This window comes from Trichosurus vulpecula, chromosome 6, assembly GCF_011100635.1.
Source record: "Trichosurus vulpecula isolate mTriVul1 chromosome 6, mTriVul1.pri, whole genome shotgun sequence".
NCBI classification, from domain to species: domain Eukaryota; kingdom Metazoa; phylum Chordata; class Mammalia; order Diprotodontia; family Phalangeridae; genus Trichosurus; species Trichosurus vulpecula.
The window spans coordinates 153,938,229-153,999,176 of NC_050578.1; the positions used below are offsets into that span (position 1 = coordinate 153,938,229).

The 60,948-nt window shown below is 41.8% G+C and overlaps 1 protein-coding gene across 2 annotated transcripts; it reads left to right on the forward strand.

The window, feature by feature from the left end:
• The first annotated feature begins 20,915 nt into the window (after positions 1 to 20,915).
• Positions 20,916 to 58,359, forward strand: HOPX (HOP homeobox). 2 transcript variants are annotated; one of them, XM_036764169.1, is made up of 3 exons: positions 20,916 to 21,031; positions 47,741 to 47,898; positions 57,706 to 58,359. In XM_036764169.1, exons 2-3 carry the CDS (start codon positions 47,755 to 47,757, stop codon positions 57,781 to 57,783), a joined length of 222 nt encoding a protein of 73 aa, XP_036620064.1. In that variant the 5' UTR covers positions 20,916 to 21,031; positions 47,741 to 47,754; the 3' UTR covers positions 57,784 to 58,359. The 2 variants fall into 2 exon arrangements, with proteins under 2 accessions (XP_036620064.1, XP_036620066.1); XM_036764171.1 differs by lacking the exon at positions 20,916 to 21,031 and having other exon boundaries at positions 47,568 to 47,898.
• Positions 58,360 to 60,948: the final 2,589 nt, after the last annotated feature.

Consider the following 60,948-nt stretch of genomic DNA (forward strand, 5'->3'; position numbering starts at 1 on the left):
TCTGAGCACACATCTGTGGCCTTTCTCCATCTGGAGTTTAAATAAACTGCTTTTGGACTCAGCTGGAAAGCTCTGCTTATTTAGAGTGGCAAAACTGCAGGCTTCCTTTTGGTCTGGATTCTTGACCTGGTTATTCCTCAACAGACTGGTCTAGAGGCTAGAACTGAGACCCTACTCCAGACCTGGGGTTCAAGTCCCCCAGCCTCTGCTTGCTTCTGAATTTGTTCCTTGATAGGTACTGTGCTAGGTAGCCACAGCCCACAACCATGTTTCACTCTGGAATGGTATCTCTAGGTACAGATCCCTTCTGTAGAACATTTTGAATCTGTGACCTGCAACTGAATGATGAACAATAATGCAACTGAATGATGAGCAATGAACAATGGAGATATTAGGACCTTCCATCCTGGATCTGGGGTGTACTCTTGCCTGGGTGCACAGCCTGTCCCTGTGCTGGAATGCCCCATGCTGCCGTTCATGGCTAGAAATTATTCCAGCATTCACAGACCTCTCTGTCTGTTTCCTTATGATGATCTGGGCTGGACAAATGACTCATTGTGATTTTTTCTTGGGTTTCTGATTAAGATTCATTCAGGTATCTTCTCTGGATTCATTTGGAGGAGTTGGGCAGTAAGAGGGGGAACTTGCTGCACTTCTTCCTGCTACTCTACCTTCTCGATTTCACCTCTCAGAGATCTTCTAGTCCAATATATCTCGGCACAGGGACCCCCTTTACCAAATCCACAAGAAGGGATCATCTATTTGAAGGTCTGCAGTGTTGGGCACCTCACTACTACTTATGGTGGCAGTCCTATTTTTAGATAGCTCAAATCGTTAAGAAGTTTTTCATGATAAAAAATAAAGCCTACTTTCTGCAACTAAATATTCTTTAATATTCTGCTTGAACCCCACTAATGTAACCAAAGGCCTCAACTGCTTTCAGATTCAGTGTAGGGTATTTTGGACAATAATTTGCGCACATAAATGGCTCAAGCCCCTGTCCAGATCATTCTTTATTCAAAGACTTTATATGAAAACATGAATCTGGTAGTAAGATATTTAATTAATACAAAGAACAAGGTAACTCACAAGAAAATAAATAGGAAATATATTAGTTATATATAATATATAAACATATTATATATAATATTAATATATTAATTATATATAATATAATATTGATATATTAATATAATAGGAAATATATAGGAATATATTAATTCTTTGTCTATCCTCCAATGCATAAAATTGGTATTACCTCTTATGGACACCAGTGGGGAATTAATAATTGTCAGGAAAATCCCAAAAGGTAGGAAACAGTCTTCTCTCAACATGATTTCTATAGCCAGTAAGCAGATTACTGATATCTCTTGGCTGCAGTCATTTGCCTCTCTGACTCTAGGGTCATCAGCACCAGGCTCCCATAGAGGCATGAGTTCAGATTAACTGGCCCTGCACCCTTTCTTTCTCCTTACTCTGGCTAAAACCACTCTACTCAGTCAAAGAGTAGGCCATCTTTGTCTCTCAACCCTCATTTTATTTTTAGCCACTGGCAAATATGGTCCACCAGTAGCCGCTCCTCTAGTACTTCCTTGTGATTTTCTTTTTCAAACCCAGCCCATGCCTCTTGACAAAATCCCTGCATCTAGCCCTAGTGTCATAGTGTACTTGACCTTCAGACAGTTAGTTATTACAGGCAAATGAGGTCAGATGGGAGTTGGTAAATCCCTATTATAGTAAGACTTTAAAAATGGTTGTATGTAGGAGGTGAGGGGGAGATAGGAAGTCAAGGATGACACCATGGTTTGGAATATGGCTGGCTAGGAGAGTGGTGGTGGTGTCATTAACAGAAACAGGAAAATCAGTAGGAGGAACAGTAGTAGAGGGCAGGATGGGAAGGGAGAAGACAACGAGTTTTGGTTTTTAACATACAGGCATTCCTTGGAGATATCATTGGTTTGGTTTCAGACCATTGCAATAAAGCAAACACTGCAATAAAGCAAGTCACATGAATTTTTTGGTTTCCTAGTGCATATAAAAATTATGTTTACACTATATCAAGTCTATTAAGTATGCAATAATATTGTGTCAAAAAATGTATATACCTTCATTAAAAATACTTTATTGCTAAAAAATACTAACCATCTTCTGAGCCTTCAGGAAGTTGTAACCTTCTGCTAGTGGAGGGTCTTGCCTCAGTGTTGTTGGCTGCTGACTGAGCAGAGTGGTGAATGCTGAAAATTGGGGTGGTTGTGGCAGTTTCTTAAAATAAGACAACAGTGAAGTTTGCCTCATTGATTGACCCTTCCTTTCACTTGAATATTTAGAGGCCATTGTAGGGTTATTAATTGGACTAATTTCAATGCTGTCTCAGGAAACAGGGAGACCTGAGGAGAGGGAGAAGGCCAGTCAATACAGCAATCAAAATACACATGATATTTATCAATTATGTTCACCCTCTCATCTGGGCTTGGTTCTTGGAGCTTCAGAACAATTACAATAGTAACATCAAAGGTCGCTGATCACAGATTTCCATAATTGATATAATAATAATGAAAAAGTTTGAAATATCATGAGAATTAACAAAATGTGACACAGAGACATGATGGGATCACATGCTATTGGAAAAATGGCGCCCATAGATTTGCTCGATGCAAGGCAGGGTTACCACAAACCTTCAATTTGTAAAAAACACAATATCTGTGAAGAGCAATAAAGCCAAGTACAATAAAATGAGGTATGCCTGTGCTAAGTTTGAATTGCCCATAGGACAACCAAATGGAGAAGTTCAGTAGGCTGCCGGAAATATGGATCCAGAGCCCTAAGAGGAGCTCAGTGCTTAAGAGATAAATTGGGGAGCTGGGGAATCATCCACAAAGGTAATAGTTGAAGTTATGTAAAGGAGATTACCACGGTGAAAACTGTATTCATAGAGAAAAGAGGATGAAGGATAAGTACTCACTTTTAGGATGCCCACTCAAGAAAAGACAGTCTCTGTCCTCATGAAGGCTTACAGTTTAATAGGGAAGAAGAAAAGCCAATGTGTAATGAACAGAAATAAGCAAATGAGGAACTACTTACAGATGATGAAGGGAAAGAAGTGTGTTGGAGACTGTGCACATGTTGGATTAGAAAGTATCCTGCATAAGGGTCTGAAGAACTGGCCTCATTGGCCATCTCACCTTAAGGTTAGGTAACTTCTCCCAGACTCAGATTCCCCATCTTTAAAAGGAGAGTAATACTTGCTTTGCCAACCTCACAGAGCTATTGGAAAGATGGAAGAAGATGGTATAGACCCAAAAAAACCCCACTTCTCACTACAATGCAGAATTGCTTCTTGGTTACTGGGTTGGATGATAATCTGGAAAGGCTTTCTGGAGAAGGCAGGTCCTAAGCTATCGCTGAAAATAGGACCAAGGGTGCCAAGCATTGCAGTTCTCCTCCAAACTTGCTTACGTGACCTTGCACAAGTGTATTTTATCTTTCAATGTCCTCTTCTGGAAAATGGTGAGGATATTGCCCTCTCACAAAGACATGGCAGAAGTGAGATGTTTATTGATTGTGAAATAGTTTGCAAATATCACATGCCAGCTAAGTGCTAAGACAGGAAGCCAAAAGCTGTGGCTTTCCTAGTGGGTAGGCTAAATGTTTCTTTCAAAAAATGTTCGAACTCTCAAAGAAAGAAATACAATCCTATGACCAGGACTCAATCATTTCACTACATTAAAAAGGAGATTTAAAGATAAAAATACCACAATGGAATAAATGAACTTTTTAAGCTCATTATTTACAAATTAGACAGGGGGCTCTAGGAAATGAGGCAGCTAGGTGACTTAGTGGATAGAGTCATGGGTCTGGGGTCAGGAAGATGCATTTTCCTGAGTTCAAATCCAGCCTCAGACATTTACTAGCTGTGTGACCCTGGGCAAGTCACTTAACCCTATTTGCTTCAGTTTCCTTATCTGTAAAATGAGCTGGAGAAGAAAATGGCAAATCATTCCAGGACCTTTGCCAAGAAAACCCCAGATGGGTTGGACATGACTGAAAAATGCCTGAACGACTGAACAGTTCAGGCGATGAGAGAAAGATTAAAAAGTGGGGGAAAATGGTGGGAGGCATATAGGAAAGGGAACTGGGGAGGGTCAAAAAGAGAAATTTCCACTACTTCAGAAATTTGGCTGGGTGATGGTCCTACATTCTCTGAGAGAGAGTCACTGTGGTAGCGTGGATAGAGGAAAACCCAAGTCAAGGCCACCTGCAGACAATTACTGGCTGTGTGACCTTGGGTAAGTCACAAAATCTCTGGTCCTCAGTTTCCTAATCTGTACGGTGAGGGTGGGGCTGAACTTGTTAACCTCTTAGGTCTCTTCCAAGGCCAAATCTATGATCGTATTGAAGAGACCTTAGAAATTTAGTTTTACTCCTCCATTTTATAGATGTAAGCCCAGAGAGGTAAAATATTTGTCCATGGTCAAATGGCCAGAATTTGTGACCCAGTCTTCTGTCTCCAAATCCAGCATTCTTTCCACTATGCCACGCTGCTTCCCAGACTTTAAATTTAGGAAATATCTCTAACCACACCCTACCCTATGACCTGGAAAATAGCAGAATGAGGTGGGAAGGCCTGAGACTTTTTTTAAACCCCATCAGGTTCTTCCAATTAGAAACTAATTCATTTTAAAGGCCCTCTTTTAAAATATCTTTTTTTGGAGGGGTGATTAAAATTGGTAGTCATTTACACTTTACTCTTTCTTGCTGTTCAGTCACATCCAATTCTCCATGACCCCATTTGGGATTTTCTTGGCAGAGATACTACAATGGCTTGCCATTTTCTTCTCTGGCTCATTTTACAGATGAGGAAACCAAGGCAAGCAGGGCTAAGTGACTTGCCCAGGGTCACACAGCTAGTAAATGTCTGAGGCCAGTTTGAACTCAGGTCTTCCTGACTCCAGGCCCAGTACTCTATCTGCTGTGCTACCTAGCTCATCAGCTGACTTAAAGATAAAATGGTCAGAATTATTATTATTATTATTAATATAAAACAGAATCTTGGGGAGCTACTGGGTGACCATTGGACAAAAGAAAGTGTAGAGGTATCGTTGAGCCCCTGGAGGACTGGGGCAAGGGAAGACTTGGATGTGTGAGCTAAAGGGATAACTAATTATTTTGGAATTTTGTATAATGCCCCAGTGGATGGCCAAGTGCCCCTGACATTCCCTACAGCACTGCCTTTGGCAACCTTCCACATGGGTGATGCCCACTGTGCCGTGTAAATAGAAACATTAGTTATGCTACATAAAACTTGTGTGTGTGGGTCAGTGTAACTCAAACTAGTATACGTGGGGTTCCAACTTCATGTCTTTATACCCCAAAAGTAATGGCTTCAATTGCTAGAATTATCAAGAGTGCTAGAATCTCACACTTGGCATTTTCCAACTTTTGAGGACATAGTCAAAAATGAACTGAATGTTGCATGAATTATCATAATTATGACTCTGGAAATGCATACAGAGCAAGGGTTCTTAACTTTTTGTGTGCTGTGGACCCCTTCTCAGAATAATGGTTTCAAACAATTGAAGGAAAGGCTAAATCTCAGTTAAAGGTTAGTGAAAAGAAAGATGTAATTATTTTCCTCATCCAAATTCATGAATCCCCTGAAATCTATCCATGGACCCCAGGTTGAGACTGTCTACTATAGAGGAGCAAACCAGTGGCTGGAGTTGTCTGTTGAATCTCCACTGGTTGTTGGGCACCCTTCCTAATGAAAGCCCCCTCCTGTTTTTAGCTAGAAAACAGTTCTACTCCATCATGAAGAACCATTTCCCCCCTCACTAAACCATTTCCTTCCTTCCAGAGAAAGTCTGATCTCTTTTGGACACCCTTATACTCCAAACTCACCCAGTTTGCCTGCTGCTCTTTTTTTGTGGTGCCTTTGAGAGATGTATTTGCATGGGTAATTCTTTCCCCTTTTGTTATGGGAATTCTTGCCTACTGCTTTTGGTTTCCAAGACATTCCATCCCTCCTCCATAGCTGTCAGTCATTATGATGCCTCGGAAAATCATCCTTGCACTGCTAATGCCCCCAGAAAGAGAGCCCCTCTGCAATGCCGACTCCTTTCTCTTTGCTAGCTCTGACATATTAGTTACAGGGAAAGTCCTTTAGAACCTGGCTATTAGTTCAGAATCTTTGCCAGACAATAGCTGATGAAGCAGCTCTAAAGAAAAAGCTGCAGTAGTAATCCCTTATTTGTGGCTTCTAAGTGTTTGCTGGTCAAAAGGGCTCCAATCCTGCAGACTGTAGCTCAGCTGTTTACATTTAATCAGGTAATCACAGGGCTAGAAGGGCCCGATAATCCACCCTTCCCCACCTCTACTATTGCCTATGGAGATTCTTAACCTTAAACAGTGGGTTCTTCTTGTCATGGTATTGTAAAATATAGGATACTGATTGATTTATGACAGGAGTTTTTAACAGGGGTGGAGGAGCCAGTAAACTTGTTTTTTTAAAGTATTTTGATAACTGTATTTCAGTATAATTGATTTCTTTTTCTCTTAACACAGACTTAGGAAGATTCAGAGTACCCAAAGCCCAGTACAAGGAAACACAGAACTCACAAAGACAGTAAATCGAGTCAGCTTTATTGGGAGGAGACACATCAAGAAGAATGATGGGGCCCTGGGCAGAATTGGACACTCCAATGGGGCCCTAGTGGGAAGAAGGTATCCTTTCTCTAGCCAGTAAAGTCTACTATATTGTTTTTTCTTTTCATCTGGGCCTTGGAGAAAGAAAACAAAACCTGGACCTGGTGACTGGTGCTGATTTATGCAAGTAGAGAAAGAGATTCCTGGGGAAATGGAGGCTAGCTGATACATTCAAACAGACACTCTCCTTCCTCCTTTTGAGCTGTTTCTGCTTATCTTACTCCAACAGGGTAACTGTTCAACTTTCCTGTCAAGAGTTTTTGAACATCCCTGGGGCTTCTTCCTTTGTCCCTTTAAAGCATTCAGAGAAGGGATCTATGGATTTTATCAGGCTGCCAAAAAGGTCTGTGTGACAAAAAAAGACTAAGTACTCCTGGCGTATGTGGATTAATTTTATATCCTGCAACTTCGACGAAGTTATTGTTGCAATTAAGGTAGTCGACTCTGTAAGGTTCTCCAAGCAAACCATCACATCACCTACAAAAATGGGTATTTTTGTTTCCTCTTTGCCTGTACTTATTTTCCTCAATTTCTTTTTCTTGTCTTATTGCTATTGTGCCATAAGAAATGATGAAAGGGATGGTTTCAGAAAACCTTGGGAGGACTTGTATGAACTGATGCAAAAAGAAGCGAGCAGAACCAGAACAATTCTTGTGATATCAACGCCCTAAAGAGAGACGGCTCTGAAACACTAAAGAATTCCAATCAATTCAAAAGCCAAACGAGATTCCAGAGGCCTCGTGATAAAACAGGCTACTCACCTCCTGACAGAGAGGTGATGGACTCAAGGTGAAGACTTAGATATACATTTTGGGGCATAGTTATATGGGAATTTGTTTTGACTATGAATATATGTTACAAAGGTTTTTGTTTTCCTTTTCTTTTTTTTTTTCTAGTGGTAGAGGGGCAAGGTAGAAGAGAGAGAAAATAAATGCTTGTTAATTTAAAAAAATTTTGTTAAGAAAAACCAATAAATAGTGTTTTGATTTACAAATAGCTCTTTCTTATATAGAAATAGCCTCCTGAGAGGAGCTTTCCTCTCCAGGTGACTGGATGTCAATAGGAGCTTTCCTTCTCAAATCACCCCCATCCCTTGGTATTTCTCTCTGTACCCCCAGGCCTCCTGCCCCCTGTTTCCCCTCTTCTCTGCTGATTATGTGGCTTCCTGAGCCTTCCATCCCCAGTCCTATTTCTCACCTTGCCCCAGTACTGGTTTAGAATAGGGTCTTTAGTGGTAAGACTCGCAGTAGTGGAGAGGAGAGAAGGTGAGGGGTGGGGGGAAGGCAGCCCTTCCTACCCTAAGGGACTGCTCTTTCTCTCTCTCTCTTCTAGGACTGGTCTCCTGGCCAGCAGCCCTAGCCCACAGGATCCAATCACGACTCCTTATCCAAAGTCCGTTCTGATCTTCAGAGCAACCATTCTAAAGCCTGTGAGGGAATGCCCAAGAATCATATAGCCTGAAATGGCGATGAAATAAGTCTGAAGGTAGGGGAGAAAAGAGGCAGGAAGAAATGACAAGAGTACCCCCAGATTGTTAGCCTATTCTTTTTTTTCTTATAGAAAAGAAAATTTTTGTTCAGAAATTGGTTGAGAAAATGAAATTCAAATACCCAACAAAGATACATTAAAAATGGAGGGTTTTTTTTTCATTTTTTCACACAAATTAGAGAATTAAAAAAAAACATACCCATTCTAGATACAATCGAGAGAGGAAAACTATGCATTGTAAGTAATTTCAACACTCATTTGTACTATCAACAGCACTCTATCCATTAACACCCCCCCCACACACACACTTCCTTTTTATGGCTCATTCCTAATAGATATTTAGGTATGCCTATGGAATGGAATGACAACTCAGTCCAAGAACACCATGACCATGCAATTTTAACACCTGTTTGGGTGAAGGAAGTGGAGAGGAAGGATAGTAAGTAGTGAAGTTTACATATATAGGGCGTCCCAAAAAGACTTAATACAGTTTTAAACCATTATTTTACGCTTAAAAATACTCTAAGACTTTTGGGGTATCCTGAATAGGAGGCTTTGTTAGCCTATTCTTAGCAGTAATAATCTTTTTTTTTAAATCTCCAAAGGGATGCCTCAGAGATAAGAAGTTATTAGGGAAGAAACTAGGAGATTGCTTTCTGCTCAAGAGAGGGAACATGCTGTGTTGGATAAGGCACTAGACTTGGAGCCCGGAAGACCTGGGTTCAAATCCTGCCTCAGACACTTACTAGCTATCTGACTCCAGGGAAGTCATTTAAGTTCTCTGTACTTCAGTTCCTTCATCTGTAAAATGAGTGAATTGGACTTAATGGTCTCTAAAGTCCTTCCAGCTCTAAACTATGATCCTAAATTCCATGGTAGGTCAAGGCATGAGAACCCGGGTTGGAAGCAACTGGTGGGAACAATGTAAAAGAAAGCCAGCAGATTAAAACCTAGGACCCTGAGAAAAGGGATGATTCTGGAGAACTGGGCCCAGCCTCCCAGAGTTCTTCCCTTTTCCAATCCTCATTCCTGCCCTCCACATACAAACCCTGGAGGCCCCTCCTCACCAGTGCCTCAGGCCTGTTCCTACTACCTGTTGGCTTAATGTCAGAGTCTCATGGGAGGGAGAGGGGGAATATGGTTCTTATTTCCTAAGTTGGAACTTTGAACACATTTTCTGATTTATATATGGCAGCTCAGTTTTATTGTACTCTTTTCTTTTGATTTATCTAATTTTCTTTTTTATTGCAAACTTAAACGTCCATACAAACCTTCCAATATACAAAGAAGAAAAAGAAAGTAATCTTCTATATAATATGATACTTCAGGTATATCATGAATTAAATAAGCTTTTGTGAGTTAGAGGAAATAGGTAACCTCCTTAGGAAAAGAACTATTTTTGCTTTTCTTTGTATCCCCAGAGTTTACCACAGTGCTTGGCACACAGAAAGCACTTATTAAATGCCTGTTCATTGATTGGTTAAACACTATGTGTCTTGCTTCCAAGCTGTTGATTTACAAATGGATCTTAGAACTCAACCATTTGGTCAATTGGGATCTGCTGGTATTCCAGAATCGTCAGGCACCATCCAACTCTAGGAAAGGCTGACAGTTTTATATGGCGAAAAATCTCCAGCTCCCAGCTCCTCCTTGGAACCAAGGCAAGATTTTTTTACCCCATCTTTCTTCTCTTCCCTTCCTGAGCCTTCCAGGACCAAAGGCTTGTCAGAGATTTATCTTAGTCTCACCTCTACCCAGGCCAGGCAGTAGAGAAGCAGCCAACACCTGAATCTCCTTCACACTAGGCCAACAAAACAAAACAAAAAACCAAGGCATCAGGGTCAGCCATGTGAGACCAACCCAGGACACCAGGTTCTCCTGCAGGTATGACAGTACACACTGGAAAGACCAGTCTCAAGGCTGACTCCACAGTCAGACTGAAAGTCAGCTGCAACAGCAACCACCTTGGTTTATGTAATATCCCACATCAGAAGACATTTTATAGGCGACATTAAATCAGCAGCAGCAATCTTTGTATGAGCAACCCCTGCCCAGTCTTGTGTTTGGGTATAGAAACCGAATACAGGAGACATGGTGTATGCCCCTATGCATAAAATGTTTAAGGCCAGATTTACTTTTACAGAAATGCATGGCAGGACAAAAGTTGAATAATAAAACCCAATAAGAGGTTATTTTTGCCCGAAGAAAGAGACCAAAGCACTTATTTCATCAGAACTGGTTGTTTTTAGGGGACTGTTTCCCAACAAGTGTATTATGAAAACCACAATGATGTGTAGAGGTAGTGAGCTGCCCTTCCCACTTTTGGCAGCTCCCCAAGCAAACTGCTCTGTTCTCCACTTCCAATCCCTACACCCTCCATCAGTACCTGTGTTATTTCCACATCACAGAATCGTAGAATGTAAGAGAATGAAGGAACTTACACATCATCAGGGATGGGGAACCTGCAGGCTCCAGGCCATATGTGGCCTTCTAGGTCCTCAAGTGTGGACCTTTGTTCTGTGAAGTTTGGATTCAGTCAAAGGGCTGCACTTGAGGACCTAGAAGGCCATATGTGGCCTCGAGCCCTCAGGTTCCCTACCCCTGAATTCTAGTCAAACTCTTGTTTTTTGAAAGTTTCTTTTCTCATGTTGAGCCACTTTTTTTTTCTTCCAGATTTCTTTCCTTTCTCTTCATTCTTATTAATACAGTTTTAGTCAGTGGCCTTAGACTTGAATGACCTCTTTAATATTTACAGGACTCATCTCTGTGCACTAGTACTTTCACAAAGACTGACTAATCCACTCATACTTGTTTGAGCAAAGGAATGCACACTATGACTTGGGGGGCTCTGAGCCCCCGAATCTACCTATCACATCTTGGAGCAGGGATTCTTAACATGGGGTACACTGACTTCCAAGACTTTAGGGGTCTGTGAACTTTGATGGGGAAAAATTACATCTTTATTTTTGCTAACCTTTAACTGACATTTAAGCATTTCCTTCTGTTATAAATATAGGCAACAAAGCATTATTCTGAAGTGTCCATAGGATTCGCTAGACTGACAAAGAGGTCCATGACACACAGAAAACTGTTAAGAATCCTTGTCTTAGAGTGTAGTCAAGTAAATGTTTCTTCAAAAACCTATTTTCTCTTGCCCCCTCACCCCCAATCTCCCTACCTCCATCTAGTGGAAAGAATAATGGATGCAGAGTGACAAATCTTTGCTTTGCTTCTTACTATCTGTGTGGCCGTTGACATTTTTCTCCTTGGGCCTCAGTTTCTTCATCTATAAATTAGGATTTTGAATTAGATAGTTTCTAATAACCTTCCATCTCTAAATCCTATAATCTCCACATATCAATCACCCAGGCACCTAGCTTATGAGTGTAGGCCTGTCCTTGAATTAATTTGCATTAGTCCATAAAGGAAACTTTACTCTCCACCCCCATACTCAAGATGAGTTTGAGGTATGGAGTTTTAAGGTTCCTTTCATCACCCCCTCCCACCTTTTGCAGTGACTTTGAGAACTAGGTAGGGTGAGAATTCAACAACAAAGGGAAAAGGAGAAAGGAGTTTAGTGAGCTAGGTTAATTAGACACCTGGGCGGCCAGCTTCTGACTCCCCCATCATTCATGCTAGAGATGTTCTTTTAAGAAGTCAGGCTCCACACCCAGCCCTTAGAAGGATGAGACAGAATGCCAGCACTCTAGCAGCTTCAAAAGTCATGCTGGTGTGAGAAAGAAGCAAGACATATGTGGTTGAAGAAAAATTATTCTACCTAGCACTTTAAAAACCCTGTTTTGTGTAAATAAACATTTTTAGCGCTTTTTAAAAATCAGTGCTGTCACTTCCCTGTGATACCTCCTCAACCTTCCCCTCCACCCCCCATAGAACCTCCCTCATAATACAAAAGATGTTCTAAGCAAAACACACTAATACGTTGACAATACATTCCTCATTCTGTACCTATAATCCACCATCTCTCTAACAAGAATCCAATATCAGTCCTCTAAAATCAAGAATAGTCACTGTATGATGGCTTTCAATCACTTTCCCACAAATCTTCCCTTTCCTCCTAGGCCTCACTCTCTCTGAGCCTCATTAGGTGGAAGGGTCAGGACCTAAAGATCAAGGTCCTAAAAGCTCTCACTCAATTTAAGCCCCAGGCAAAGGGCCAGATGAATTAAGAGCATGTATAGTTCCAAAACAGAATGTAGAAGTCCTGTTGCTAATGAAGGAGAAAATCCCCAAGGCCCAAGCACAGAGAGAGAAGTCAAAGCACTGCTCTTTGAAGATGGCGATGAGAAGAGGTAGGAGGAGCACTCTGACCTAGATAATGGACTAGAGCAGAAATGAGGAAAGAAAGAAATGTTAGGGCTTAACCTTCTCCCTCAAGTAGTTCCCAGGATCCTGTGACTGTGGAGAAAGTTTGCCTCACTGAGCCATTGAGAAGTCTGGAATGGACTGTTTTTAAATACATAAAATAAATAGGATTACAAAGGACGCCAATTATATTGAAATACAGTTATCAAATTAAAAAAAAAGTTCACAGATGCCATATTAAGAACTTCTGGTCTAGAATATTGAAAGGAAGAGATAGTGACATTGGTGGAAGGTGTAAATTTAAATCCCCAACAGCCTGGAGGGGAGGGAGAATTGTTGAAAAAAAATTAAAAGAACATCAGAACTGGCCAGGAGCCTTGTGGCTAAAGCAGCTGCAAGACGGCAGTCCATATTTCCCAGGCTTTAGCTCAAGGCCACAAATGGGAACATCAGAAGACAGGAAGAGAACGGGGATTTCAAATTCCACTGTAATAAATCAGATTTGAGGAGTGACTAGGGACATTAGTCTTAAGTATTTATAGAATACTTGCAGTTTTTTTTTCTTAATTTTCTGTAGTGCTTTTCCCAGCGTTCCTAGCAGGACAGTATGATTAGTCTAAAATCAGAGAGAAGGAAAGAGCAGGTAGAAAGTTGAGGCAGCAAAAAGTGGCACAGAGTACAATGGATATGCCGTAAAGAAGATTCGAGTTCAAATCTTGCTTGAGACACTTACCAGTTGTGTGACCCCTGGGCAAGGAGCCTAACCTCTGCCTGCTTCAGTTTCCTCACCTGTGAAATGGGGATAATAATAAGCACCTACCTTTCAGGTTTTTTGTGAGGATCAAATAAAATAATATTTGTAAGCCTTAAAGCACTGTGTAAATGCTAGTTATTATTATAACATAATATGATATAATAATATGATTTGATACATGATAGGATATTATATATTATTACAATATAGTATTATGCATTATATTTAACATATTATCTATGCTATGGTAGATAATATTATCCGATAAAAATGCTAATATATTATTACATCATGTTAATATAACATTATAATTGTCCTCTCTGGGACTCGGTTTCCCAATCTGTAAAATGGAGGGGTAGACTTGTATCAAGTCTAAAGTCCTTTCAGACTCTATGGTTCTATGATTCTATGAGTCCAGAGAAATTAATGGAACATTCCCGGAATCTTACAGTCAGTCGTGAAAAATGGCCTAGGATCCATACCTGCACCCAAGAAAGACCACTATCCCTTATTTGGAGGCAGGATGAGTCAAGGGGAAAAGCGCTAGATTTGGAGGTAGAGGGCCTGGGTTCAGACGCTGACTCTGTTCCTTGCTGCTGCGTGATCTTGGGCACACTCTGTGGTCCTCATTTTCTCATCTGTAGAACAAGAAGGCCTGGACTAGGGAATCCCTAAGGCCTCTCACAGCTCTAAATCTGTGCTCCCACGTGTAAGATGCTTCTGTTTTTCTGAGAACTGAGGCAATCCTTCTTCCTGAACGGTGAAGGCAGGTAAAGAAACAAGGGACTGGGGAGACCTGAAACCAGTAGGCAGACATGGGGTGATGTCACTTAGGGCTCATGAATCTGTAAGGTTTCACAGGAGTGGGGGGAAAGCAGCTTGAGGCCCACAGAGCATCCAAAGTGAACAGAAGGGGCTGCCCTCTCACCCCCCCCCCCAGCAGCAGTAGCTGTGGCATTTTACTGACCCTAACAAAAGCATTAGAAAACCAAGCAAAAGCCTAATAGATTTAGTTCAAGGCAACACAGAGATCATCTAATACAATTCCCTTGTTTGTTTGTTTGTTTCATGTCATTTTTTCTCTTTACACAAGAGAACTCAGGCCCAGAGAAAGTGATTTGCTATAAGTCACATGGAGGGGGGCAGGGGGAGGGGGAAGATAGTAAAAGCACAGTTCAAATCCAAATTCTCCAAGGCCAAATCCATCACCCCGTCAACTAATGATACCTTGCTGCACAGGAGGTGAGTTAGGTCTTATGTCTCTTTCTCCTAGTACCCAGTTCATTTCTTTGATCCTTCCTTGCCAGTATGGCAGCTAAGCCTCACAAGAGTATCCCTCACAGACTCTACCCTGACTTAGATTTTGGTTTGGGACAGGGGTGTGCTGGTAAATGTTTAACAACTAGTTCTCTAGTTTAAAAATAAATCTAACCTGCATTATTAATATTTTCTCTATCACTTTCTGAAGTCAAGATAACTAATAAAACAATAAACCAAGCCCTGATTTTTTGGCATTTGCAGATTTATGAGATGTAAATGCTGACACTGAAAATTTAACAATTATCTTGTGAGCCTTTTGAGCTGGTTCCATCCCACCCCTGGCTTTGGCACCAATTTATGGTAACCTGTATGACCTTGGGCTTACACAGTCTCCTGGGTCTCAGTTCCCTCATTTGCAAAGTGAACAGACCTAGGACTGCTGTCTGTTCAGGGAGTGGTGGGAGGAAAAGAAAGGAATATGCAGATTTTAAGACATATAAATATATCATTAATCATTTCATGAGCAAAAACTGGAACACAAAACCAACTGGACCTGGAATTTGTAAACACTTGAGTTGAAGTCCTAATAATTCATTTATTAAATGTGTGATTTTGGAAAATCATCTCCCCTCCCTGAGCAAAAATGAGGAGGCTGTATTAGACACCTCTAAATTTCTATCCAGTTCTAATGTAAAAGACACAATCCACGAGTCCAAGGAATTAGGGAGAAAAAATAAATGAACTTATATCCCTGCTGAGCCTAGAGGGTAGACCAGAAAACAAAATACTTTCCCTAATAACCAAGGTACTCTTTGTTCAGGTACTAGCTACACTCTGTCGCTCCCCTTTCACCACAGATATGCAAAAATACTTATCTTCCTTCACTTTTTAATTTTTTTATCAAGAGAAAGGAATATGGCATGCCATTTTTTTTCTTTTGTTCACGTGTGGCCACTGTTTCCAACAGAATCATGTGGGCCTTTTGAGCAAAATAGACAAGCACTTAATATCCCATGGTATGTGCTGAAATAAATGCACACAGACACTCCCATACCCAGTCTTACCCCAAGGCTGTCTCCCTTCTCTCACTCACACAAATAATCTCACCTAATGGGTTTAGCATGCTGCAAACAATCAATGACTATTGTATGCAGTTAATAAGTATAAAAGGCAACAAGTCAATGCCTCAACCCCGGCACAATCTACCTCAAGCACCCTCAGTAACATTTCCACCAGTGGTGACAGACTTCGTATACACACAGGCTCAGGAGTCCTTCTCACAGATGCACACACAAACACATTCCAGCCTTTTGATTTAACTCCTGTGAGGAGTCTTTCAGTTCCTGTGTTTGGAACTGTCTTACAAGGGAGGAGGAAATCAGGAGAGAAATACCGATGAGGATTGAAGAGATCAGATTAAAAAGTTTTTGATGTTGAAAGAAAATATAATCATCCCAACCAGTTTCTCCCCCTTAGCCGCTCTATTTCTTACATTCAGTTTCAGTAGGAAAGCAACTTCTTGTTAATTAGGTAACCGTGGGCTGGCACTCAGTTGGCATATGGCCAATGGAACTCATGAAATCAACCTCACAAGGCGGATGTTTTGAAGTGATGCAATGTCTAACCAAAAGTTCCATTCAAAGCAAGAAAGTTAAAAGGGTCTCAAAACCCTTCTCTGTTTCCCACACAGTCTGAACCTGACCTATTCCTTCCAACTTTGGGGCAGGTCCATCTTTTATTGGTGGAGAAAGAAGAGACTGGAATAGTGAGAAAACTTCATGGCCATCTCAGATGCCGCTGCTTGAATGGACTACACAGTAAACCTGAATAACCAGGACAGATTTAGTATCCACATACTTTCGGTCATTTTCATCTACCCCACACTGCAGGTTTTTCAGGTACTTGCATGAACGTACACACACACATACACACACACACACACACACACGTAAGGAAACGTGCTATCCAAGGAGTGAGTAAGCACAACTATTTAAAGAGCCCTTCATCCAAGAACAGGGCTTCTTCAGATCAAGAACAAGCTGCCATAACGCTCATGTAAGTACCTCTCACATGGGTCTGACTTTGATGTACAGAAGTGGATTAACTTAGAAACTCAGATAAAATTCCAATGGTTATTCAATTGGACCCCTCTGCAGAAAGAAAGAAAGAAAGAAAGAAAGAAAGAAAGAAAGGAAAGGAAAGGAAAGGAAAGGAAAGGAAAGGAAAGGAAAGGAAAGGAAAGGAAAGGAAAGGAAAGGAAAGGAAAGGAAAGGAAAGGAAAGGAAAGGAAAGGAAAGGAAAGGAAAGGAAAGGAAAGGAAAGGAAAGGAGGGAGGGAGGGAGGAAGGAAGGAAGGAAGAAAGGAAGGAAGGAAAGAAGGAAGGAAGGAATGAGGGAAAAAGAAAGGAAGAAAAAAGAAGAGGAAAAACGATGAAATGTAAAGAGAGATTAGAGCCTGGGTGCCCAGGCAGGAAGACGGGAAAGGGCTGCTAGAGAGGATTGTCAGAGATTTGAGAATTTTGATAGGGCTGAACTGGAAACTTTGGACAAAGGAAATTTTATTTGGTTTTCTCGGCAGCTGTTGAGCTCACCTTGGCACCTGTTCTATTTTTGAAAAATGTCTTAGAATGAGTACTCGAATAGTCATGCCAGATACATATGCTTTTTAGTTATTTAATATCCTATTCTGCATTCTGATGTCTTAAGGAAGATCTGTCCAGGGTAGAATGAAAAAAGTGCTAGACTTGAAGTCAGGAAAGACCTAGTTTCAAAGTCCATTTCTGGCATTTAATGATGGTATGACCATGGGCATACTCATTTTCTGAGTCTCATTTTCCTCATCTGTAAATTGGTGATCCTATCTATAGCACATACCTCACAGGTCATCGTGAGGCCCAAATGAGATAATCTCTGTTTAAAGCGTCAATTTTGTAAATTTTAGTTAATATTGTATGATCTATCACAATATTATTTTTAATACACTCTATTTTCAGTGTGTTAATATCAAGTGGAGTTGCTCTCTATGTTGATTCAGTATGGTGGAGGCTTTGTGACAGGTGATTAAAATTTTCTCTGCAGTTCACTATTACTCAGAGAAATTCATTTCATTGTGACCAGTAGTTATTTGTTTTAGACTTAAGGGAATCCTCATATTCTGGTACCTTGAGAAAATGTATGTCCTTAGTATTTCAACACAATGCCAACCAGGGTTGGCTGCTGAGAAAAAGGCAATGGAGCAGAAGCCATGGTACTTGCATGAATGGGCACACACAACCCTCACGTAGCCCTCAGGTCTAAATGAGGGTGGCTTATCAGGTAGGCTATAAAAAGAAGTGACGTGGGGAGGCCAATGGAGCCCAGCTGTTCATTCATTTGTGCAGAGTTAAGGCTAACCTTTTCGGGGAAAGGCAGAGACTCCAAGGGGAGGTGGTCTTCATGGTGAGCCATCACATTTGGCAGATGTTTGTCAAAAAGATAACAGGGAGATAAAATGTTTCACCTGCATTTAAAAATTGTATGCCTTTTGTTTTTTACATCACATTCATTTTGAAGCATGACCCTCCCTTCTGCCCTTACTCAAAAGGCCTTCCTCTGTCACAAAGATTAAGAAAGAAGAAAAAAAATAATAATAGCCAGCATCTGTATGGCATCTTAAGGTTTGCAAAGTGCCTTACAAATATGATCTCATTTTATACTCACCACTCTGGGAGGCAAGGTTCTATTATTATTCTTATTTTAGACATAAGGAAATTGAGTCAGGCAAAGGTTAAGTGACTTGCTTGGGACACAAAGCTAGGAAGGATCTGGGGTAGGATTTGAACTCAGGTCGTTTTTTTCTGACTCCGTGTTCAGCGCTGTATTTACTGCACCATCACCTACTTGTGGCAGGATAGCCAAAGCAATCCACCTAGCATTTAGCTATGCTTTTTTTTACTTTAAGAGAATACAGCTGTTGGGTGAAAAACCAATGCAGCTATAGGGGAGAATAAAATACTTCACACACCAGGGGCATCTGGGTCACCATTCTAAACCCTGTTTTTAAGATGATGATGATGACCCTTTTTAAAAATCAAAGCATTTATGGAGCACCTGCTGTCTGCAAAGCAGACATAGGGCCGCTAGGTGGCGCAGTGGATAGAATGTCAGACCTGGAGTCAGAAAGACTCATCTTCCAGAGTTCAAATTTGACCTCAGACACTTATCAGTTGTGTGACCCTGGGCAAGTCACCTAACTCCTGTTTGCCTCAGTTTCCTCATCTTTAAAATGAGCTGGAGAAGGAAATAGCAAACTCCTCCAATATCTCTGCCAATAAAAAACAAACAACAAACCCAAATGGGGTCACAAAGAGTCAGACATGACTGAAAAATGATTTAACAACTAAAATCTGCAAAGGAGAGAGAAATAAAGTGTGATATAGAGCCTCTGAGGAGGGAACTACCATCCTAGTTGAAGGGTGAAGATATACACAGAGAATCACTGACTTCTTTAGAACTGAATGGTCTGCAGATAACCTCGGGTCCACGGGTTCTTAACATTTTTTTGTCTCTTGGACCCCTTTGGTAGTTGGGTGAAGCCTACTGGCCCTTCTCAGAATACTGCTTTTAAATTCATAAAAACAATATACACAAGATTACCAAGGAAACCAATCATATTGAAATAGAGGAAACTGAGGCGCAGAGCAATAAGTTGTTTTTCCTCAGGTTACACAGTTACCCCTAAAACATTAAGAAATAAAACAGGGCAGTACAGGATTAACCACAGGAATGAGTTGTTCAGACAAGAGGTGATTAGTCCTTTGGAGGACAGTGCAAGTACATTGGAGACCCTCTTGGTATTCCTGGCTCCTCAGAACCCACTTTTACATTTGGTAAGGAGTCAGGGCTGTTTCTCAAGTGCATTCTTGGTGCAGGTTCTGGCTCCACAGGCTCTATGCCAGAGGAACTTCTCAGAGTGCTCAAAGGTGTGTTATTTAAGGATCGTGTTAATGCCTCAGTAGGAATGTTTCAAAACTAAAGCTTCCTTTTGTTCTTATTATAATATCTGGTATAAGCAGGTGGATTATGGTTACTGAATAGAATAAACGAACAAAATGGATGTTATGTTCCATCAGTTACTCCCTTGGGAAATAAACTACAATGATCCAATCTATGTATTTCTCTGCCATTTCTCTGATCTTAAAAAAAAATCATCACTCTTATCAGGGCTAGTCCTAGGCCAAATTGTGTATCAAGTGAAGTTTGTCTTCATGTCCTCCCTTTGAACCTTTCCAAGGCTCTTTTCCTCCTTATCAGCTCTCCCCACTCTATGTGCCTTTCACTTTTATGGCACCCCACCCAAGCCTCTTCTCTTGGGCGACACATCAAGTCCTGCACCCTTCTTTTCTTCAACTAAGAACTCCTTTAACTGAAAATGTTTTCGCCCTGTGTTTCATTCTCTTAAAAACTTACCAGATGACTCTTTGAAAAAAATCTAATAAATGAATTAAAGCCTGGAGTATTAATACCTAAAATAGCTTAATGTGTTGTCTCTACCAGGATAGTCACATCTTAAAAGCTGAGAAAAAGGAAAGCTGGAAGACTAAATTTTATATCCAAAAATATTGATTTCTAAGAATGGGGATTTCAAGCCCCAAATGGCAAATTAGAGAAATAGACAGATTTTTGTGGCAATTTCAGTATCATCCTAGACCAGACAACCAGCTCCCCTCTTCCTGGTTATGGTTGTTCTTGGGGTAGGCTATTGTTCCTTAGAGGTGGCTGCCTCTCTGCGGCAGGGGGAGGTCCACTACTTGAACTGGAAATTGTTTTGAGAGCGACCATACAAAGTCAGATTTAAGTTACAGACTCTATCTGTAATACTGCCAAGAGCAAGAGAGCTTTGTAAGATAAGGCATATGTAGTTGGTTTCTTCCCTGGACATGGGAAGAAGCTGGTGTAATTCTCGTTTTTTTAGCGGCGGCAATGGAGACACAAAAAGACAAAGTGGTTTATGCCAGTGTTGAGACCACACCAGAAATCCTTGGACTTTTCGCTATACTTTCGTCATTCCCGAAGTATATTCTTAAATCATGGAAGGCAAGATTTAAAAGGGAAGGGCTCACTCCCAAGAATGCTGCACGTGGAGCAAAACCCAGATTTTTAAGTTCCTTTTCCCCTTTTGAAAAATCTAGAACGCTCTGGTTTCGAGCCCAGCAAGCGCCAACAACGGCAGCTGCATCTGGTGCTTTCCACCCCTGAAAAGGGGCACCTCGTCAGGGTATGTTTAATTAAGCTCTCCAGCCGGAAAGCAGAGTCATGCGGCGGCACTCCGCTCCTATCAGCCACAGGGCTGAGTCAAAGCCCCTGTCAGAGAGTCAGGGGCACCCCAGGCGGCGCAGTGAGCCCTGAGCAGAGAGCGCGGGCACCGGGGCTGGGCACACAGTGCAGGGGCTGGACTAGCTGGTGCACTTCTCGCCGTCCTTCCTCAGCGCCGCAGCCAAAGCAAGCGGAGTCCTTCTGGGGCAAGGTGAGTCACTGTGCTAGAGGCTCCTTGGGAGCCTGGCGAATTTCAGCACTCGGTAGTGATGCACCCTTAGCTTTCTGGTAGATCCTAGTAACTTTAATCCTGCCAGGCACTAAAATTGTTCTGTTCTGTTCTGGACAGAGCTGGTACCTGAAGGGTTTGTCAAAGGGGTGTCACGTTGGTGAGAAAATGCGGTTATGAAAAAACTTACTGGATTTCTTCCTTGCCTTCTTAAAATGCTTTCCTTGAAAAAGGTTACCTTCATGATGCTCACTTCAGATCCTGCTGGAGGGATGGTCTCGCCAAAGGGATCACTAGATTCTCTATCTCTTTCTCTGTCTCTGTCTCTATCTCTCTCTGTCTCTCCCAAGTTGATTCTGTTTGTCTCTGTGTCTGTTTCCTTCTCTCTCTGTTTCTCTCCGTTTCTGTCTCTCCTCTCTCTGTCTCTCTGTCTCTGTCTCTCAAGTTGATTGTATCTGTCTGTTTCTGTGTCTTCTGTCTGTTTCCTTCTCTCTGTTTCTTTCTCTATCTCTCTGTGTCTCTCTGTTTCTCTCTCTCTCCTCCTCTTCTTCTGTAGTGATTGGAAGGGGTGAATTGTTCTTCCAAATGAGACAATTCTTTTAAAAAGGACCTGAGCTTCACCCTTTAAAACAAAACATCTGCCCAGGACTTCATTTTCTGTCCTGCCTATGTCTCAGTTTCTTCAGATAAAAATGAGATGGTTCGACTGGATCACCTCTCAGGTGACAGTATCATAGGTCTAGAGCTAGAGACCTCAGAGACCATCTGGTCCAACATCTTAGCGATGAAGAAACCAAGATTTAGTGCCTTGCTCAGCTCACATATGGAAGAAACATCCACAGCAGAATTAGTACCCAAGGCCTCTAACTCCAGAGCCAATACTCTTTCAGGTGTGCCATGGCGCCTCCCCAACATCATTATGGCTTTGTAGATTCCTTGGAAAAGGCACAGTGTAAAAGATGAGGAACCAGGGACTGAGCATAGATCACACACCCAAGCTGCTTCAATTCCTGCTTCAGTTTCTCAGAATAGGATTTCTTTTTTTTAATTATTAATTAATTTTAGTTTTTAAATATTCACTTTCATAAGATTTTGAGCTCTAAATTTTCTTCCCCTCCCTCTTCTCTTCCCTCCCCAAGAGGGCATGCAATCTGATATAGGCTCTACAAATACGTTAGAACTTCTTTTCTTGCTAACAAATGGCCATGACAGGCAGAGATCTGGTTTCTTTTAGAATTAGAGATGAATCCCTGCCCACCCCCATCTAATTACTTGTAATTGGTTTCTGATAGTTTACAAAGAGTAGCTAATAAAATGGGAACTTCAAAGTCCCTTCAGATTGTATGTAACCAAGGTCAGCATTCATCTACCATGAATGGCCTACAAAGAAAGGATTTAGACTTGGTTCACACTGATAGTAGGGTGAAGGCTTGGAAGCAAGAAGTTTGAAGAAGCAAGGGGTCAGGTAGGGGTGCGTTTAGTTGTACTCTATGTGTATCCTAGTCCACTGAGCCAAAGGTTTCCTCTCAGGGTTTCATGAACACTCTGACTTGGGATTCCAGGGTTAAGGGGCACTTGGAGAAATAGTTTAGAGCAGTGAGAGATGGGAGTGGGTAGGGGCCTCATTTGAGTGTTTGAGCTGTGGTCTAGGATGAAGGTGTGACAAGGCAGACCCTTTCATGCTGCCATTTTCCTGGGGTATGACCAGATTCTGCTTTTTGCATCACAAAAACAATCTTCCCCAAAACTGCAAGATGTGCTTTCCGTACCACTCACCAGTAAGGCAATATAGTCTAGTAGACTGAGCCTTGTGCTGGTTGTCAAGTGAACCAGAACCTATTTTTAGCTGCACTTCAGATGAGCAAATTTTTTTTATCCAGATTTGTGATTTTATCTGTGGATTCTCGAATGTGGAAATTCTCTCCACTGAAGCAGTTCAACAACTGCTCTGTTAACTTGCAGAGTTGCCTCAGCCACTGGGAGGTTAAATGATTGGCTCATGGTCACACTGTTAGTTTGTTTCAGGGACAAGACTACCAAGAGACAAGACCCAAGTTAGAAAAACTGGAGTCCAAATCCAACCTCAGATAGCTATATATCTGTATAACTCTCAGCAAGTCACTTAACCTCTGCATGCCTCAGTTTCCTCAACTGTAAATGGAGATCATAACAACACCCAAGTTGAAGGGCTGTTGTAAGGAACAAATGAGATAATATTTGTAACCAACGAAGTGCATAACAATGTCTGGCACGTTTTTGTTATTCATTGGTTTCAGCCGTGTCTGACTCTTTATCACCCCATTTGTTTTTTCTCTGCCAAGATAGTGGAGTGGTTTGCTATTTTCTTCTCCAGCTCATTTTACAGATGAGGAAACTGGGGCAAACAGGGTGAAGTGACTCACCCGGGGTCAAACAGCTAGTAAGCATCTAAGGCCAGATTTGAACTCAGGTCTTCCTGACTCCAGGCCCAGTGCCCTATTCATTATGCCACCCAGCTGCCTGGTACATGGTAGATGCTTAATAAATGCTTATTTCCTGGTCCACTCTCCACTATAACACTGTCTCTATTGTCATAGGATTGTAGAATTATACAGCTGATCCAACTTCCTCATCAGATAATTGTGGAAACTGAGGCAAGTTTAATGATTTGCTTTAACACATATATAAATGGTGGCTGAGCTGGAATCAGTCCCTAAGCCTTAATCTGAAATTCTAATGTGTTTTTCTACTACGTTACACTTTCTCAAATCACTCTTCATGTCCATATCTTACCACCAGTTATCTAGATATTGTTATAACTGTGTTGTCCAGAGAACTGCTTTGGTAATCACAGGATTATAAAGAGCCAAATGGTTCAGTGGGAAGGGTCACTTGCCCTGGAGTCTGAGGACTTAGATTCAAATCTTGCCTCTGACAAGGGCTACCTGTGCGGTCTTGGGCAAATCACTAAACCTTTCTTTGTCTCACTTTCTTCAGGTATAAAATGAGAAGGTTGGTCATAGGATCGCGTAGGTCCAGAGCTAGACACCTCAGAGGCCATCTGGTCCAGGAGTGGGGAACCTGAGACCTAGAGGCCACATGTGGCCCTCTAGGTCCTCAAGTGCAGCCCTTTGACTGAACCCAAACTTCACAGAAGGGGCACGCTTGAGGACCTAAAGGGCCACCCGTGGTCTCCAGGAGGTTGATTCCCCACTCCTTCTAGTCCAACACTTTAGAGATGAAGAAACAGATTTAGTGACTTAACCAGCTCACATATGGAGAAAACACCCAAGGCAGAATTAGGACCTCTAACTTCAAAGCCTTTCCACTGTGCCATGTTGCCCCACCCCCAACATTATTATGGCTTTATAGATTCCTGGGAAAAAGGCACAGTGTAAGAGATAAAGAACCAGGACAAGGGTTGAGCATAGATCTCACACCCAAGCTGCTCCAATTCCTGCTTCAGTTTCTCAGAATAGGATTTCTTTTCTTTCTAACAAATGGCCATGGCAGGCAGAGATCTGGTTTCTTTTAGAATTAGAGATGAATCCCTGCCCACCCCCATCTAATTATGTGTAATTGGTTTCTGATAGTTTAGAAAGAGTAGCTAATAAAATGGAAACTCCAAAGTCCCTCCAGATCTCAAGTAACCAAGGTCTGCACTTATCTACAATGAATGGCCTCCAAATGAATTTAACAGTTTTTAGCTTTCTGATTGACATTCAATAAAAGTATAATGAACGTTGTACTAGTTCCCGTTGCAAAACTAAAGCTTGTGGAGCTTTGAACACTATTTCAGTGAGATTAGTTTAGCTAATCTACTTTATTGATGTCTTTTCATTTCCTTCTTGCACTGTTTAATCACTCAGTTTACCAGTATCTTTTTTTAAATACAAAACCATGCTTCTCTATTACATGCAACTTATCTTTATAAAAAGGCAGCTAGGTGGTGCAGTAGACAGAGTGCTAGGTCTGGAGTCAGAAAGACTTGAGTTCAAACCCGATTACAGATACTTATTAGCTGTTTGACCCTAGGTGAGTCACTTAACCCTGTTTGCCTCAGTTTCCTCATTTGTAAAATGAGCTGGAGAAGGAAATGGCAAACCATTCTAGTATCTTTGCCAAGAAAACTCCAAAGGGGGTCACAAAGAATCAGATATGACTAAACAACAATAATTTTTATATAATCTATATTAAATTTAGCTCAACAGACAGGCAGAGTTATATGATTAATATGAATACTGTGTTCCCTTCTCAAATGAGATAACATTTATGAAGTGCTTAGCACAGGGCCGAGCTCAATACTTAATAAAATGAGTGTTCCCTTTCTGCCTTTGCTTCTGCTCTCTTCTCTGTATTAGCTCCTTTAGCTACTATGAGAACTATATATAATTAATTTATTATGCATAATATATTCCATATGCATATAAAATATAATAAGGTATATACCACCGCTACTACCATCCAGCTTTTTCCAGGCTTCTTTTCTATTGGATGCTTATACGATGCCCAGCAATACGATATCTCCACTCTCTTACATTTATAATTCAGTAACTTAAGGTTGGAACATGCCCATCATTTTATTATTTATTTATTATTCACAATTTCCATATAATGTAGGGTAGCATTATGGGTAAATGATGGGATTCGTAAAGCAAGAATCTAATAGACAGGAACCACAAGGTAATCCTTTCATTATACACAACACTGGTCAAGTCCTTATTGGGGTGTTCTGCCTGGTCCTTGGCCCCACAACTTAAAAGGAGGACTTGGAGAGGATTCAGAGGAGAACCCCCAAGATGCTTAAGGAGGTATAAAGTAAGATCTATGAGGAAAGGCCAAAGGAACTGAGATTGTTTAGCTTGGAAAGGAAAAGGCTGAAAGTAGACAGTGAAAGGGCTTCCAATGTATAAAGGATAATTCATGTGATCAGCTGTCAGCTGTTTTCCATTTCTTTTGGAGACAAAACAGGATGAAAAATGGGCCTAAAGTGTAGTATTTGGTATTTTGGCTTTTTATGAAGAATCTCCTCATAGTGTGAAAGATTGGAATGAGTGAATGAGTTGAGTCAAGTTCACTACTGTTTATTAAGTGCTTATTATGTGTCTGGCACTGTACTAATTAAGCCCTGGTGAGGAATGGAGCTTTTTCTGATGAGTTTAAGAAATAGGGTAGCCCATATTTTAAATGTGAAGAAGCTGAGATCAGATGATTTCCTGAGATCCCTTCCCAAGACTAGTATATTTCATGAGAAAGGGAGGTGTGTATGAAATTCTTGATCTCCAGCTGGTATTCTAGCCATAGAAACCCTATAATATGATATGACAACTCCCTCTGTCAGCTCACATCTCCAAATTGCATTAGTAAACCACCACATCACTGCTTCTAGGTGCCATTTTCTTAAAACTCAAGTTACAGAGTGCTAGCCTCGTCTACACCTGAGACACCAATTCTTCAGGAAAACTGAATGGCATCCTCCCAAATAACATGTTCCAAGAAACCTGGAATGGTAGATGTATGTATTGATTACTAGACAGAATAACAAATTAATTAAAAAGCATCTATTAAGTGCTTGGTATAGGACAGGTAGTGGGCTAAAGGATGGGAATCCAAATCCAAGCAAGCAAGCAAGTCCTTGCCCTAAAGGAGCTTCCATTCTAATAGAAGAAGACAACATGTAACTAGTGTCAGAATGAAAGGAAGAGGAAATAAAGAGAGGAAGAAAAAGAGAAAGCAGAAGGGGAACCACCTTGCATTTTAAAGCAGCTCTGTATGCCTTCTTGTTTGCATAAATTTCAAAATACTTAAACACTAAGAAGTGACAACAAAATAGGGTCAGTTATATAAGGTTATTTTCTGGTGGCAGTTCACATCTACCCATTCATCTACATGTCACTTAAATAGAATGGCCCCCAATCAGTGGCCTCCAATGTAGTGAACCTGGAGTTAGGAAGTTCAAATCCACTTACCCACTGCCTCGGAAAATGGGGATACTAGTAGTGCCTGCCTCCTCAGATTGTTGATCCAGTGAGATAATATTTGTGAAGCACTTTGCAAACCCTAAAGTGACATAAATGCTGATTATTGTTAGTCCCAAGAGAAGTAAATAGTTGCTATAGGGAGTCTGAAATCATTGGAAAGAGAGAAACTTCCCTATAATTTCTTTTTTATTCTTATTAAGCATTTCATTAGAAATGTCACATCGAACCTCAGTAGGAACAACTAAACTTGCTTAGCAACCATTGACTTTGGAACCTAATTAACTTGAATGCTCTACTGCATTTTCTGTGGCTAACTTCCTTTTGAGACTTGAGAGACGGAGATCTCTTGTTCAGTGAGCATGAAGCAGACTGCCTGACATCATGGGCTGTCAGTGGAAGAGCCGGCATTGGAACTCTGATTTACAGCTGCCAGTTTAGTGCCTGTTCACAAGGTCACAGCCTGACCGTGAATTTGATTTTCTTCTTAACCCTGAAGGTTTCCTCAAGCGCTAGCTTCATGACGATGACAGATGATCCAGTGACATCTGCTTAGGCTTTAGCCCCCAGGCTCAGGACATTTTCCCAGTGTTCTGAGACAGGAGGCAGTGAGTATTCTGCCCTGATTTAGCCCTTGAGCTAAACCAAGACGGGAGATGAATACACACTCATCTCACCCTGGGTAAAAAACAAGCATGGCAGCAACAAAGCCAAAGGGTGACAAGGAGACAAGCAGCACCACGTGGTACTGGACTTTCAACAGCAGGCATACAGCAGCCAGTGCTGAAGCACTCCATTGGCCCAGAGTTAGAAACTAGTTATCACCACTGGACATTTTACATTCTGAAGATTGTTTATTGCACAAAAGGCACATGGTGAGTTCAGTAGGCTGCAATATATTACAGATAAAGAGTTGTACAGAAAAGTGGTGAATCAAAGAGATGTATGACTGAGGGGGAAAATGGAAACTATCATCTATGGGTGGTTCACATGTTCCATTGGGCATGCTGTGAAGGCCAAGAGGTCTAGAGCAGGGGACTTTTAACCCAGGGTCTTTGAATTTGGTATATATGCATACATATAGACATATATATACATATATATGTATATATATGTCTGTATGTATGTATATACACACATACATACACACATGCACATATACATATATGTATGTGTGTGTATATACATGCATATATATGTGTATGCATACACATATGTCTTACTCAGGGTCATACAATTAGCAAGTGTCTGAAGTCAGATTTGAACTTAGATCCTCCTGACTCCAAGGCCAATGCTCTATCCACTGTGCCACTTAGATGCTCCCAAAAAATATTTTTTGATAATTATATTTCAATACAATTGGTTTCCTTTATTATCCTGTGGATTTTATTTTATGCATTTAAAAACATCATTCTGAGAAAGGGCCTATAGGTTTCATCAGATTGCTAAAGAGGTCTACAACACAGAAAAGGTTAAGAATTTCTGATCTAGAGAAAGCCCCAAGTACGTTGGGTAGGCTCCCTTGTGGAGAATTTACATGAAGACATAGATAGGAGTTGAACCTCATGAGAAGGTTTGAATGTGTGGCAATCTTCTTCACTGGAGAAAATACTTATATCAATGGGGTCACAGATCCTTAATGGACCTTAATGTTCATGGTCTACTATTGTCCCTTGCAAAAGTGTCTTCCTAGCAATGCAAAAATTCTTTTCTGAATTTTCCAATGGGCAAGCACAGCCTGAAAAGGTTATGCCTGTTTGTTTTATGCAAGGTCAAAAAGAAAATTCATAAGGATGACAGAGATGTTTAACTAAATTTGCTAGTGCAGGAAAAAAATGGGTCTGTGACTACCTTGTTTTTACCTATTTAATGATCATATCATTTCTGTGCATTTAAATATCCTGGAGAAATACATACATAATTAAAAAAAATAAAACTTAATCATGCAAATTTCCTAGACGTAGAGATGAATGGGTCTTCCATAGAGTCATGTGCAGGAAGGATTTCAAGAAGAAATTTTCATCTGAATAGACACACACACACACACACACACACACAACAATAGGATGACAGTATTTTACAGCCAGCTTTCAATTATGTATGTGTGGATTAGCCAAATCAGATTTAAAATACTAGACTGATTTCCGTTGCTGGCAAGCATGCCTTTGGGCCACCTCTTCTGCTGTCAATTCATGTGTATTCAGAGGAGAATAGAAAGCAAGTAATATTGGCCTCAGTAAAACAGAATGAGGAAGATAATTGGGCAACCCCAAAATCATATGATGTATTCCCAAGCTCAACAAAAATTAGAGCAGATTTGCTAATGAGCCCTGCTGTTTTGAATTACTCATATCATTGCCCCTCCACACAAGCAAGATAGAAAGCTGATTTTACAAGCTTAATATTTGCCTGTGTGATCCAAATTTCTCATTCAGCTGAACAGTTCTCATTAGGAAAGTATAGAGATTTTCCCACAGTGGAAATCTTTTTTCTAATCCTTTGGCACATTTGGGCATCAGAGATTTTTTTTTGAGAAGGCTTGGGTTGCCTTTGCTTCATTAGCTTAGCCCCACCCAGGTTACCTGTTTTAAAAAGCCCTAAGCACATCGCACTGCATTATAGTAATCATTATTACATCCCTGTTGTTGTCATAACAGTTTGAGTTGTCTGGGGAATTCACTTCCCAGTGGATGTAATGTGAATGCTTAGCGAACAACACAGCAATCATGAGAACAGTACTTGGAGCAGGCAGGCACTCAAATGCTGTTCCTTCTGGAAGACAGGTTGTATCCCACTGGTACAACGTAGGCTTCTTGAGGGCGGAGACTCTCTTTTCATTTTGTCTTTGCACATCTGCCACCTAGATTTTACGTAGTAGAAATTTAGAGACTTCTTCACTCCAAATGTTCACATGGGCCATTTATGCTCAACCTATGGTAGAACCTTCCTAGCTCTCGTGGGTCTGATCATCCACAGTCAGACACATTGTACTTTAACCCTGACACAGTAGTATTGTTTTGGTCCCCTTCGAGAACAAAGGACAATAACCAACCAGTAGGTTCTTTAAAAGTACTTGTCGGATTGATGGAGAAGGGAAGATCCCACAGGGCAAATTTCCATCATTTCTATTCAAGCTGCCATAAAAACCATGTCTCCTCCCACCTATCCACTCTCCAAATAAAAATCATTTGAAGTTGTGTCTTCCAACACTTAACTATGAGGGAATACCACCTCTTCAAGAAGCAAAAATAGCCTCCTGCTATCTCTGCAGACTGCAGCCTTGTCTGTCCTTCTGCAGACTTCCTATTGAGATAACACACAAATTCACTTGTTTGCTGACTGTGAAGGTTCACTGAGCATGGCAGGGAACACCTTGGCTTTATAGCCCACAATTGACAAACCTCTTCTTTCACACCTAATCATGGGTTGCAGCACCCAGGCTCAGAATATTTCCCCAGCATTGTCACTGTCTCGCCGTGCTCTGAGACAGGTTACAGGGAGTAAAAATCCTGCCCTGCTCTGCAGATAGAAAATCTGAGCTAAGCCAATCATTCCAGGTGAAGGGATTTGCCCATGAGCTCTGCTCAGCAAGCCCAAGACAGTGCAAGGAACATTCCTTAAGTCTCTGAGTGATTTTAATACATGTTTCTTGATTACTGGGATGATTTAAACCAAGGTCACTTCAGACATTAATGGAAAAATAGAATTTTAGAGCCAAAAGTCACCTAGTTGAATCCCATCATTTTTCTGGCCCAAGTCTTGGTGCTTTTTTTCCTTCCAGCTATTATTATAGTTTATAATGGTTCCGTTATTCCTGACTTCATAGTTCAGAGTGTGATAGTATTACATTATTACTACACAGGCATTTGGGGTGTATGAGGTGTTCAGGAAGGACTAGCACCTCTGGTGTAAGCATTTGCCAAGCCCTTTTCACTGCAGCTCATCTACCTTTGGCATCCACCTGTCACCCAACTCTCAGCTGTGGCTCAAAGAAGCTCTAGCATGCACACTGGCCATCAGGTAAAATGGTCCCAGCCGACAGGTTAAACCAGGTAGAGAGTAGGCGACAGGCCTCATGAGTTAGGGGATGTCTACCCCAAACATGTGAAAACTTCCCCTGGAGGAATGGGAGATGAGAACACTTTGTTCCAACTGGCCATGGAGCCATCAAGGTGATAGAAGCAGATGCATAGCTTGGTCAGATACCAAGGCGCCAAGATGATCCACTGCATCCCCAGCCATCGCCAGTTGTCTTGACTTTTGTTTTGCCACTGGACTTCAGACACTCTGGAAGGGAGAGTGAGGCTAACTATGTGCAAGTCGAGACATCATCCTGTGACATTATTGGTCCTTTTCAAAAACAAATGACAAACAACACAGGCATTGCCACAGTTGTAGATGCCTTATTTACAAATGCCCCTTACAAATGTCACACACACACACACACACACACACACACACACACACCCTCCCTCCCTCACACCAACCCCCATACCTCTACCTAAACTGCTCTGGCCACACACACACACACTCTCCCTCACTCACATCAGCCCCCATACCTGTACCTAAACTGCTTTGGCCACAGTCCATTCATAAGTTTGGAATTTTCTGAAAGGAGCTGATGGAAATGGTTTTTTCAGCCAAGAGTTAACCATTCATCCTTTAATCCACCCATGTTTCCTAACAAGCCAACTGCAGTATCATCACTTAATGTATACCATACACCAGCAAAGAAACACAAAGTTAGTTACTGTCTTTGAGATTTACACAGGTTTCCACATGTAAAACTCTGGACTAGCACAAAAGTCGAACTGTCCATGAAAAGGGATCTGCTTGTATACAAAGCATTTTATACCCTAGGTTCAATGAATGAGTAATTCATTGCTGGCATTTATGTAAAGCTCTATTTATAACAGCTTTCCAGAGTGTCTTATTATTGTCTCTAAGTGACTGTAAATGGTCTGGCCCTGCTGGGGCAGGGCTGGGGGGGGTGGGGTGGAGAAAAGACTCTTCTAACAGCTGTTTCTGTGAAGAGGGAATGGGAGTAGTGGAAAGGTTACTGGACTTGGGGTCAGGAAGACATAGCTTCAAAACCCCTCTTTAGATGCTTTTTCACTGTGTGATCCTGGGCAAGTCACTTAATCTCTCTGCCTTGGTTCTCTTATCTGTAAAATGAGGGGGCTGGACTCCGTGGCTACTAAAGTCCCTTCCAGCTGTAAATCTATGATCCTATAAGTAATCTACAAAGATAAACTGAATCAATAAACCAGCCACTTAGGTCAGCTACATAAATCCGACAGCTGGAGCACTGAACTGAGAGTCAGGTATTATTCAACCTTTTCCGTTTTTGTAGAACAGTTTCACTTTGACAGTGTCATTATGAAGCAGTCGTCAACCAACTAAAAAAGAGCACGAGGCAAGAGATGAGTGGCCTGGCCTGATTGGTATTAATTGAAACAATTGGTTAGTCCTTCCAGCTGGGCCAGGAACAGGGGTAAAACCTACCACAGGCCCCAGACTCAGGCACATCAGTATTCTACGTCCCTGGCCCTTCGCCAAGATATCTCCACCCTTCTCTGCCTTCTTTGTTCCATCTGTGCCTTCTTTCTCCACTCTTAAGTACGGGGATGAGATTTACTGTATTCGATTCAGCTGTATACTGAATGGCGTCTCTGTTGTTCCTACTTACAAGGGATGTGCTTTGGCAGGATAATTCATGGGTTAAAACAACAAAGGCAAACCCCAACACTCCAGGAGGCATGGGAGGGACCTAAGTTATTTCTCCAGATTTCACTTTTTTGGTTTGAACATGCCCAACCCTGGCTGTGATGAGGAACAAAAGCGAGGCCCTTTTCTAAACCAGCTCATGACGACCACCATCATTGCCACCCCTCACACACACAGAATGAGTTGACAACTGTGGTATTGCTTCTCTTCTTTCTCTGTCCATTAACAAGTGAGAAATGGGAGAAATTGGGGAATGGAGAAAGAAAGAGGAGTTATCAGTAGCACTGACACTCGCCTTCAAAAATCTTCTTTTTCTGACCACTGTGCATTATATATGAATTCCTAAGCCTGACAGGAAATCTTGCTTAAAATATGACCCTCCCACACTCCCAACTCACCATTTATGGAAGTGAGAGGTCCACAGGGGCTGCACATTATATATATATTTTTAGACTTTTTCAATGTATTGATTAATTGTGCTGACTTTTTCCTCTTCTTTTGTCTTAAAAAAAATATTATTTGTTACTTAGGATGGCTTTCTGGGAAGGAGAGGAGGAAGGATCCTGGAGGAAATGAGGTTGAAAACAAAGATATAAAAAACAAAGATAGCAAAAAAAAAAAACCTTATTTTTTTAAATAATAAAAAAATTTTAAAATAAATTATAAAAAATACTCTCCCATTAAGATCTGGAAGATATGCTAATGAAAGCTGCTTATGTACTAGACAAATATATATGCGATATATATATATATATACACATACATACATACATATGTATAGGAAAATATGTATACCTGTATACCTATATGACCTTGAGTAAATCAGTTCAAGTCTCTGAGACTCAGTTCCCTTAACTGTAAAACAAAGGGAAATTGGACTCAATGACTTCTAAAGATTCTTCTGGTTCTAACTCCTATGATCCCTTTTGTCTCCAAGTCTGTGATCCCGTGATCAAATTTACTACTGATTCAAACCAAGGCATTGGATCCCTCCACTCAAATGCCAAAGAGCAACAAATAGAGTCAGTACTGCCTTTGGTTGAGCTGAATAGTAAATACTTGAGTTGACAGAGTAACTTAGTAGATGGTGCTAGCCTGGATGTTAAGATGACCCAGGCTCATAATCCTTGGAACCTCTAACGGGAGCGGGGAAGGTCACTTTATCCTTTGGAGACTCCATGTCATCATCTGTGTCACAGAGCCGGTAGGAGGAAGGCTCATTCGGAGATTCTCTGTGTTAACCACTTATATATATGTATTATATAATTATGTGATTATATGTTATAATATTTTATAATAATGTAATATATTATATATTATGTATAATATTAAAATATGTTTTATATGTGTTTAAAATCTATTTTTATATATGTACATATATAAATGGCAGCTATTATTATTATCCACACTCATATTATTGAACCCACAAATATAAATTAGCTATCAATCCAGTCCTCTATTCAAGAGGGTTTATGAGTTTGTCACCAGGAATCTCCATATGGTACATTAGCTTATAGGCATTTTTAATTCCACCTCACATCAATAGTGTGAGACAGCTAGGTAGGGAAGAAGATAGAGTAGAGTTCAGGAAGACCTGAGTTCAAATTAATTCAATTCAGTAAGCATTTATCACGGGCCTCCTGTGGGTCAGGCAGTGTGTGAGTGCCAGACCAGGCTCAGTCTCTTACTAACTGTGTGACCCTGGGCGAGTCACTTAACTTCCGTTTGCCTCAGTTTCCTCGTCTATAAAATGGGGTAATTATAGCGCCTATCTCCCAGGGTGGTTGTGCAGATCAAATAAGGTAATCATTGTAAAACTCTTCACATAGTCCTTGGCACGTGGTAGACTCTTTAAAAAATGCTTTTTGATTGGTTGGGACTGATAGGCCAGGTATGATTACATCCATTGTAGAGGTGAGGCAATGTACAGCAAAATTCAGTGACTTGCCCGAGATTCCTAAGCTAGTAAGTGTAGGAGCTGGCTCTAGAACCTTTATCCTCCGACTCTTAGTCAAGGTTATTTTTTCCTAGCTTATAGTTAAACTGCAGCCAAGCTACTGAATGTCTTCTTTCCTCACCTCCACCCCTTCACTTCATGGCTTTCTTCAAAACCCAGATCAAATCTCACCCCAGCAAGAGGCCTTTTCAGGTATCACCGTTCCTTGCTCCTACCTCCCCCTAAACACACACACACACACACACACACACACACACACACACACACACAGTGCTGGTGCCTTCCCCTCAGAGGGGAAGATAACGTCCATCTATTTTACATATATCTTGTATGCACATAGTTGTTTATATAGTATCTTATATCCATTAGAATGTGAGTTTCCTAAGGCCAAGAACCATGCATAAGTTTACCTTTCTTGGAGTCCTCTGTGCTTAGCACAGTGCCTAACACAAACACAGTAAGCACTTAATAAATGCTGATTGAAGGACTGGCTGATTAAAGGGGCACAGCAAAGGGGCAATCAGTCTGAATTTATGGTGCAGTGGTCAGTACTTGCTGCAAGGACACTAGTAAATAAAAGGAACATGCAAGATTAATACTAATCAAGCCAAGCAGCCAAGCTCCCTAGAACTTCAAGCTGCTAAAACCAACGGGATTTATCACTAAGTGTGGTGGGCTTTTAAAACTGCATGGAGTCATAACCAAATCTGACGTGTTTGCTTGGCAAACAGTGGGAACAGGAGATGACATGGTTACCGATGACCAAAGGCAATGGCATGTGTTCCTCTTCATTTACATGTTGACATTTCTCTTCCTTCTTTCTTTATCAAGCAAATACAGAACATGTTTGTGAGGACACAAAGTACCTAACTCTCTTCATGTATTAGCAGGCAATGTTGTGTGTTCTTGTTTCTATTATACTAGGCAAAATGGGCAGAGTTAGGATTCTGATGTCTTCTGGCCTCACCTTATGAGCTTGAACAAACCTGCCAAATTGTTTGTGCCTTAATCAAGCCAGGATTAGGGTTGGGGTTAGAGTAAGAGGTAAGATAGGCAGCTGCTAAGGTGCATCATGTGGGGGTTGTTGGGAAGGAGGCCACAATGAGGCACCATGTAATAGTCCTTAAATACAGACTTTAGAGCCACAAAATGGATGGAGGTGTGTGTGTGTATATATGTATATATGTATGTGTATATATATATATGCACATATACATATATATTCATGTATGTATACATAGATACATATCTTTATATATACATGTGCATGTGCATGTACATGTGTGTCTGTGCATATGCAAACACACATATATGTATGTGGGGAGGGGGAGAGAGAGAGAGAGAGAGAGTGTTTATTGACGCCTTGTTTTTTACATCTTTGGAGTTTTCCCAAGTGTCTTTCTTTCTCCCTCTCCCAGAGAGACATCACATATAACAAATAGCATTTTAAGAGACAAAAAAAGAAAGAAAAAAGAGAGAAAAAAATCAACACAACTGATCAATGCTTTGAAAACATTAAAATATATTTTATGAGACATCAAGTTGGGTCTGTTACAGTAAAGCCTCAAAGTAGATATACAGGGAACACTACTTTTAGATCTTGCCTGGGGGCAGCTAGGTGGTACAGTGAGTGAGCACCGGCCCTGGAGTCAGGAGGACCTGAGTTCAAATACGGCCTCAGACACTTGACACATATACTAGCTGCGTGACCTTGGGCAAGTCACTTAACCCCAATTGCCCTGCCCAAAAAAAAAGCAAAAAATAAAATTAAAATGAAATGAAATTAAAATAGAGTCCTTCATCTGTAAAATGAAGCTTGAAAAGGGAGATGAATTCTCTTTCTTTTCCCTTCCATACTGAAGAAATTTTCTCACTGAGAAAGACAGCAAGAAAGCTCTTTTCAGAGACTGGCTAAAGGTCTAGGTGGGAGAACTGATGGAGACAACATAGACTAGGGGGAAGAATACTGGACTGTTTCAATAGCCAGCATCAGCTATGGCTCTTGGCCAAACTGAAATGGGTGATGGTTGAAATGGGTGCTACTCACCCCTTTCTCCCACCCTAGTTTACGAGGATTTCTTCGCTTTCATACTAAAGTGTAAATAACAGATGACACAGTCTCACTTGGGGAAGGGAGGAGGGACGTTGCATTTTAACAGGGATTAAATTTTAAGCTAAAGTAATGAACCATCTTGACAGAATTTCAAGCACATGAAGCAGGAGGGTGAGAGATGTAGTGGGGTTAGAGGAGACTCTGCCCCCATGATATCATACCACACTCTATTCCGAGTCTTGGTCCTGTCTCTGCCTATACTTTGGACAAATCAATTCATTTCTCTGTGCCTCCATTTCTTCATTCGCAAAATAGGGCCAGTCCTACCCTTGCCCAACCTAACAATAATGCTGTGAAGGGAAAGTAAAATTGTCTCTGTGAAAATGCTTCGAGCTGATATGTTACAGGGCTTGGAAACTCAGTTCACCCACTAAGGGACATTATTGAAGGGTATTTGATTCAACATTAACACTGTATTTGAATCCAAGGCACAGTCTGAAATATTTTCCTTTCCTCCTCTTTTCTTCCTTACTCAGTCATTTGTATTCACTGTTGTTTTCCATTGGGAATCCTGGCATTCACTAGGTTTGCCTCTAGCCAATAGTTCCATATTTGGTGTAGTTAATCACATCTTACAAATGTGGATCCAAGTCGCAAGCCTCAAGAGTTCTACAGAAAGGGAAAAAATGAAAAGAACACAGTGTCATGCCGACAAAGCATTTGGGTTTGGGTCTCAGTTCTGCAGTTGGAAAGTTTACTCCCTCCTGTGTGGCTCACAGCTTTTCCACCCCCTTCTGCTATGAACCAATGAACACAAGGAAATGCACAGGCCTGGGTCAACCACAGGTATTTATGAGAAATGAATGGATAGATGCAGTGTTGAACAGACTAGAAGAACTCACTTGGGACAGTGTGCCAATCACATCCAGATGGATTTAGACAGAGAAAGGTAAAGACCCTAGTTTCTTCATATTCCCTAGATCTGCATGTTTCTCAGTGCTCCCAGATACCTGAGCAATAGCTCGATTTAAAAAGAAAAAAGGAAAACCTTATCCTTTGGCACTAGCTCCTTTCTTGGGTTTTCACTTCTCCAGTGTCTAGAGGCATGGATTGGACAAGGGGAGCCACCAAATTGCCATTACAAAACCACTCTGCCAGCAACCCCACTGCTACTGCTGCTGCCTCCCAGCTGCTCAGTGTGGCTGGGGTGAAACCCTCCATCTCTCTGGGTTCTTTCTCTTGCGCATTTCAGAAAACTAGTGCCTTGGCAGAAAACTTCACCCTCCACTTCTGATCCTGCAAAAAACTTCCTCTTTTCCTGACCTGGGAAGAAATACAACTCTTAAGAGTCATTAGCTCCTTAGGCTCCCTCACCAGGCAGCCGTCCCAAGTCTTGGCAGAAGGACTGTTCCAGTGCAGAGTGGGTGATGTTTCCATTACTGCCACGGCCAAGTGACTATTCAGAGAGGTAAAAGAAATCAAGGAACATCTCTCCACTCTCCAGGTTATTAAGGAGAATGGAATTGTCCTGGTACTGGAGTCAGGAAGACCTAAGTTCAAATTCAACCTTAGACATTTACTGTACGTTTCTTCAACTGTAAAATGAAGATAGTAATAGCACCTACCTCCCAGTTTTGTCATGAGGATCGAATGAGATAATAAAGTCCTTAGCAGCACCTGGCATGTAGTAGGCACTTAGTAAATGCTTGTTTTCTTCTTTCCTTCCTTTCTTTCACCCTTCCTTCTTTCTAAATTTCCTCCCCTCATTCTTTCCTCCTTTTCTCCTCCTTCCTCTTTTCTTTCCTCTTCTCCCTCCCTCTTTTCTTTCTTTCCTCCCTCCCTCCCTCCTTCCTTCCTCCCTCTCTCCCTCCCCTTCCTCCTTCCTTCCTTCCTTCCTTCCTACCTTCCTTCCTTCTTTCCATAGTATTCTAGACACTACTGTTACCTAAGTTATGGAAAGTCTTCATCATGGGGGTCAGGGAGAATGGCCAAGAGAGCGTTGATACTCAGGCTTAGGAAGGGCAAAGCAAGAGACTGCCTTTGACGAATTCAAATAACTGGACCCAGATGAGCTTTATCTTTATATACTAAAAGAAATTGTGGAGAACATGAGAAGTAACAGGATTAAAGAGGGCAAATTTTTCAATAAGGAGAAAAGAAAATGGATCATACAAATTTTAGACCAGTGAATTTGTCCTTGAATCTTGGCAAAATTCTAGAATGTATGATTTGTATGTAAGGGATATGTTAATGAGCATTTAGAAGAGAAAGCCATGATCATGAAGGGGCAGTATTGCTTACTAAGAACAGGTTGTGACAGACTAACACCTTTTTTTGGACAGGGTTATTAGACTGGCAGATCAGAACAACATCGTAGATAATAGTTGGCATAGATTTTAGTAGATCTTTTAACAGCATCTCTCATGTTTTTCTTGTGCATAAGATAGGGATATATGGATTAAACGATAATACGAGTAATTTTATCTTTCAAGAAGCAAAGCAAATTTAAAAAAAAAAACTATTTATATTGGTCTTCCCCAAGAGTTCTGTAGAACTTAGCTGATTCAAGTTTTTCAGTTTATCCATTCCCCTTGACCTTTCTGCAGTCATTGACAATGTTGATCACTCTCTCCTCCTTGAAATTCTCTTCTCTCTAGGTTTTCAGCACACCCCTCTCTCCTGATTCTCCTCGTTCCTGTCAGATAGCTGCTCCTTCTCAGTCTCCTTTGTTAGATCCTTATCCAGAGCACACCCTCTAACTGGGGGTGGTTAGCAGGGTTCTGGGCTGGGCCCTCTTCTCCCTCTATACTGCTTCACTTGGTGATCTCATCAGTTCCCATGTTTCCATGGACTTAATTACTATCTCTTTGCTGAGGATTCTCTAATCTACTATACTCCCCTAGCTGGCCTCTCTGCTAACCTTTAATCTCACATCTCCAATTGCCTTTCAGACATGTCAAATTGGATGTCCAGCAGATATCTTAAGCTCAGCCAGTTCAAAATGAACTGATTATCTTTCTTTCTAAACCTTCCCCTTCTCCTACCTCCCCTTTTACTGTAGAGGGCAACATTATCCTCCCAGTCCCTCAAGCTTGCAACCTAGGAGTCATTCTCAACTCCTCCCTATCTCTCACCCCTCAGAGTCAATCTGTTGCCAAGGCCTGATGATTTCACCTTTGCAACATCTCTCCTATAATACCTCTTCTCTGCTATGATACAACCACGACTATAGGCCCTCATCACCACACCTGAATGATTTCAATAACCTGCTGGTGGGTTGGCCAGCCTCAAGTCTCTCCCCACGTCGACACTTCCTCCATTCATCCACTAATTCGATTTCCCTAAAGCACCAGTGTGATTGTGTCAGGCCTCTCCCCTCAATAAACTTCAGTGACTCCCTATCACCTCCAGGTCAAATAAAAGATTCTGTTTGGTGTTCAGTGTCCTTCATAACCTAGCCCCCTCCTACCTTTCCAATCCTTTTACACCTTAGTCCCCAAGACCGTACTCTGATCCAGTGACACTAACAACTTTGCTGTTCCACAAAAAAAGACATTCCCTCTATTGGTGCTGGGCATATTCTCTGGCTGTACCCCATTCCTGGAATGCTCCCCCTCCTCAACTAGATCTACTGCCTTGCCGGACTTCCATTAAGTCCCAATTAATCCCATCCTCTACAGAAAGCCTTTCCCAACCCCTCTTAATTCCAGTGCTGTCCTCTATAATTATTTCCTATTTATTCTATACATAGCCTGTTTGTATATATTTGTTTGTCCTCTCTCTCATTAGATTGTGAACTACTTGAGAGCAGGGACTGTCTTTTGCCTTTTTGTATCTCCAGAGTTTAGCACAGTGCCTGACACATAGAAGGTACTTAATACATGTTTATTAATTGATTGATTGATTGAATACCTGGGTATCAGAATCAATTAAATATATTTCTTAAACTGCACTTTAAATTTTGGCCTTCTTGGGAAGGTAATATAAATCCTCCCAATCTTACCCAACACTACCCCCAGTTGTATTATTAGTTGTATTTTATTAACATTTAATTATCATATTACTATTACATTATAACAATTCAGATTTTAAATGCCTAACAGCACCCATGCTACAATAAAAACTGCCTCTTTAAAGTTGACTTTAAAAATATCCTTTTCAGCCCAAATTGTTTGTACTACCTCCTAAAAACCAAACTTTTAAACTGTTTTCTTGCTGATGATTTTATCTCTTTGATATATACTCTCATTGCTTGCTTTATGGGGTCAAGGTTACTGGACTTATTTGTTTTATTTGTTTCATCTTAAAAGGGGGAAAAAGAAAAGAAAAAGCAAACGTTTGATCACCAAATATAGTCTGCAAGGACTGCATAGCCTGGGCTGTGGTAAAAGGTGGAACAGATTTTGCAGTTTAGAATGTCCACACCCATTTCCTCTGACAATTTCTTTTTCTCTTCTTTCCTCCTTCTTCATATTTTTTAGTCAATAATAAACCTTGTCCAAAAGCGGAGCTTGTAAAATTGGATGCCTGGAATTGATTCCACCTCATACCATCCTGATCAGATCAACCGTGCTAGTCCAACTAACTGGATGAGTCCCCTTAAAAGAACCAGGGCCTCCCTCATGAAATCTAATACAAAGTACTGTAACAGGAAACCAGAGAAAACTAATGCAATAAAATGCACCTGATCAGATTTAAAAACATTAGTGGCCCTTTACTTATAAACCAGGAATTCAATGACAAAGAAGGACAAAGCTAGAGCAGAAGGGCACATCATTATAACAGGGTTTTGCAGCAAGAAATGCAGCTAGATTTAGAAATGGCTGTCCTGGATTTCTTGAGCACATTGAACATTCCTAAAGGATCAGGGATTCTTCAAAGACGTCTATAGTCCTGGCAGGCTAGATGCTTTCTTCTACAAGAAAGGGCTGGAATACATGCCACACAGTTGTCATCTTTGCAAGAAAAGCACACACACACACACACACACACACACACACACCACATGCACACATACATGCACATGCACATCTACTGCAGAGTATCATCCACTCCATCTTTCAAAGGGGTTTAGGTGGCATTTGGTTCCTGCTGTAGCTTTCCTGGATTAGAAAAAATAGGGACAGCAGTTATTCACCTTCCTATATGGACCAAGCTAGTGGTTTTCAGTGGTCATTACCCTTACTTAAGAGCTACAGTAGATTTTATTTAAACTATATATCTTAGCAGAATGGCAGAATATATCTGACTTTGAGATGATCCCTAAGATCTCTACCATGAACTGTTTATATTCCTGGATAGCTTTGTTAGCTAGTCATAATCTTACCAGTTGAAGGGCTCCATGAATTTAGGGAGTTTAAGGCTCAAAGACATCTAGAAGAGGAGAGTGATCAAAGAGGAATGGGAACATTCCAACTCAGAGCTACAGCAGCTTCTCAGGGCCCCTATGCTGCCAGTCAAGAATCATTCTCACTGACCCTTTTAATATTGTTTGGGGGGAAGGATGGTTCCAACTTTATTTTATACTTCTCCCTTTTATGAACTCTACATTCCAGCCCAACTGAAGTCCCAGTTATTTATCAAATTCAAGACCACATCTCTCCTCTCCATGAATTTCCATAAGTTCTACCCCAAGCTTAGAATGCATTACATCCTCATCACCCCTCAGAAACTTTGTCTTTCTCGGAAGCTCAATCCAGGTGCCTCTTGTACCCTGAAGCCTTCCCTCACCTCCTCAGCTATTAGTGCTCTCTGCCTCCATCTTCCTTGTACATTATATTCTTGTTGTGTCCCCCAAATTGAATGTAAGCTCCCAGAGGGTAGGAACTGTTTCATTTTTTCTTTATATACCCCATGCTTTGCAAGTAATGCTTTGCATTTAAATATTTGTTGAATTGAGAGAGACAAAAGAGCTTAGGACCACAAAATTGCGGAAGAGAGAAATCCCCATTATAACCATTATGGTAAAAAAAAAGGCTACTTTTAAAATTAAATTTTATTTTTAAAATTTATTTATTTAATTTATTTAATATATTCAGTTTTCAGCATTGATTTTCACAACAGTTTGAATTATGAATTTTCTTCCAATTTCTACCCTCTCCCCCACTCCAAGATGGCGTATATTCTGGTCGCCCTGTTCCCCAGTCAACCCTCCCTTCTATCACCCCACTCCCCTCCCATCCCCTTTTCTCTTCCTTTCTTGTAGGGCAAGATAAATTTCTACGCCCCATTGCCTGTGTATCTTACTTTTTAGTTGCATGCAAAAACTTCTTTTTTGTTTTTTGAACATCTGTTTTTAAAACTTTGAGTTCCAAATTCTCTCCCCTCTTCCCTTCCCACCCACCCTCCCTAAGAAGGCAAGCAATTCAACATAGGCCACATGTGTATCATTATGTAAAACCCTTCCACAATACTCATGCTGTAAAAGACTAACTATATTTTGCTCCTTCTTAACCTATCCCCCTTTATTCAATTTTCTCCCTTGACCCTGTCCCTTTTCAAAAGTGTGTGTTTTTGATTACCTCCTCCCCCATCTGCCCTGCCTTGTATCATCCCCCCTTTTTTGTCTTCTTCCTCCTTCTTTCCTGTGGAGTGAGATACCCAATTGAGTGTGTATAGTATTCCCTCCTCAGGTCAAATCTGATGAGAGCAAGATTCACTCATTCCCCCTCACCTGCCTCCTCTTCCCTTCCTACAGAACTGCTTTTTCTTGCCACTTTTATGCAAGATAATTTACCCCATTCTATTTCTCCCTTTCTCCCTCTCTCAATACATTCCTCTCTCAAACCTTAATTTGATTTTATTTTTTTTAGATATCATCCCTTCATATTCAACTCACCCTGTGCCCTCTGTGAATCATACACATCATCTTTCCATGTAGGAATGTAAATGAAACAGTTCAACTTTAGTAAGTCCCTTGCAATTTCTTTTTCTTGTTCTTTTTCTTGATTACCTTTTTATGCTTCTCTTGATTCTTGTGTTTGAAAGTCAAATTTTCTATTTAGCTCTGGTCTTCTCACTGAGAAAGCTTGAAAGTCCTCTATTTTATTGAAAATCCATATTTTGCCTTGGAGCATAGTACTCAGTTTTGCTGGGTAGGTGATTCTTGGTTTTAATCCTAGCTCCACTGACCTCCAGAATATCATATTCCAAGCCCTTTGATCTCTTGATATAGAAGCTGCTAGATCTTGTATTATTCTGATTATGTTTCCACAATACTCAAATTGTTTCTTTCTGGCTGCTTACAGTATTTTCTCCTTGATCTGGGAGCTCTGGAATTTGGCAACAATATTCCTAGGAGTTTTCTTTTTGGGATCTTTTTCAGGAGGCGATTGGTGGACTCTTTCAATTTCTATTTTACCCTCTGGCTCTAGAATATCAGGGCAGTTCTCCTTTATAATTTCTTGAAAGATGATATCTAGGCTCTTTTTTTGGTCATGGCTTTCAGGTAGTCCAATAATTTTTAAATTATCTCTCCTGGATCTATTTTCCAGGTCAGTGGTTTTTCTAATGAGATATTTCACATTGTCTTCCATTTTTTCATTCCTTTGGTTCTGTTTTATAATATCTGGATTTCTCATCAAGTCACTAGCTTCCACTTACTCCAATCTCATTTTTAAGGTAGTATTTTCTTCAGTGGTCTTTTGGACCTCCTTTTCCATTTGGCTAATTCTGCCTTTCAAGGCATTCTTCTCCTCACTGGCTTTTTGGAGCTCTTTTGCCATTTGAGTTAGTCTATTTTTAAGGTGCTGTTTTCTTCAGTATTTTTTTCAGTATTTTTTGGGGTCTCCTTTAGCAAGTCATTGACTTGTTTTTCATGGTTTTCTCACATCATTCTCATTTCTCTTCCCAACTTTTCCTCTACTTCTCTGACTTGCTTTTCCAAATCCTTTCTGAGCTCTTCCATGGCCTGAGACCAGTTCATGTTTCTGTTGGAGGCTTTTGTTGTAGGTTCTTTGACTTTGTTGACTTCTTCTGGCTGTGTGTTTTGGTCTTCTTTGTCACCAAAGAAAGATTCCAAAGTCTGAGACTGAATCTGAGTGCATTTTCGCTGCCTGGCCATGTTCCCAGCCAACTTACTTGACCCTTGAGTTTTTGTCAGGGTATGACTGCTTGTAGAGTAAAGAGTACTTTGTTCGAAGCTTGAGGGGATGTGCTGTTGTTTTCAGAGCTATTTCAGCCAGATCTGCCACACCAGCACTCCTCCTTCCCCAAGAACCCCCAACCCGCACTGGCTCAGATCTTCAGCAGTCTCTGCACTCCTGCTCTGATCCTCCACTTAATTCCTCCCACCAGGTGGGCCTGGGGCCAGAAGCAACTGCAGCTGTAGTTCTGTAACTGCACCACCTCCACCGACCCCGGGTAGTGGCCAAACCGCAAACTCCTACCACTCTGACCCCTGTAACTTTTCCCACTAACCTTCTCTGTTGTCTTTGGTGTTTGTGGGTTGAGAGGTCTGGTAACTGGCACAGCTCACTGATTCAGGGTGCTAGGGCCCACTCCGCCTGGCTCCTGGTCTGGTTGGTCCTGCTGCCACCCATGCTGGGCTTTGCTCCGCTCTGTTCCCAGCTCCATGCGTGATAGACCTTACCCAGAGGCCATCCAGGCTGTACTGGGTTGGAGGCCTGCTTCCCTCCGCTATTTTGTGGGTTCTGCAGTTCTTCTCTGTTGTCTTTGGTGTTTGTGGGTTGAGAAGTCTGGTAACTGCCACAGCTCACTGACTCAAGGCACTACAACCTGTTCTCACTGATTCAGGGCACTGTGGCCTGTTTCGCCTGGCTCCCAGTCTGTTGCTCCACTCCGCTCCCAGTGCAGTGTGATAGACCTTCCCCATCGACCATCCAGGCTGTCCTGGGCTGGAGCCCTGCTTCCCTCTGCTATTTTATGGGTTCTGCAGTTCTAGAATTTGTTCAGAGCCATTTTTATAGGTTTTTGGAGGGACTTGGCGGGGAGCTCACGCAAGTCCCTGCTTTCCAGCTGCCATCTTGGCTCCACCCCCCCTTAAATTTTATTTTTAAAAAGCAAAAATACACTTCTCTCCTTTTCCTTTCTCCAGTTAAGGGGTAGGGGAGGAAAGAAAAACAAAAACCCTGTTACGAGCATTTATAATCAAGAAAAAAATTTCTGCATTGACCATATTGTAAAGAAATGCATGTGGTTATATATATGTATATATACATAGAGAGATAGATATGTGTGTGTGTGTCTGTGTGTACTTTCTGCACTGAGTCATTTTCCTTTCTATCAGGATTTAGGTAGTGTGTTTCATCATGAGTCTACTGGAATCATGGTTGGTCATTACGCTGATTTGAGTTTCTAAGTCTTTCAAAGTTGTTTGTGATACTGTTGTCAGTGTATAAATTGTTTTCCTGGTTCTGCTTACTTCACTCTGCATCAGTTCATGAAAGTCTTCCCAGGTTTCTCTGAAACCATCCCCTTCAACATTTCTTATAGCACAATAGTATTCCACCATATTTGTATAACCATAACTTCTTCAGACATTCCCCAGTTGATGGGTAGCCCTTCAGTTTCTAATTCTTTGACACCAAAAAAGGAGCTCTAAATATTTTTGTACATTTTACGTTTTTTTTTTTGCTAAGTACTAATCCCTTCCTTAAACTACCATCCGTCTAATTCCCCCTTCTCCTTTCTCCCCTTTCCCTCCTATCTCCCCATGGAGTGACATGTATTTCTGTACCCAACTGTGTGTACATTCTTTCCTCTTTTGACCAGTTTAGATGAGCGTGAGGTTCCATGTCAACTGCTCCACACACACTGCCCTCCCCACCCCTGCTAGACTTCTACTTGGTACCTCACAAAAAAGGCTTATTGACCATTTGTGCATTCTCGGCATTGTCCAACAATCCCATCAAGTGGATTGGGCAATTATTGTGGGGTTTTGTGGGAAAGGGCAAATCTGTGATTTCATTGAAACAGGAACTCCTACCAATGAGATGGGGACCTGCTTAGCCATTTCTATGTCTAGTGAGAAGCCCAGGTCACTGAGAAGTTAAGTGACTTGCCCAGAGACACACAACCCATGTGGGTCAGAAGTGGAAACTGATTCAAGGGGATAAAGCTTCTAGAAGGACTACTAGATATACAAATTTGGGGAGGTGGCAGCGGCTAAAGGACGTTTACAATGAAAAGACACAAACTGAAGGTTTTAGGAGCTTCCTCTCCCAGCCCCAAGGTATCCTGTCTGCGGCTCCCCGTCTCCCCAACTCCCGCTAGGCTTTTAGTTTTGTATCCCCGACACCCAGCCCTCAACACACCACTTAATGAGCGTTGGTTGTTTGGACTACTGCCCTGGTGCAAAACCGGCTAGCTTACAACTCTGACTTCTTTGGCACGTTAGAGACCTGGAACAGTGCCCACCACATGCGAAATTGATGGGAAGCAACGAAGCAAGTTCGGTGGGAAACGTCCAAAGCGTACGTTTTCTTGCTTAGTTCCCAAGCCCGAACCTCTTCCTTCTGCCGCCCTCCCTTGCTACGCGAAAAAGGCTCTGAAAGGCGGATTTATAACCCACCTCAGCCGTACTCCTTAAAGAGGAGGGAGATTTGAGTCATCCTCTTGACTCCAGCTCGCTGCCCCACGGCCAAGGCAGGGTCTGGGATAAATGCCCGGGAAGGTGAGCGGGAGGCAGGAGAAGGTTCGGAGGAGAGGACTCGGAGCAGTCTCCAGGGGCAGTGTGGACAACCCTTTTCCTGCCCAGCTGGGCCCGCAGAAGTGAGACGGGGCGGGGGCGGGGGCGGGGTGGGGAGGGGGACCTCCTACATCCCCAAGGGCTGGGCTACACCGCGAGCCGCCCAGCCCCGAGCTGGCCTTGGATCTGCGATCTGGTGTCGGGGTTTGACCGAGGTCTAGGCTCTCGGAGGTTTAAGAGCCGCCCCGCTGTCCGCGCCCCCTCCTCGGGACCCCGGGGGGCGCCCAGAGCCAGCCTTCCAGCCTGCAGTCTCACACCACCCCCAACCTGTACTTTTCTCCCCGCCTAGTGGCCGCTGGGACCATGTCCACGGAGAAAGTGAACTCTCTCACGGAGGAACAGCTGCAGATACTGGAGGGTAGCTTCAAGAAAGGGAACAAGTACCCAGACCCTACCATGCTGCTCCTCATCGCCGCCGAGGTCGGCCTCAGCGAGGAACAGACCGAGGTAAGGCTCCCGCCTCCGTGCTTGCCTCCGTGCCCGCCCCCAGGCCACGGCAGCCTCACCTCTTTTCCTCCCTCCCTAGCTTGTTTATCATCACCAGATGGCTGGTGTCACCTTATCATTTTCCACGTAACTGGCTCCCTTATCTCCTCCCATGCAGTGATCCCCGACGCCCGGCACCACCCATAACCAGTCCCTCTGGCTCCATTCCTCGTTATCACCTCCCTGGCTGTGTTTGTCCCCCAACCCCGATCTTGTCTGCCACCAATGCTGAGGCCTCTTATTCTTTGCCTTTCCTTCCACCCAAGTCAGTCATTGAACCTGTGTTTATTAAGCTCCTACTTGTGCCAGGCCTGTGCTAGGTGCTGGGGACCCGAGTACAAACGAGAAACATTCCCTATTGGCAAGGAGCTCACCTACCAGAACTCCAGTTCTCAGAAGAGCTCCTTAGAGGGTACCACATTTGCCTTTAGACGACCTTTTCCCCCCATTCCCCTTCTAAATTGTCATCTCCCTGCTCCTTACGGTCTTCCTCCTCTCTGTGTTCTCTGATTTTTCTTCCTATCTTTGCTTTCCACTTTGCGTTCCAAAGCCAAGAGCTGTGCCTGCCTCCTTTGGGCTGTCAGCCTTTCTGACAAGCCGTTTCTCTTCTATCAGTGGGTTTCCCAGCAGCAGCAGCTGTTAGGTAGTCTGTCTTTTGCTGCAGCCCTCATACTTCTGGCCATTTACATCGTCCTCAGTGTACAATCCCTCTGCTCCCTTGCCCCCTTATGCTGCACCCATTTCCAGAGCCTGATGTCTTTAAGCATACTTCTAGTGATGTTCATAGAATTGGAGTTGTAGACATGGAAAAAAAAAGCCTTTAGGCCTGAGGAAAGCTAAGCCCAGATGGGTTAAATAACTTGTCCAAGGCCACAGGGCTGCTATGTGGTAGAGCTAGGACAAAAATCCAAGTTTCCTGCCACTCATTCTTTTCAACACAACACTGCTGTACTTTACTTTAAAAATGCAAAATTGTATGTGTGTGCATACACTAACACATACATATGTACACACATATGCACACAGACAGAGCTCTGGAGAAGGGAAAGAGATTGGGGTTCAAATTAAGAAAATATTCCTGGCTGAGGATAGATAGGTGAGCAAAGGTAATTCAGTTTCAGGCCAACAAGCATAATTCAAGAACTAACTAGAGGTAAAACACTGGGGTAGGTGTTGGGGATAAAATGATAAAATGGAATATACTCTGCCCTCAGAAAAGGCATTTGGGAATAGGGTAGGGAGATAAATTTATACATATAAGAAAAAGGTATTCGAGAGACTGAAAGAGACCAAAGAGAGATCAGAGAAAATGTTCTGGGGATATTTGAGGAAAGAGAGAATACTAACTGCTGAAGAGATCTGGAAGGGCTACCAGGAGGAGATGGGACCTGATTGGAGCCTGGGAGAAACATAAGGAAGGTAGAGATATGGAGGAAGTGTGTTTTAGACATGGCTGATGATTTGAGCTAATGCATGCATGTTGTTTTTATGTTATGACCAACCATAAAGTTGCAAAGACCCATGAGTCATCTAATCAACATTTTATAACATCATTACTGAGGACCTAACTAGTCCCTGTGACATTTGCCTAATGCCTGGTTCATTTTCTCCAACTACCACCAACAGAGGAGCTGAGCCTGCATGATTGGGTTACCTGCCTCCCAGGGTTACTCAAAGGATCAGAGGCAGTAATAACAGCTGAGTCCTTTGTCACCATATTGCTTTGTGTTTCTAGGTGCTGTAGCTGTGGAGAGATGGACCTGGACTAGTTGCCCCCTAAAGTCCTGTGATCTGTTTACAAATCTCTATGCCTTCCTCGAAGTTGTTTAGTGCAGAGGATGCAAACAGCTACTTGTGACTGTAGCCTGCCTTTTAAGAGACTCGTCTAAGTCAATCAATTGAAAATATTGGTTAGGTACCTATTAGGTACCCAGGACTGTTGGAGCAGTGGACAATCAATGCCCCACTCATCCATCTGTAAAACAGGAAGAATGAGATTGAGCCATCGGGTGACTGTTTTCTGGGGGTTGTTTACTTATCTTGATATCTGATTCCATTTACCCTTCAGCCCTAAATGATGATCAGTTATGCATGATAATAATAACAGCGGACATCTATGCAGAGTGGTGGCAGTTAGGTGACAGAGCGAAATGCTGCTGCTGGATAAGCTGGAAGCCTTGAGTTCAAATCCTGTTTCACTTACTTCCCTACTTGAAAAACTCTGGGCAAGTCACTTCATCTCTGCCATCCTCAGTTTCTCTGTCTGCAAAATGGGAATAGCCGTAGCATCTACCTCATGAAGTTGTTGTGAAGCTCAGAGGAAAGGGCATGTATAAAGTGCGATATATAGGCTAGCCATTAGCATTAACAGTCCTAAATCATTTCATGGTCCCTATTAGACTGTGAGCTCCCCAGAACATGATTTATTTATTTATTTATTTATTTATTTTTAGAATGTCTGCCTTGGTTTTCTTTGTAACCTCAGAGTTTAGCACAGTGCCTGGCACATAGTAGGTGCTTAATAAAATGTTAGGCAACTGACCCGAACCTCGCAGTAGTCCTGTTAGGTATGTCGGAAGTACTCTTATCCTCATTTTATGAATAAGGAAAGTGAAGCTCAGAAACTAGTGAAGGCCTGAGGCAGGATTCCTACCCAGATCTACCTGACTTTAGGCCCAGCACTCAATCAATTATGTCAAGCTTCCAGGTCCAGTAATAATGTGCGGGGAGATACTGCTTCATCTCGGTGGTGAAGTATAAAGAGGCCGGTCTATTTCATTCTGTTTTACAGATGGGGATGCAGAAAGACCAAGCAGGGCAGTGATTTCCCCAATGTCACACACTGACTCAGTGCTCAACTCATCCTAGATACCTCCTGGGTGCTCTATCAACAACTGTCAATGGATTTCTCTCAGAATCAAGGCTATATTTAGTAAATCCAGACTGGCGTTAGACAATGTGCCCATTTGCCAAATTTATCCTGTTGTTTATTTTCTTACGTGTGGGTCAACAAGAAAACTATTTGAATCTACCTTTAGCAGATAGTCTAGCTGTAACATTGATTGAAAATGATTTTTGATAATTTAGTCAACAGGCATTTATTAAGTACCTACTGTAGGCCAGGCACTGGGGATATATATATAATAACACAAGCTAAAAAACTTATATTTTCCTAAGAAGGAGCCTGATGAAATTAGACTGTTTTTTTTTTTTTTGAAGTCACAAACTCTGTTTAGAAAAAAAAATTACTATGGAGGCAAGGACTTTCCTTTCTCCTAGAGATAGGTTCTGGGTCTGTGTTTGTACAGTGTAATGACTGAGGTACCCTTCCCATCTCTGATAAGCTCACATTAAATGATCTATGTCCCTTCCCCCCAAAATACATATACTTTTGACCTGTCAGTTCAATTAAATACACATTTATTTAGGGCCTGCACTGGGTTCTGGAGATACTAAGACCAAAGAAGTGACCTTTTGGCACATGCCTTAAGAAGTTTACATTCTTCTGTCACCCCCTCCCCAGACATTAGTTACTTTATCTGTAAAATATAGATAATGATGAGTGGAGGCATCTTGGTTGGTATAGTTGAGGAGTGCTGCACCTGGAGTCAGAAAAACATAGGTTCATCTTCTCTCTTAGACATTCACTAGTTATGGTGTCCCTTTATCTCTCTCAGCCTCAGTTTCCTTATCTGAAAAGTGGGTAAAATAATAGAACAGAGCTGAGGGTTTTATAAGCATTAACTGAGAGAACACTTGCAAAGCACTTAAGGTGCTATGCAAATGTGAGCTTTCCTTGTGTTGAGTATCCTGGTTTGGTGAAAATGGAAAGAGTTTGTGTGAAGACTAATTGTCAAAAGAATAAGCTGTATAGAAATAAAATAGGATCTTCTGGCCCCCTTTCTCTACCCCTTGCCCTGCAAACTAGTTGGCATGACAGAAATAAGTTAACCATTTCCTACCCTCAGAGGAGTGGTGGGAATAAGTGACTGAGTAATAGAAAACATTCCCCAAAGATGAGGTAGTTAAATGGTCATCTGGAAGGAAGGGTTGGTGAACTGGCTCCCCCAGAAGGACGGGGGAGAAAGTGCTTAATACAGTGCCTGGCACATAGTAGGCCTTTAACAAAGGATTATGACTGCCTGGCTAGTTATGAAAAAGCGGGGAGGAGCTTTCTCCCTTGATAATGGAAGCTCAATTGAAAGCTTCCTACCTAAGACAGCTGTTCTCATCATAGAGTGAAGAGAACAGAATATTTGCACCCTAACTCATGCTGCATGCAAATTCTATAGTATTCTCCTTCACAACTCCCGCATGTAGGATAACTGGCAAGCCAGGCTATTAAAAAATTCCCAAATCATACTGGAAAATGGTGGGTTGAAATGAAATGAGAGAGAGAAGGAGGAGGCATGATTTCTTTCATCAGACATCCCAGGAAGATAATTTATAGACACAGAATCTAAGAATTGGAAAGCACCTCAGGGTCCTGCTGCCCTAGCCCCTGCCCAAACAAGAATCCCTTTACAACCTAATGTATGCACAGGAGCATTTTGGAAATGTTTAAGCTCTATATTTGTGTGACCCCATATCAAATTCAATCTACCCCGCCTCTTTTTAACCGTCCTCCAGTTTCCTATACTTTGTTGTGTTCCAGATGAACTGTGGGCTTATAAAAATGTACTATGAAGTAACTCTGTGTCCATCATACACTACTACATTGTATGTATCTGCTGAAAAGATCGCTCCACTTCCTAGGCCTTGCCCCTCCTCTGCCCCCGAATCTGAAATAGTAGTTCCATTGGTCTAGGCAAGCTGCAATGTCCTGGCTCCTCCCTTCACCTTCTACATAAAGGGGAGGAAATGGATTGGAGCGGGAGAGATGGAATATGAATGGGTTCGAGAGATCCAGAACCAGAAAGGGGTTACTGGCCACTAAATGCATTATATTTCTGTGTGTTACTGAGCAAGTAATTTAACTTCCTTGGGTCTCAGTTTCCCCAGCTGTGAAATAGGAATAATAGTAACACCGAGCTCACAGGATTGTTGTGAGGTTCAAATGGGATGATATTTGTAAAGTGCTTCTCAAACCTTAAAGTGCTATGGAAATGTTAGCTATTAAGCATAACACAGCATTTTGGTCCTTGGCTTCCTCCAGGTCCAATACCCTAGGCAGGGTCCCCTCCCACTACCTTCTTGAAGAACTTTTAACTTCTGCTGCCACAGAATAGTGGGCACAAGGAGACTGATTGCTGCCTACCTCTCTGCCTGATTGTTTTCTTTTCTAACATGGGCCATCAGGAAGCTTTGGGCGCAGGTGAGCCCAGAGCAAAACCTGGTCCAGGTTACAGTGGTCTGTCAACAGCTGTTTTCCTGGGGTAATAGCCCTTTATATATGTTACCCAATTTGATCTTCACAAGAACCCTGGGAGGTAGGTGCTATGATTATTCGCATTTTAAGGTTGAGAAAACTGAGACAAAGAGGTTAAGTGTCTTGCCCAGAATCACATAGCTCAGAATTAACTAAGGCAGATTTTGAACTCAGGTTCTTCTGACACCAAATCTAACACATTCCTTGCAGGGGTTTAGGTGGAGGACCTTCTCGATCTGTGCTACCACTATCCCATTTTACAGTTGAGTAAACTAAATCCCAGAAAGGTAGCAGTGTTAGGAAAAATTTGTCCAGTGTCCTAGCGGGACTTCATAGCATTGAGGTTCAATCTCAGACCTCAGATCTCAACTCCAAATCCAGTGTTTTTCCCCTCATGCCACACTGTCTACCTTTCCTTTGTTTTGCTTCCCAATATACTTGTATAACAGCCCCTTTTCAGGGTGGGAAAAAGATTACAAAGCCCAGGGTCTTTAGTGACTTAACCCTTTTAACAAGATAGCCAGTCTGAGTCATGTCTGAATGACTGTTAACACATGCACATGTTTCTGTAGTAGGTCCCATTTCCTCAGGAAGTGCTGTTTCAGACAACAACTATTTAGTCTGACAAGCTAATTCAGGCTCATGATTTCATGAGTTATCCTCTTCCATCGATCACTTGAGTTTTAAAACAAGTAGCTTCTGGAAACAGCGCTAAGGTGATAGAATAACTAATGATCTGGCCTTGAGCACAGAGTAAGTATTTGGGAGCCTACGAATAATACCATAGGCAGGTGCTTACTCAACTTAACCATGGGGCCAGCTCTTAGCCCAGAGCCATTCCACCCCAGAGAAGAGAACACTGGGTTATCACTGAGTCATCCACACTAGAGCAGGGGTTCTTAACCTGGGAGCTATGTACATAAAAAAGCTCAATAACTGTATTTTGATCTAGTTGGTTCTCTTAGGTTCCCTATGTATTTCATGCATTTAAAAACATTATTTTGGAAAGGGGTCCGTAGTCTTCACCAAACTGCCAAAAGAATTCATGATATAAAAAAAGATTGAGGACTGCCCTGCAGAGTTACAGATTTCTTATTCCTTATCTTCCCTATTCTATGTTATTTCCTCTCTTGCCAAGCTGCCCCAACTACATCGTCATAATGGGCTAGAAGTACTTCTTTAATGAGGGCAAGGAAGAACTTTGTGTACCCATGAGTTATCTCTCAGAGATGCTTCCTCCAACTGCCGGTAGGAATGTCAGGGTGAAGGGAAGAGACAGGAACCAGGACAGGAGATGAGAGAGATAAGGGGCCTTGCATAAGAGTCTCTACATAAAAATCAGTGGTCCTAGCTATATAATTAGGAATATCGTTTCCACGTGATTCCCATGGAAGAAATGAAGCCCTTATTTCACTGTGAGAAACCAGAGCTATTTTATCATCATGAAAATAAGAAAGGCTTTGTTTTCTAGGTGAATTTGGAGGTTGCTTCTTGTCAGAGGACTTTTGTAAAGGCATTTTGCTTAAATATCTATAGGGCAGTAAGGCAGAGTCCCCTGCCTACAGTATAAAATAGATGTGTATCAGTTAACTTTTCAGTACCCAGGAAACTCTCGAGTCTACAAATTAAGAGGAGTTCCCCCTCTATATCCAGTCCATCTGCATCAGCAGGGGAATTTCTACTCTGTGACTTCCCTATAAGTTCTAAGTCTAGATGACACCCATTCCCCTCCCCCCCCCCACTCAACACCAACATCAACATCCAGGTTAAAACCTGCTGGGTTAAATCAAGTGGAACTTCACAAAATCCCAAATCCAGTAACCCAATCTTTCTCTTTTTTTCAAGTAGGTATGGGGAGAAAGAGCTGGGAAATGAATTCTCAGCAGACCCTTGGGATGTAGAAAAGATCTGGTCTTTCTTTTATTACCAACTCAAACCCAATGTAACTGTCATTGTCCTGTAGAGAAGGGCCCAGCACTTTTTTTTAAAACTCCTCTCAATACTTTTGGGCCCAGTCCCAGAGCTCAGTGAATTTGGAAGTTATATCAATGCAAGAGCTGAGAAACAAAGCTCTGCTTTTGGAAAGAGAAAGATGTTAGTGAGATGTAAGATGCAGCTGAAAAAAAAATGTTCTTCATAGGTCCTTTCTGGTTAGAGTGTCTAACTCTCTTCTTCGGAGTAAATAAATCCCTATCAGTGGCTAAGGGTATTAAGGACATGCATTTAGGAACAATCAAGGGATAGATTTCCCTACCCAGGGGATGATGGAACACAGAATAGCCTGGTAAGGCCAGGAACCACAATCAGGATCAATTTAAGTGAGTAATTTAAGTAATTTGAATCTCTTCTGGGTGGGGAGGAGGGGAAGCACACAGGGTGTTTTACTGGGGACGGAGTCTGAGGCGCTGCAACTGGCTTACTAAATTTCAGACTCTCTTGATTTCCAGATCAACCATCATAACAGTTTTGGTATTGAAATAAAAATGCTCTGTAATTTTTTGGGGGGCAGTCAGTGGCTAGCTCATGGAACCACAACTCTGGCCCATACTAAAGTGGCTACTAGTTGATGCAAATTGGTCATAGTCTGCTGTAAGAGCCTAGAGGGTGCCTCTCTACAAGAAAGCTAATTAAACTTCATTGTATTAAAGTGGGTCATGGTATGAAAAAGGATCCTCCAGCCCCCCAATACTTAATATTCCATGTGTGTGCATAGGTACCATTCTCCATCTGTAAAACTTGGTCACTTTATTCAGCTGCAGTTACTTGAGGTCTAATTTAATTAGGCCTTCTCTATTAAAGAACTATTAAAGAACCCTTCCCCCCACCCCTGAAAAAAACAAAAAAGCTATTTCAGGGAAACTGGGCTACTCCAATCTCATATTAGGGCATGGAATCAACAAGAAACTTTAATATTTAAATTTAATTTTTAAATTAATTAAATTTAAATGAAATTAAACCTTAATATTAGAATTTAATAAAGGCATCTCAATATTCCTGAAGGAAAGCATCTTATGTATTGGCAATGGAAATTCTGGTTAAGAGCTGGGAAAAGCACTAGACGTCTCATGGGGGCTTTTCCCTTTCAGTCAATAAGATTAGTGACTCACCTGTGTTCATCTATCTTTGGGCCTTCCTCAGGCCTAGTACAATGCCGCCCAGGTGGTAGGCATTTAATAAATGTCTATTGAACTGAATGGAAGTGACGGGGCAGCCCTCTTGAGCAATCTAAAACAGAAGACTAGAGTCACTTAACTGTCCAGTTACTTCACTGATTCCTGATGGACTCCCTCCCCCAGGTGTGTGCAGATAACAGCCCATCTCAGTCTGTTCTTATGTCTGATTATTTTTAATTATTTTTTAAATTTTTAAATTATTTTTAAATCTGTAAATCCGGGAGGCAAGCCACTCCAGAGACGCAGTCCTAGGCCCTGAGTTCACGGGGCCTTTCGCCTGCGTTATTACCCCATTTTGTCCAATACAGGTTAGCCCACACAGTCAGTTCACAAATACAACTAGTCTTTACTACACTGTGAGAATTCTGGGGTGCAGACTAGTTAGGGGCAAATTTCTGATAAAAGTTGAAGTGGATGAAGTTTGAGCTTTGGAGTTAGGAAGATCTGGGTTTGGATCCTGCCTCGAGCACTGATGAGCAGCTGTGTGATACCAGCTCATCTGCCCTCTCAGATCCTTAAATGGAGACTATGTTAGCACCTACCAAGCAGTATTCTTATGAGGATTAAATAAGATAATGTATATGAAGCAGTTCATAATTTCTACGGTGCTACACAAAACAGGAACTATCCAATCCCTCTTTGGCAGAGGTTTAGAGCATTCAACAATCCTTTCCACAGCTTTCTGGTTTCCCCTGGCCTATCCAGTTCCCAGGGCTCTTATCTACCGCTGAAGGGTCACTCTTCTTCTTACTGGACTTTCCTTCTTCTACTCCAAGCTCAATCCTAGCTCTCTTGGCTAGATTCTTAGACGCTCCAAGGTGTATTTTTTATTTGTTTTTGTTTTCCCTGTCTGGGCACAGCTCTGCTCCCGACTTTCCTTTGGCTTCAGGTTAAAATGGTTATCTTGGCCATGACCACCTGAGCTGCCACTTCACCTCTGTCCCTCTGGACCCTACCTACCCACTGGAAATCTCTGCCTAGCCCTTCATCTGATTGTGGCCACTCAACCCTTGAGGGTGCGTGCTGGCCATTTATAGAATTAAATCGATTTGCCTGCAAATAGCAGATCTTAAATGTTTTGGTAGTTAAGGGAAGGGAGGTCATCCCACGAACACTTATTCCCCCTCCAGCTATATCCAGACCGATAGTCACCACGTTTTTTGCAAATGACTCTAAATGATTCGCAGTTTCTTTTGGATAACTGTAGTTTTGTGCATTTCTCTCTAGCAATGGTTCAAGCAGCGCCTGGCTCAGTGGCGGCGGTCTGAAGGCCTCCCCTCAGAATGCCGTTCTGTCACAGACTGAGGAGAGTGACTAGGAGGCCTCCATCTTCTCCAACCACGCCATGAAGACTGTCTATTATTCCCCTCCCGGGTTTAGTCAAGATATTTTTGTTTTGCAGCTATTTAACGTGTTTTATTTTTTAAATGTATGTAATATAAATAGAAAAGAAGTCATATAAAGCTCTCTGCAACTTAAATATAACAAATGGCTTAGCTGGCAAAGTAATGCAGTAGGTGGGCTCGGATTCCATAGCTCATGGACAGACCATCTTCACAGTTGCAGTTTACTCTTTACTTATACCTCGAAGCAGCAGCAGTGGCCTCCTACCAGCGCCTCTGGTGAAAAGAAAGCTGGGGGTGGGGGGAGGAATGCCTTCCAAGTCTGCTTTACAAATTAATTTTCCATATGTTCAGTTCAACCAAGTGGATTCAGTTAAGTATTCTCAAGGCACCTAGATGATGAAGCAGCTTCCGGGACACTGGCTGCATTAACTTGGACAAGGCCCAGTTAGGTGGGAAGAGCCCAGAAAGCCGACAGCAGTCTAAAAAAAAAAAAAACTAAAAGGAAACCGAGAGTAACCCCGAATTAATTTTATTTAAATGCATGGATTAGATTTATTTAGCTAAATAAAATAAACTTATTTTTTTCCTGAAATGATGTTATTAATAAAACCATAATTTTTTGTTGGAAACACATCAGAGTTTTGTAGCATTGTATAGATTTTTAATGGGACAAGTAAGTACATGTGTTTGTGGAGCTCAAGACTGGAATCATCAAAAAGGTAACCTTCCAGGGTGGTCAAAGCTCTTCACCTGGGCCCTCTCAGTGGAGAATTTTCCCTTACATGATCCTGAGCTTGTGGTATAGAAATCAAAATCTTCTGTCCCTTAAAACCCCATCCTACAATCTGAGAGGCCAGAGAAGACTGACCACTGAGGGTGCCAGAGCGGTGTTGCGGGTGGGACAACACACACTTCACAAGAACCAGGACTTGCAGGTAATTAACAAAGAAATGCCAACATTAGCACCCCATTTCCTTGACTCTTACAACATTTCTAGGAACTTTCTCAGGATGGGGAGCGGTACTCTTTTTCTAGCTAGTTCTGCTGCAAGTTCAATCAAACTTTTTTTGGTGGGGGAGGGTGATGTGTTTTTCTACCTGGGAGTTTCAGGGAGTCTTTGGGGGTTTTAATCTGCCACTAACATGCTGACCAAGAGACATTTCACCTTCTAGTTTTTCAAGTCAACACACAACACACTCTGGATAAGAGCCCCACATATGAGGATTCCTGTTTTATGGTGTGGAGTTTTAAAAAGCCCCCAGCACACCTCCAAACCACCATTTAGATGCACAGACTGTGTTTCCAGTTATTTAGACTTTAAAAACCAAAAATACAAAACATTTGCATTTAAACAGAATACAAATGTTTACAAGAGCTTATTAAGCATGCTTGGCGTGCTTTTAGCTTGTATGCCTTCAAGTAATTCATCCATAAACAAATGTACTGGGGTTTAAATTGAATAGAATCTCAGATCTGGCATGTTTCCCTGTGCAGCCCCATCAGTAGTATTCAGACCATCTGTCTGTGCACAGGGCTGGGCCCTGGCGTGCCCTTTGCAGAAAACAGGAGAGTGACAGAGTCTTGGATAAGCACAGAATGAACACGACAAACACCTGGCATTTAGAGAATGTCTGATATTTCCGAAGCACTTTCACATGTCTTGGCCTCATAGCAGCTCTGTGAGATATACAGGACAAAGTTTATGATAAAAAAGAAGAAAGCAGTATATATATACAGGTTCAGTGATTGGCCAAATGCCACATGATGAGTGAGAAGCAAAACCTGGACTAAAAGCCAGAATGCTTTCCAACGAAGTCCAGCCATCTAGTTGGGAGTGGAGTTGAGCACTTGGAAAGACGAGAGGAGAAGGCTAGGCAGGGCATCACAGTTCAGGAAGGGCATCCTTTGTCACCAAACCTTTGCTTGCTTTGTTTATTTGAGCAGAAAGGTCTGGGAATTGTGCCCTTGGCTGGCACGTGATGAGGAAGGAAGGAGCATTTCAATGAAGGCCCCTTGTAACAGAAAGAAGTCTCTAGTGTAGTGCTCCTGGGATCTGTCCCAAGTCCTATTGCTATTAAACCACAACTTAGAGGAAGGTACATGCAATTTACTTAGCATATTTGCAGAAGCCCCAAAGCTTGGAGGGAAAACTTACGCTGTTTGAGCAAACCATTCTAAAAAATCTGGACAGCTTACAGTGATTGGTTGAAGCTAATAAATTTAATAGAATAAAGGTAGCAGATGTATCTGAGAAAATATGAAATGTACAGGTATAGGATGGGAGAGATATGGCTAGACAAGAGTTTATGTGGCAAAGGCCTTGGGCATTCAGCGGAATCCACTCAGCTTTGGAACACCCATTTTGAGGCTGAGTGGTCTTGACTGGTGAGTGTAAACTCACCTGCCCATTCTAGATAGCCAGCTCCTGACAAGAACATCCTTCTCATTTTGTCCAGTTGCCCGTTGGCCATTTTTCCATGTTCCCTGCTGCCACCTCCCATTTTCCTTCTACCACCCATACTTTCCACTTCTTGCTTTGGGCACTGTAATCAAATTACTACTACTATTACTTCTATAAAGACATATCTGTCAACTGCCATGTGTATCAACCATTACTCCCCAGACCCAAACTTCCTTCCCTGGCTGTTGTTGAGCCATTTAAGTTGTGTCTGACACTTCGTGACCCCATTTGGGTTTTCTTGGCAAAGATACTGGAGTGGATGGTTGTGTCCTTCTTACAGATGAGGAAACTGAGGCAAACAGAGTTAAGTGACTTGCCTAGGTTCACATAGCTAGTAAGTATCAGAGGCTGGATTTGAACTCAAATCTTCCTGACTCCAGACCCAGCATTCTAACCACTGCATCATCTAGCTGGCTACCATTCCCCTATATGTGTTGTCTCCCCTGAAGAATGAAAGCTCATTTAGGATAGGGACTGCCTTGTTTTTGTATTTTGCCGTAGAGAGCACTAGGAACCCAACATGGCACGCCCACCCATCCACACAACTAACACAATCCCTAACTCATCAACAGCTCACATGAAACTTCTATTGAATTAATCTTGTCAAGCAAAACCAAAGGAATTGTTACACCTGCCTTTAAAAAAATGCATGAGTCACTTGGA

What these genes read in the sequence shown, in the direction of transcription:
- HOPX (XM_036764169.1), top strand. Translation starts at nt 47,755, where the DNA reads ATGTCCACGGAGAAAGTGAACTCTCTCACGGAGGAACAGCTGCAGATA. An exon ending in TCAGCGAGGAACAGACCGAG is followed by an intron (nt 47,899 to 57,705) that starts GTAAGGCTCCCG and finishes ATTTCTCTCTAG; the next exon opens with CAATGGTTCAAGCAGCGCCT.